This window comes from Sciurus carolinensis, chromosome 1 (genome assembly GCF_902686445.1).
Source record: "Sciurus carolinensis chromosome 1, mSciCar1.2, whole genome shotgun sequence".
In the NCBI taxonomy this organism is placed as follows: domain Eukaryota; kingdom Metazoa; phylum Chordata; class Mammalia; order Rodentia; family Sciuridae; genus Sciurus; species Sciurus carolinensis.
This window is the reverse complement of record NC_062213.1, coordinates 110,417,839-110,489,927: the sequence shown is the minus strand read 5'-3', so window position 1 is coordinate 110,489,927 and position 72,089 is coordinate 110,417,839. Positions and strand designations below refer to the sequence as shown.

General features: G+C 35.7%; 1 protein-coding gene and 1 pseudogene across 6 annotated transcripts; one reads left to right on the top strand and one right to left on the bottom strand.

Annotated features, from left to right (window-relative positions):
- Positions 1–42,240: 42,240 nt before the first annotated feature.
- On the bottom strand, positions 42,241–63,649 carry Lrif1 (ligand dependent nuclear receptor interacting factor 1). 6 transcript variants are annotated; one of them, XM_047559468.1, is made up of 5 exons: positions 61,533–61,568; positions 61,247–61,288; positions 52,158–53,664; positions 50,762–51,034; positions 42,241–49,931 (listed from the first exon to the last, which is right to left on the bottom strand). In XM_047559468.1, exons 2-5 carry the CDS (start codon positions 61,261–61,263, stop codon positions 49,497–49,499), a joined length of 2,232 nt encoding a protein of 743 aa, XP_047415424.1. In that variant the 5' UTR covers positions 61,264–61,288; positions 61,533–61,568; the 3' UTR covers positions 42,241–49,496. The 6 variants fall into 6 exon arrangements, with proteins under 6 accessions (XP_047415424.1, XP_047415419.1, XP_047415443.1 ...); XM_047559463.1 differs by lacking the exons at positions 61,247–61,288; positions 61,533–61,568 and adding an exon at positions 63,260–63,649; XM_047559487.1 differs by lacking the exons at positions 61,247–61,288; positions 61,533–61,568 and adding an exon at positions 63,260–63,648 and having other exon boundaries at positions 52,158–53,656.
- On the top strand, positions 63,371–71,193 carry LOC124991012 (40S ribosomal protein SA-like; annotated as a pseudogene).
- Positions 71,194–72,089: the final 896 nt, after the last annotated feature.

Genomic DNA, 72,089 nt, shown 5'->3' with positions numbered 1-72,089 from the left:
AGACAAAAATTCTCATACTGGATCAAATGCTCCAAGTCAGAAGTGACAGATCACGTTTGCTCAGAACTCATTAGCATGAAATAGTCACATGAGCCCATCCAACTACAAAAAGGTCACGAAGTGTAATCTTACCATGTGTCTAGTAGATGAAAAAAACTAGATACATTTGGCAAACATCTCTAATGACTACCAGAGAAAATATTATTAATAAATTATGCCAATCTAAAAATTTACATAAGATAAATTCTAAAAAGTATACCTAACAAAAATTAACTCAAGAAAAAATTGAAAACCTAGATAGACACACAATCTTATACATTTATAATTTGTCACAATAAGTGAGTCAATGTCCAAAAATTTATTCTTGAACACATAGAGTGAAGATGACTTCATTAAGTTCAGGCAGATGTTCAAGTAAGAAATTTTTCCAATATTCCACAAACTTTCCAGAAAACAGAAGAAAAAGGGAATGTACTTTAACCCAATTCCAATTGGAGTGAGATGAAAGCTTAGGGTCATTTTGGTTTGCATTTCTATAATTACTAGAGATGTTGAATATTTTTTCATATATTTATTGATCACCTGTATATCTTATTCTGTGAAGTGTCTGCTCAGTTCCGTAGCCCATTTATTGATTGGGTTATTTGTATTCTTGGTGTTAAGTGTTTTGAGCTCTTTATAAATTCTGGAGATTAGTGCTCTATTTGAAGTGTGTGTGGTAAAGATTTTCTCCCCCTCTATAGGCTCTCTCTTCACATTATTGATTGTTTCCTTTGCTGAGAAGATGCTTTTTAGTTTGAATCCATCCCATTTATTGATTCTTGCTTTTATTTCTTGTGTTTAGGGAGTCTTGTTGAGAAAGTCTGGTCCTAAGCAAACATGATGAAGATTTGGTCCTAATTTTCTTCTATCTGGTGCAGGGTCTCTGGTCTAATTCCTAGGTCCATGATCCATTTTTAGTTGAGTTTTGTGCAGGATGAAAGATCAGATTTAATTTCATCTTGCTGCATATGGATTTTCAGTTTCCCAGCATCATTTGTTGAATAGGCTATCTTTTCTCCATTGTATATTTTGTGCTCTCTTATCCAGTATGAGATAACTGTATTTACATGGGTTTGTCTCTGTGTCCTCTATTCTCTACCATTTGGTCTACCTGCTTATTTTGATGCCAATACCATGCCATTTTTGTTACCATTGCTCTGTAGTATAGTTTAAGGTCAGTTATTGTGATACCTCCTGCTTCACTCTTGCTGCTAAGGATTGCTTTGGCTATTCTGGGTCTCTTATTCTTCTAAATGAATTTCATGATTGCTTTCTCTATTTCTATGAGGTATGACATTGGGATTTTAATTGGCATTGCATTGAATCTATATAGCCCTTTTGGTTGTATGAACATTTTGACAATATTAATTCTGCCTATCCAGAATTAATATTGGATGGGAGATCTTTCCATTTTCTCAGGTCTTCTTTATTTTCTTTCTGTAGTGTTCTGTAGTTTTCATTGTAGAGATCTTTCACCCCTTTTGTTGATTGACTCCCAAGTATTTTATTTTATTTTTTTGAGGCTATAATGAATGGGGTAGTTTTCCTAATTTTTCTTTCAGAGGATTTATCACTTATGAATAGACATGCATTAGATTAAGATTTTATATCCTGCTACTTTGCTGAATTCATTTATGAATTCTAGAAGTTTTCTGGTAGAATTTTTTTGATCCTCTAAATATAGAATCAAGGCATTGGCAAATAGTGATATTTTGAGTTCTTCTTTTTCTATTCATATCCCTTTAATTTTGTTAGTCTGTCTAATTGCTCTGGCTAGAGTTTCAAGGACAATGTTGAATAGAAGTGGTGAAAGAGGGAATCCCTGTCTTGTTCCAGTTTTTAGAGGAAATGCTTTCAGTTTTTCTCCATTTAGAATGATGTTGGCCTTGAACTTAGCATAGATATCCTTATAATGTTGAGGTATGTTTCTACTATCCCTATATTTTCTAGTGTTTTGAGCATGAAGGGGTGCTGTATTTTATCAAATGCTTCTTCTGCATCTATTGAAATAATTCATATGATTTTTATCTTTAAGTCTATTGATACGATGAATTACATTTATTGAATTCTGGATGTTGAATCACGTTGCATCCCTGGGATGAACCCCATTTTATCATGCTACACTATCTTATTAATGTGTTTTTGTATGTGATTTGCCAGGACTTTGTTAAGAATTTTTGCATCTATGTTCATCAGGGATATTAGTCTGAAATTTTCTTTCCTTGATGTGTCTTTGTCTGCTTTTGGTATCAGGGTGATATTAGCTTCACAGAGTGAGTTTAGAAGGGTTCCCTACTTTTCTTTTTCATGGAATACTTTGAGGAGTATTGGTATTAGTTCTTCTTTGAAGATCTTGTAGAACTTGGCTGAGAATCCATCTGGTCCTGGGCTTTTCTTGGTTGGTAGGCTTTTGATGGCTTCTTCTATTACTTTATTTTTTTTTAAATCATAAACAAATGGGATACTTTTTGATTCTCTGTACACGGAGTAAAGGCATACCATTCGTGTAATCATAAATTTACGGAGGGCAATGTTGTTTGATTCATTCTGCCATTTTCCCCCTTCCCCCTACCCTACCACCTCTCTTTTTCCTCTATACAGTCCTTCCTTCCTCCATTCTTGCCCCCCTCCCTAACCCTAACGCTAAACCTAACCCTAACCCTAACGCTAACCCCTCCCACCCCCCATTATATGTCATCATCCGCTTATCAGTGAGAACATTCATCCTTTGGTTTTTTGAGATTGGCTTATCTCACTTAGCATGATATTCTCCAATTTCATCCATTTGCCTGCAAATGCCATAAATTTATCATTCTTTATGGCTGAGTAATATTCCATTGTATATATATATACCACAGTTTCATTATCCATTCATCAATTGAAGGACATCTAGGTTGGTTCCACAATCTGGCTATGGTGAATTGAGCAGCTATTAACATTGATGTGGCTGTATCTCTGTAGTATGCTGATTTTAAGTCCTTTGGGTATAGGCCAAGGAGTGGGATAGCTGGGTCAAATGGTGGTTCCATTCCAAGCTTTCTGAGGAATCTCCATACTGCTTTCCAGAGTGGCTGCACTAATTTGCAACCCCACCAGCAATGTATGAGTGTACCTTTTTCCCCACATCCTCGCCAATACCTATTGTTGCTTGTGTTCTTGATAATAGTCATTCTAATTGGGGTGAGATGGAATCTTAGGGTAGTTTTGGTTTGCATTTCTCTTATTACTAGAGATGTTGAACACTTTTTCATATATCTGTTGATTGCTTATACATCTTCTTCTGTGAAGTGTGTGTTCATTTCCTTAGCCCATATGTTGATTGGATTATTTGTATTCTTGGTGTAGAGTGTTTTGAGTTCTTTATATATTCTGGAAATTAGCACTCTATCTGTAGTATGATTGGCAAAGATTTTCCCCCATTCTGTAGGCTCTCTCTTCACATTACTGATAGTTTCCTTTGCTGAGAGAAGGCTTTTTAGTTTGAATCTATCCCAGTTGTTGATTCTTGCTATTATTTCTTGTGCTATGTGAGTCCTGTTAAGGAAGTCTGATCCTAAGCCAACAAGTTGAAGATTTGGACCTACTTTTTCTTCTATAAGATGCAGGGTCTCTGGTCTGATTCTGAGGTCCTTGATCCATTTTGAGTTGAGTTTTGTGCAGGGTGAGAGATAGGGGTTTAATTTCATTCTGTTAAATAGGGTTTTCCAGTTTTCCCAGCACCATTTGTTGAAGAGGCTATCTTTTCTCCGGGCATATTTTTGGCACCTTTGTCTAGTATGAGAAAATTATATTTATTTGGGTTTATGTCCATGTCCTCTATTATGTACCATTGATCTACCTGTCTATTTTGGTACCAATACTATGCCGTTTTTGTTACTATTGCTTTGTAGTAGAGTCGAAGATCTGGTATTGCGATACCCCCTGCTTCGCTCTTTCTGCTAAGGATTGCGTTAGCTATTCTGGGTTTCTTATTCTTCCAGGTGAATTTCATAATTGCTTGCTCTATTTCTGTAAGATACGTCATTGGGATTTTAGCTGGAATTCCACTGAATCTGCATAGCACTTTTGGTAGTATGGCCATTTTGACAATATTAATTCTGCCTATCCAAGAACATGGGAGATCTTTCCATCTTCTAAGGTTTTCTTTCATTTCTTTCTTTAGTGTTCTGTAGTACTCATTGTAGAGGTCTTTCACCTCTTTTGTGAGATTGATTCCCAAATATTTTATTTTTTTCAAAGCTATTGTAAATGGGGTAGTTTTCCTAACTTCTCTTTCTGAAGATTCATCACTTATGTATAAAAATGCATTGGATTTATGAGCATTGATCTTGTAACCTGCTACTTTACTGAATTCACTTATGAGTTGTAAAAATTTCCTGGTGAAATTTCCAGGTTCCTCTAAATATATAATCATGTTGTCAGCGAACAGAGATATTTTGAGTTCTTCTTTTCCTATCTCGTATCCCTTTAATTTTGTTGGTCTGTCTAATTGCTCTGGCTAGAGTTTCAAGGACAATGTTGAATAGAAATGGTGAAAGAGGGCATCCCTGCCTTGTTCCAGTTTTTAGGGGCAATGCTTTCAGTTTTTCACCATTTAGAATGATATTGGTCATGGGCTTAGCATAGATGGCCTTTACAATGTTAAGGAATGTTCCCACTACCCCAATTTTTTCTAGTGTTTTGAGCATGAAGGGATGCTGTATTTTATCAAATGTTTTTCTGCATGTATCAAAATAATCATATGATTTTTAACTTTAAGTCTGTTGATATGGTGAATGACATTTATTGATTTCTGGATGTTGAACCAACCTTGCATCCCTGGAATAAAACCCACTTGATCATGGTGCACTATCCTTTTAATATATTTCTAGATGAGATTTGCTAAAATTTTGTTGAGATTTTTTGCGTCAATGTTCATTAAGGATATTGGTCTGAAATTTTCTTTCCTCGATGTGTCTCTGTTTGGTTTAGGTATCAGGGTGATATTGGCTTCATAGAATGAGTTTTGGAGGGTTCCCTGCTCTTCTATTTCATGGAATACTTTGAGTAGTTTGGAATGAACTCCTCTTTAAAGGTTTTGTAGAACTCGGCTGAGAATGCATGTGGTCCCGGACTTTTCTTTGTTGGTAGGCTTTTGATGATCTCTTTTATTTCATTGCTTGAAATTGATTTATTTAAGTTGTGTATGTCCTCCTCATTCAGTTTAGGTAATTCATATGTCTATAGAAACTTGTTGATGTCTTCGAGGTTTTCTGTTTTGATAGAACGTAGATTTTCAGAATAGCTTCTAATTATGTTTTGTATTTCACTCGTGTCTGTTGTGATGTTTCCTTGTTTTTTCCAAATTTTAGTAATTTGAGTTTCTTCCTCTTTCTCTTTGTTAGTGTGGCTAAGGGTTTATCAATTTTGTTTATTTTTTCAAAGAACCAACTATTTATTTTGTTAATTTTTCTGATTGTTTCTTTTGCTTCAATTTCGTTGATTTTGGCTCTGATTTTAACTATTTCCTGTCTTCTACTACTTTTGGTATTGGTCTGCTCTTCTTTTTCTAGGGTTTTGAATTGTAGTGTTAAGTCATTTATTTGTTGATTTCTACTTCTTTTGTTGAATGAGCCCCATGAAATAAATCTTCCTCTAAGTACTGCTTTCATAGTGTCCCAGAGATTTTGATATGATGTGTCTTTGTTCTCATTTACTTTTAAGAATTTTTTTATTTCCCTTCTGATGTCATTGGTTATCCATTCATCATATAATAGTGTATTATTTAATCTCCAGGTATTGGAGAAGTTTCTGTTTTTTATTGTCATTTATTTCTAATTTCAATCCATTATAATCTGATAGAATACAAGGTAGTATCTTTATCTTCTTGTATTTGCTAACAGTAGCTTTGTGCCATAAAATATGGTCTACTTTAGAGAAGGATCCATGTGCTGCTGAGAAGAAAGTGTATTCATTCTTTGTTGGATGGTATATTCTCTATATGTCCATTAAGTCTAAACTGTTGATTGTGTTATTGAGATCTATGGTTTCTTTATTCAATTTTTGTTTGGAAGATCTATCCAGTGGTGAGAGAGGTGTGTTAAAATTGCCTAGTATTATTGGGTTGTGGTTTATTTGATTTCTGTAATTGAGAAGTATTTGTTTGATGTACATGTATGAGCCAATGTTCGGGGCATAGATATTTAGGATTGTTAAGTCTTGCTGATTCATGCTTCCCTTAAGCAGTATGTAATGTCCTTCTTTATCCCTTCTGACTAGTTTTGGCTTGGAGTCCACATTATCTGAAATGAGGATGGATACTCCAGCTTTTTTGCTGTGTCCATGTGCATGGTATGTTTTTTCCCGTCCTTTCACCTTTAATCTATGGGTATCTCTTTCTATGAGATGAGTCTCTTGCAGGCAGCATAGTTTTCGATTTTTCTTTTTAATCCAATCTGCCAGTCTATGTCTTTTGATTGATGAGTTCAGGCTATTAACATTCAGGGTTATTATTGTGATATGATTTGTATTCCCAGTCATTTGACTCATTTTTGTTTTTTGACATGATTTGGTTTCTCCTTTATTTGGCTATTCCTTTAGGTTACTTCCTCCTCCCATTGCTGATTTGCATCGTTGTTTTTCATCTCTTCCTCATGGAATATTTTGCTGAGAATGTTCTGTAATGCCGGCTTTCTTTTTGTAAATTCTTTTAGCTTTTGTTTATCATGGAAGGATTTTATTTCGTCGTCAAATCTGAAAGTAAGTTTTGCTGGGTATAAGATTCTTGGTTGGCATCCGTTTTCTTTCAGGGCTTGGTAAATGTTGTTCCAGGCCCTTCTAGATTTTAGGGTCTGGACTGAAAAATCTTCTGATATTCTTATTGGTTTCCCCCTGAATGTAATTTGATTCTTTTCTCTTGCGACCTTTAAAAATCTGTCTTTATTTTGTATGTTAGGTATTTTCATAATAATGTGCCTTGGTGTGGGTCTGTTGTAATTTTGTATATTTGGAATCCTATAAGCCTCTTGTATCTCGTTTTCCATTTCATTCTTCAGATTTGGGAAATTTTCTGATATTATTTCATTGAATAGATTGTTCATTCCTTTGGTTTATTTCTCTAAGCCTTCCTCAATCCCAGTAATTCTTAAATTTGGCCTTTTCTTGATATCCCATAATTCTTGCAGATTCTGTTCATGATTTCTTACCATCTTATCTGTTTGGTCAACTTTGTTTTCAATGTTAAATATTTTGTGTTCAATGTCTGAGGTTTTGTCTTGCAGGTGTTCTATCCTATTGGTTATGATTTCTATGGATTTTTTAACTTGATTTATTGTTTCCTTCATGTCAAGGATTTCTGTTTGTTGTTAAAGATCTCTAACTCTTTATTGAAATGATCTCTTGCTTCCCGTATTTGCTCTTTTAAACTGTTGATTGGTACAATCATTTAATGCCTGCATTTGCTCTTTCACTCCTCCTTCAATGCCTGCATTTGCTCTTTCATCTCCGCGTTTGCTTCCCTGATTGTTTTAATTATGTACATTATGAACTCCCTTTCTGACATTTCTTCTGCTGTGCTGTCATTGGGTTTTATTGATATAGTATCTAGGTTTGTTTGGGACGTTTTCTTCCCTTGTTTTCTCATATTGGTCAGATATCAGTGGGACTGTGAGATATTGCAGATTTCCTCTTGGGCTTATAGTGTCCCTGTAGATTTCCAGTATATCACCTCCCAGCCTTCAGTAGCCTGAAGTCTTGGAGGAACTTGATAATGCAGTGCTTCCAAAGAAGCTGTCCCTAGCCCGCTACTGGTTCCAGGGCTTGCAGCTGGCTCTGTGCGGACTCTCACTGGGCGTCCTGCTCCAAGAAGCTGGCCATGGAAGGAGCCTGCTGCCGAAGGGAGCAGGGCTTCTTGGAGAAGTCTCTGGCTGCCCTGCCCTGGTCCCACAGGTTGCCAGTGGGCCGGAGCTCGCTGCTGGCTCTGGGACTTGGAGCTGGCTGTGTGCAGAAAGGCTTTCACTGGGCGGTCTGCTCTGAGAAGCTGGCCATGGAAGGAACCCGCTGCCAGAGGGAGCAGGGCTGCCTGGGGAAGACTCTAGCTGCCCTGCCCTGCTCTGAGAAGCTGCCCCTGTCCGGGCCTCCCTCCCGGGCCGAGCTTCACCCTGTGGGGGAGACTCACCCCGTGGCTCTATGTTAGTCTGAGTCTCTCATTGTCTCCCCTTCTTGAATCCTGTGTTCTTTAGTGACCAGAGATAGAGTCACCCTCTAGTCCGCCATCTTGGATCGCCTACCGATACTCCCAAAAGATTGTTTTTGTGGAACTTGGACAAATTGATTCTAAAATTTATGTGAAAATAGAAGGGCCTCAAATCACTGAGATGTTCTTGAAGAAAAAGCACAGAGGTAGAGAATTTGCCTAATCAAATTTGATAATTAGTATAAAGTTATAATCATGAAGTTATAATTATGATAGTTTATATAGTTTAGTCAGTAAAGAGATGAGTGGAATGGATACTAAATTCAGGAAGGATCCATGCTGAAACTGTAAAATAATTCTTTTCAAATAAAAACTCCACTCAAACTTCAGTGCCAAAAGACCAAATTCCAGCATGACTTCTATTAGCGCAAACTTATGTCCCTAAACTGACTACAATCCCTTCAGAAAGGGTTTCCAGGGAAATATCAATACTGACAAGACTATTTGCTATTTATTCCAGCCCAAACATCTTGATAACTAATTTTCCCCTGAATCCCATGTCGGAACAATTACTTTAGAAGTCTTACAATTATAAATCCTTGATCTTTTGAGCTGTCATGCTATCCTGGACTGTGCCCTCAAGAATTTAAGAGTCATTCATTGAAATGCAAACAATGAGGGTGATTGCTCTTGTTCCCAGTACTTGTGGAAGACAGTCTATCTTTGGCAGGCATCTTGCTCTAACTTGTACCACTGTCTTCTGTCATAAAATTTGAGAAATCTTTCCCCTCCAGTTAAGAGCCAATTAGCAAATCCAGATGGCCTGATCCCATGGGCCAAACAACCTTAACATTCTGCAGTGCCTTTTTAGTGTATGGCAGGCTTTAAAAAATCTCTTCCCTTTTGTTTCAACAGTGTTGAGGTCAGGAGACACTGGGCTCTCTCACTTATTGCAAGAGTTACTACTAAATAAAATTTGTCTTTGCTGGTTTAACTGGTGTTTGACTTAGGTAGTGACCAATATTTCTTTGAAAATGCTGATATGAATCTTGGTTCATATTTGAGGTAGCCTTTGAGAAAGATGGTGAAAGATATTATTTACAACAATCCTGGAAAATGATATTCTACATAAAAATAAATTTTGATCCCTAGATCACACTGTTTAACAATTCATAAACCAATTATATGGTTCAAATATTGATATAAAAAAGACAAATTTAAAAAGTTTGAGGGAATACTCCATCTGCAAATTTTCCCAATCCTCTTCCCAGACAGGAAAGTCAGGATAGTGGATTAGAGGAAGACTATTTCCAGTTGCTCTGTGGCTCAGGATTGAAGCAGTGGTAGTGCTGCTTCTCAGTGAGATGGGTGAAAGAGGGAATTCACTGAATTTCAACATCAATTAGAGTCTCTTAGAGACTCAGAAATTCACATGCATTGAACAAAGAACAAGAAAGAGTACATTGGAGCCAAGCCAATTGCAGCAGCAGCAGCAGCAGCACTGCTAAGGGAGGTATCTGCAGAGGGAGGGATAACACACAGAGAGAAACACAGCAGACAAATTTGGCACAGAAAAAACTGTAGATCAGAAAGGCAGCCTGAATTTAGCTGATCCAGAAGTTGCACAGTGAACTAGTGTCTAAAAAGTGATCAGTATTTCTCAACCGGCAAGTAGAGAGCTGAGCCAAAAACCAGTTGGAGGAGGCCATGGTGCAGTTTGCCTTTGCAGGGACCCAGGAAATCATGGTAAACATTCCCACCTTGTCCTGGCAAATGCCCACCATGTGGTGTAGCTAGAAGAACATGAGTGAAACAGCCACAGAGAAGACTGTACTCAGAGGCATTCAAGTGAGAAAAACCGCAGACAGTGAAACTCACTTTTCCTTTGAGTCTGGCAGCTCATGTGCAGTTGAAGAAGGTCAAGAAAGTGAACAGGCAATTGTGAATACACTCAGGGACTAAGCCTGGGAAGGCCATATCTGTGGGTAGCAATGTGTGGAGGACTGTATACCCTGCTCTGAGAACAGAATGCCTGCAAGGCTCTTCATTCCAAACTCCCAGCAGAGATTGGCATCTGCCTGGCCCTAGGTGTGTGTGTATCTAATCTCTCAAGAGCAGATACCACACAACAAAGTCCCTTAGACCTGACTAGACCTAAGACTCAGCCACTGGAACTCCCTTATAGAACTCTGCAGCAGCCCCATCCTAGAAGTGTATTTATCTGATCTGTCTGGACAAAACTCCAATCAATAATGCTTCCCATTCCATCCTGTCTTATACTGGTGAGAAAGGAATCTGAGAGATCTTTCAATCAGCTTCTGTTTTAGGCCACTCCAGCTGGCAGCACAGTGAGCAATAGGAAAAGAAGAAGGGATTAACATCCTCTAATTCTTGTGCTCATGTTCTCTCTCTCTCCCTGCTCTCTCCACCCTTTCTCTCCCCATAACTGCGCCCCCAAAATGGGAAGGACAATCAGGCATAGGCAGTGACTATCCATTCTTATCAATAGTTTTGATCACAATTCTTTCATTATTCTTTTTTTTTTTTTTTTCATTATTCTTTAAGAATCTTTTTCCTTTCTTCCTTCCTTCCTTTTTTTTTTTTTTGTGTGTGTGTGTGTGTTCTGTTCTTGCCATGCTGACTGGTGTGTATACATGTGTGTGTGTGTGTGTGTGTGTGTGTGTGTGTGTGTGTATGTGTATATATATATATAAATATATAAATATATATATATATATCCCCATATGTGTTTTTTTCTCATTTTTGAAATTTTTAATAATAGTTGTTTTTCCTTATCTTTTGAGGGTTAGGGGTTTGGTTTGTTTTATTTTGGCTTCATTTGTTTCTCTTTCACTCCTTTCTTTTGCTAACAGCCACATTCTCTTGTTCCCTCTCTCTCTTCCTTCACTTCGTTTTTCAATTTTTTCTTCCTTCATAACCATCTCTTGCTACATCTCTTATGTAATCTCTCTGTTCACATTTTGAATGTTCTAAATGTTCTTTTCATTCCTATATCATTTTTTTCTTTTAGTGAACTGTTTTCTTGTTTGTTTTTCTACTTTTTTGTTGTTATTGTTTGTACTGGGGATTGAACCTGGGGGCACTTTACCACAGAGCAACACCACCATCCTTTCTGTTTTTCACTTTAAGACAGGATCTCACTAAGTTTCTTAGGGCCTTGCTAATTTGCTGAAGCTGACCTTGAACTTAGATTCTCCTGCCTCAGCATCCTAAGTTGCAGGTGTGCACCATTGCACCTGACAGTGAACTGTATTTTTATTCCATTGTTTAGAACTATTTGGCTTATATAACTAACTCCTGCCCCCAATAAATTGTTGTAGTTATTAGTACTGTGAATGACATAGATGATGGTTCCTGTTTAATTTAATGCCATTCTAGTTCATAGATTTTTTTTCATTTAGCAATTGCTGACCTCCCCCATTCCTTTTTGTGATAACTAGAGTTGTGGATGTCATACTAGGCACTGTATATTTATTTTAATGCTTCAGTTGTTACTGTTCTTTTCCCCTTTCTGTAAGGTGCTGGGAATATACAGGATGCTGTAAGTTTACAGGATAGAGACTCTGCTGCTGAACTAAACCAATCCATAAAACAGCACATCTTGCTCCATACACAAATTAACCACAACCAAACTTCATAAAAAAAATTCAGTTACGTTTTAATACAAATAATATACAAGACAAAACCCCCAAAATAACAACCAGGCCCCAAGAAGAAATGTTTGGGGGTGAAGCCTTCAGGTCCCACTCATGGATGTCCACTCCTACTCCTATAGCAAAAACAGTATCGTCTAAATGTTCAAGACCAGTCACTTCCTGCTGTGAGATTCTGTCTTCAGCATGGTCTACTTTATTAGAATTATTTTCAACTTAACATTTTATTTGTGTCTTTCATTGCTAAAATGTTTGTTTTTTTCAGTATCTCAATCTCCTTATTTAATTTATCATTCATATCCTGCACTTAATTCCTTAATTCATTCAGTTGTTTTCCTGTGTTTTCTTGGAATTTATTGATCATTTTTTATAATCATTCTTTTGAATTCTATATCTAATAGTTCATGCATTGAAATAATTTTTGGAGTCAGTTGCTGGTGAATTATGGATTTTAGGAGGCATTGTGTTACTTTTTTCATTTTTCTTGAATTTTGGATTTTATGCCTCATTTGGGATGGATTGTTTTCACTCTTATGTGTCGGTCTTTTTAGGACACAGCCTTCTCTTGCAAAAGTGTCCTACAGTGATCTATATTGAGACTCCTTACTGGTGTAATTTTCATAGCCTTTGTGTTAACAATATTAAAGGGAAAAAACAGTAACGAGTATCAGAATACACAAGAACTCTGGGACAACATTAAGAGATCAAATTTAATAATCATTGGAATGGAGGAGTGTTGTAAGAAGCAGGATAATGGTATGGATAGCCTCTTCAGGGAAATAATAACAAAATTTTCCAAATCTCAAGGATGACAGATGAACATTCAGATACTAGAAGCATTTAGAAAACAAATAGAATAAAAAAAGAACCTCTCCATGACACATTATAATTAAAATGCCTAACATACAGAATGAGGATAGAATTTTAAAATCCTCAAGAGGAAAACATTAGGTCATTTTTTAAAGGAAGTCAAGAAGAATATACAGAAAATTTATTCTTCAGAATCAATGAAGAAATAAAAACTTTCAAGACGAGAAGAAACTAAAAGAATTCATAACTAGCAAGCCTTCACTAGAGAAAATGTTGAAAGAAATAGTTCAGACAGAAGAAATGAAAAACAAACCCCAAAACTCACAAATGAAAAAATTCCATTTGAAGAGTGGATAAGCAAATGAGAAAAAGAACCAAATTAAACATTATCAATAAATGAAAATGGCAAAAATTTATAAACACCTCTCTATAACATTACATGTAAACGGTCTCAACTTCCAATTAAAATATATAAGCTAGAAAAATAGATTAAAAATAAGAGCCAATTGTAAGTCATTTGCAAGAGGTTCATCTCACAGGTAAAGAAACCCACAGGTTCAAAGAGGAAGGACACAGATTGATATGAGAAGCAAATGGAGTTCCCAAACAAGCAGGAGTAGCTACTCTTATATCTGATAAAGCATCTATCAATTCAAAATTAGTCAAAGGAGACAAAGAAGTTCACTTCTTGCTCTGTAAGTAGAACAATACAACAAGAAGATATAACAATAGTAAATATTAATGTAAATATTGGTACACCTAACAACATAAAACAGATATGACTCAAATTAAAGATGCAAATTGACCACAGTACAATAATGCTGGGTGATTTCAGCACACCTCTCTCATCAATAGATAGGTCATCCAGACATAAACTCAATAAAGACTCTTTGGAACTGAAAAATATTATAAATCAGATAGAATTAATAGACATCTATGGAATATTTCATAGAACAGCAGCAGAATCACTTTCTTCTCAGCTCCTTAAGAAACATTCCCCAAGGCAGACCATATTTTAGGCCACAAAGCAAACCTTAGCAAATAAAAATATTGATATAATTCCTTGCTTCTTATCAGATCAAAATGAAGTGAAATCAGAAACCAACATCTAAAATCTACAGAAACTTTTTAAACACATGGAGATAAACAACACTATTTTGAATGATATATGGCAATAGAAGAAATCAGGGGGAATTTTTTTAAATTATTAGAATCAAATGAAGATAGTACTACAACATATCAGAACCTATAGAACACTATGAAGGTGTTTCTAAGTGAAAAGTTTATACATATAAGTGCCTACATAAGAAAATCAGAAAAATCCAAATAAATAATCTAATGATGCATCTCAAGGCCTTGGAAAACAAGAAGAAACCAATCCATAACTATTAGAAGGAAGGAAACAAGATCAGAGTGAAAATCAATGACATTGATAATAAAAAAAATACAAAGGATTAATGAAATGAAGGGTTGTTTCTTCAAAAAGATAAACAGGATTGATAAGCTCTTAGCCTAACTAACCAAAAGAAAAAGAGAGAAAATCCAAATTAATAAAATTAATGATGAAAAAGAGAAATCACCACAGACATCACAGAAATTCAGCAGATCATTAGGGACTATTTTGAAAACTTATACTCCAATAGAAAAATAATTATACTCCAAATAAAAGAAATGGATATATTACTAGAAATATATATCTTGCCAAAACTAAACAAAGAGGACATATAAAATCTAAGTAATTCAATAACTAGCAATGAGGTAGAAGTAGTAATAAAAAGTTTTGCAACAAAGAAAATCTCAGGACCAGACAGAGTCTCAGCTGAATTAAACCTAACCTTTAAAGAAAATTAAAGTCAATGTTCCTCAAATTATTCCATAAAACAAAAAGGAATGGAATACTTCCAAATTTACTATATTAGGTCAGTATCACACTCATATAAAAATAAGATAAGAACACATTAAGAGAAGAAAACTACAAAGTCCCTGATGAACTTAGATGCAAAATTCCTTAATAAAATATTAGCAAATTGTATTCAAGAAAGAAATGAAGAAAGTAAGAAAGAAAAAAAAAAAAAAAACCCTGGGACTACATCTAACCAAGGAGGTAAATTATGAAAATTACTGAACAAAGAAATTGAAGAAGACACAAAAAGATGGAGAGATCTCCCCTGTTCTTAGATAGACAGAATTAATATTGTTAAAACTATCAAAAGTACTATACAAATTCAATACACTCTCCATCAAAATACCAATGGCATACTTCACAGAACTAGAAAAACAAATAGTCGTAAAATTCATTTGGAAGAATAAAAGACCGAGAAGGGCCAAAGCAATCTTGGAGTGTGAAAAGTGATACTGGATGCATCATAGTATCTGACTTCCAATTATACTACACAGCTATAGAAACAAAAACTGCATGGCCCTGACGTAAAAATAGACACATAGGCCAATGGTACATAATAGAAAATAGAGAATCAAATGCATGCAGATACAATCATCTGATCATTGACAAATGTGCCAAAAATATACACTGGAGAAAAAAACAACCTTTTAAACAAATGGTGCTGGAAAAACTGATCATGTGTAGAAGAATAAGACTAGTTCTGTATCTCTAACCCTGCACAAAAATCTACTCAAAATGGATCAAAGACCAAGGAATTAGACTAGAAACTACATAACCCCTAGAAGAAAATGTAGGATCAACACTCCAACATATAGGTGCAGGAAATGACTTTCTCAATAAGACTCCTAAAACTCAGGAAATGATGCTAAGAATCAAATTAAAAAGCTTCTGTACAGCAAAGGAAACAATAGCATATGCAGGGAGAACCCACAGAATAGAAGAAAATCTTTGTTAGTTATTCTTCTGACAGAGGATTAATATCCAGAATATATAAAGAACTCAAAGACTTAAAATCAAAACCTCAAATAACTCAATCAATAAGTGGGCCAATGAACTAAACAGGTATTTCTCAAAAGTAGAAATATCAATAGTCAACAAATATATAAAAACTGTTCAACATTATTAGCAATTAGGGAAATTCTTATCAAAATAACACAGATTTCACACCTGTCAGAATGACAGTCATCAAGAATACAAACACTAATATATGTTGGAGAGGATGTGGGAAAAAAGAAAGCTTTCCACTGTTGGTGTGGTTGCAAATTAGTACAAACACTATGAAAATCAGTATGGTGATTCCTGAAGAAAACTAGGAATGGAACCGTCATATGAGTCAGTTGTGCCACTCCTCTGTATATAATTGAAAAAATTAGTCCAATACTGTAGTGATACATGCATACCCATGTTTATAGCAGCAAATTCACAACAGCCAAACTGTGAAACCAGTCTAGGTGTTCTAAGTGTCTGTCAATCAATAAATGAATTTTTAAATGTGATACACACACACACTAAGAGAGCCATAAAGAAGAATTAAATTGTCATTTGCAGGAAAATGGATTAAACTTGAGAATGTTATATTTAACAAAGTAAGCCAAACTCAGAAATTCAAGGGTCATATATTTTCCTTCATATGTGAGAACTGGAGAGGAAAAAGGAAAAGAAAGGTTGGAGCGAGGTGGGAATCTCATAAATATTGAAAATAGATCAGTAGAGTAGAGGAAAGGGACCAGGCAAGGAAAGGGAGGAGAGAGAGGGGGAAGCTCTGGGGAATGATATTGGCCAAATAATGTTGTTATATTTTGTGTGTGTGTGTAAATATGTAACAAAAATTCCACCATTATGTAAAACTTGACCATACTAATAAAAATATGCAAAAAAGCTTTGAGGAAAGAATATGGATCAGAATATGTTCATATATTTATGAACATATATGAACATAAGGAAATGACTTATGTACATCAGCAAAGTACTAATCTATTGCGAAAGTTTGAGAAATTAAATAGTATTAAAATTAAGATTTTTGTGTTTACCAAGGATGCCTGCAGAAGAATAGAAAGGTCAAAAAATGAGAGAAGATTCAATAAAGACATAAAACTCCCCAAAGATTAGTAACCATACCATATGAAGCAATTCTTAAAAATCAATGAGAAAAAGACATAATCAAAAAGAGGTAAAACATGAACAATTCACAAGGGGTCAACTCAGATAGCCAATGAACACATGAAACAGATTAACTTTCCTAGCCAACAGGAGAAAAAAAAAATCAGAAAACTTCTAGAGCTCATAAATAAATTCAGCAAAGCAGCAGACACAAAATCAACATTCATAAATCGGTCATGTTCCTATAGTCCAATGATGGAATAACATTTTATACAGAACAGAAAGTGTCTTTTAAAAATAAAGGTGGGGAGGGTCCAAGATGGCGGACTAGAGGGTGACTGCATCTCCCGTCGCTCCGGAACCCAGGATTCAAGAAGGGGAGGCAATGAGAGACTCAGACTAACATAGAGCCATGGGGTAAGTCTCTCCCACTGGGTGAAGCTCGGCCCAGGTGGCAGGCCCGGACAGGGGCAGCTTCTTGGAGCAGGGCAGGGCAGCTAGATTCTTCCCCAAGCACCCCTGCTCCCTCTGGAGGCAGGCTTCTTCCACAGCCAGCTTCTCGGAGCAGGCCGCCCAGTGAGAGCCTTTCTGCACAGAGCCAGCTCCAAGCCCCGGACCCAGCGACGGGCCCTGGCCCACTAGCAGATCTAGGACCAGGGCAGGGCAGCCAGAGAATTCTCCAAGCAACCCTGCTCCCTCCAGCAGCAGGCTCCTTCCATGGCCAGCTTCTTGGAGCAGGCTGCCCAATGACAGCCTTTCTGCACAAAGCCAGACCCCAACCCTGGAACCAGTAGCAGACTAGGGGCAGCTTTCTTCAGAAGCACTGCATTATCAAGTTCCTCCAAGGCTTCAGGCTACTGAAGGCTGGGAGGTGATATACTGGAAATCTACAGGGATGCTATAAGTCAAAGAGGAAATCTGCAATATCTCACAGTCCCACTGATATCTGACCAATATGAGAAAACAAGGGAAGAAAATGTCCCAAACAAACCTAGATGCTACATCAATAAAACTCAATGACAGCACAGCAGAAGAAATGTCAGAAAGGGAGTTCAGAATGTACTTAATTAAAACAATCAGGGAAGCAAATGCAGGCATTGAAGGAAGAGTGAAAGAGCAAATGCAGGCATTAAATGATCGCACCAATCAACAGTTAAAAGAGCAAATGTGGGAAGCAAGAGATCATTTCAATAAAGAGTTAAGATACTGAAAAAAACAAACAAACAAACAGAAATCCTTGACATGAAGGAAACAATAAACCAAGTTAAAAACTCCATAGAAAGCATAACCAATAGGATAGAACACCTGGAAGACAGAACCTCAGACATTGAACACAAAATATTTAACATTGAAAACAAAGTTGACAAAACAGAGAAGATGGTAAGAAATCATGAAAAGAATCTACAAGAATTATGGGATATCAAGAAAAGGCCAAATTTAAGAATTATTGGGATTGAGGAAGGCTTAGAGAAATAAACCAAAGGAATGAACAATCTATTCAATGAAATAATATCAGAAAATTTCCCAAATCTGAAGAATGAAATGGAAAACCAGACACAAGAGGCTTATAGGACTCCAAATATACACAATTACAACAGATCCACACCAAGGCACATTATTATGAAAATACCTAACAACAAAATAAAGACAGAATTTTAAAGGCCACGAGAGAAAAGAATCAAATTATATTCAGGGGGAAACAAATAAGAATATCAGCAGATTTTTCAATCCAGACCCTAAAAGCTAGAAGGACCTGGAACAACATTTACCAAGCCCTGAAAGAAAATGGATGCCAACCAAGAATCTACCCAGCAAAACTTACTTTCAGATTTGACGACGAAATAAAATCCTTCCATGATAAACAAAAGCTAAAAGAATTTACAAAAAGAAAGCCGGCGTTACAGAACATTCTCAGCAAAATATTCCATGAGGAAGAGATGAAAAACAACAATGCAAATCAGCAACGGGAGGAACTAGCCTAAAGGAATAGCCAAATAAAGGAGAAACCAAATCATGTCAAAAAACAAAAATGAGTCAAATACTGCGAATACAAATCATATCACAATAATAACCCTGAGTGTTAATGGCCTGAACTCATCAATCAAAAGACATAGACTGGCAGATTGGATTAAAAAGAAAGATCCAACAATATGCTGCCTGCAAGAGACTCATCTCATAGAAAGAGATACCCATAGATTAAAGGTGAAAGGACGGGAAAAAACATACCATGCACATGGACACAGCAAAAAAGCTGGAGTTTCCACCCTCATTTCAGATAATGTGGACTTCAAGCCAAAACTAGTCAGAAGGGATAAAGAAGGACATTACATACTGCTTAAGGGAAGCATAAATCAGCCAGACATAACAATCATAAATATCTATGCCATGAACATTGGTTCATCCATGTACGTCAAACAAATCATTCTCAATTCCAGAAATCAATAGACCACAACACAATAATACTAGGTGATTTTAACACACCTCTCCCACCACTGGATAGATCTTCCAAACAAAAATTGAATAAAGAAACCATAGATCTCAATAACACAATCAACAATTTAGACTTAACGGACATATAGAGAATATACCATCCAACAAAGAACGAATACACTTTCTTCTCAGCAGCACATGGATCCTTCTCTAAAATAGACCATATTTTATGCCACAAAGCTACTGTTAGCAAATACAAGATAGAGATACTACCTTGTACTCTATCACATCATAATGGATTGAAATTAGAAATAAATGAGAGAATAAAAAACAGAAACTTCTCCAAATACCTGGAGATTAAATATACACTATTATATAATGAATGGATAATGGAAGACATTAGGAGGGAAATAAAAAATTTCTTAGAAGTAAACGAGAACAAAGACACATCATATCAAAATTTCTGAGACACTATGAAAGCAGTACTTAGAGGAAGATTTATTTCATGGGGTGCATTCAACAAAAGAAGTAGAAATCAACAAATAAACGACTTAACCCTACAATTCAAAGCCCTAGAAAAAAAAGAGCAGACCAACACCAAAAGTAGTAGAAGACAGGAAATAGTTAAAATCAGAGCCAAAATCAACGAAATTGAAACAAAGAAACAATTGGAAAAATTAACAAAATAAATAGTTGGTTCTTTGAAAAAATAAAAAAAATTGATAAACCCTTAGCCACACTAACAAAGAGAAAGAGGGAGAAAACTCAAATTACTAAAATTTGGAATGAACAAGGAAACATCACAACAGACATGAGTGAAATACGAAACATAATTAGAAGCTATTCTGAAAATCTATACTCCAACAAAACAGAAAACCTCGAAGACATCAACAAGTTTCTAGAGACATATGAATTACCTAAACTGAATGAGGAGGACATACACAACTTAAATAAATCAGTTTCAAGCAATGAAATAGAAGAGATCATCAAAAGCCTACCAACAAAGAAAAGTCCGGGACCACATGCGTTCTCAGCCGAGTTCTACAAAACCTTTAAAGAGGAGTTCATTCCAAACTACTCAAAGTATTCCATGAAATAGAAGAGCAGGGAACCCTACCAAACTCGTTCTATGAAGCCAATATCACCCTGATACCTAAACTAGACAGAGACACATCAAGGAAAGAAAATTTCAGACCAATATCCTTAATGAACATCGATGCAAAAATTCTCAACAAAATTTTAGCAAATCGCATACAAAAATATATTAAAAATAGTGTACCACGATCAAGTGAGTTTTATCCCAGGGATGCAAGGTTGGTTCAACATCCAGAAATCAATAAATGTCATTCACCATATCAATAGACTTAAAGTTAAGAATCACAAGATTATTTCGATAGATGCAGAAAAAGCATTTGATAAAATACAGCACCCCTTCATGCTCAAAACACTAGAAAAAATTGGGGTAGTGGAAACATTCCTTAACATTGTAAAGGCCATCTTCGCTAAGCCCATGGCCAATATCATTCTAAATGGTGAAAAACTGAAAGCATTCCCCCTGAAAACTGGAACAAGGTAGGGATGCCCTCTTTCACCACTTCTATTCAACATCATCCTTGAGCAATTAGACAAACCAAAGAAATTAAAGGGATACGATAAGGAAAAGAAGACCTCAAACTATCCCTCTTTGCTGATGACATGATTATGTATTAAGAGGAACCTGGAAATTCCACCAGGAAACTTTTAGAACTCATAAGTGAATTCAGTAAAGTAGCAGGTTACAAGATCAATGCTCATAAATCCAATGCATTTTTATACATAAGTGATCAATCTTCAGAAAGAGAAGTTAGGAAAACTACCCCATTCACAATAGCATCGAAAAAAATAAAATATTTGGGAATCAATATCACAAAAGAGGTGAAAGACCTCTACAATGAGAACTACAGAACACTAAAGAAAGAAATGAAAGAAAACCTTATAAGATGGAAAGATCTCCCCATGTTCTTGGATAGGCAGAATTAATATTGTCAAAATGGCCATACTACCAAAAGTGCTACACAGATTCAATGCAATTCCAATTAAAAGTCCAATGACGTATCTTACAGAAATAGAGCAAGCAATTATGAAATTCATCTGGAAGAATAAAAAACCCAGAATAGCTAAAGCAATCCTTGGCAGAAGGAGCGAAGCAGGGGGTATGGCAACACCAGATCTTCAACTCTACTACAAAGCAATAGTAACAAAAACGGCATGGTATTGGTACCAAAATAGACAGGTAGATCAATGGTACACAAGAGAGGACATGGACATAAACCCAAATAAATACATTTTTCTCATACTAGACAAAGGTGCCAAAAATATGCCCGGAGAAAAGATAGCCTCTTCAACAAATGGTGCTGGGAAAACTGGAAAACCCTATGCAACAGAATGAAATTAAACCCCTATCTCTCACCCTGCACAAAACTCAACTAAAATGGATCAAGGACCTCAGAATCAGACCAGAGACCCTGCATCTTATAGAAGAAAAAGTAGGTCCAAATCTTCAACATGTTGGCTTAGGATCAGACTTCCTTAACAGGACTCCCATAGCACAAGAAATAAAAGCAGGAATCAATAACTGGGATAGATTCAAACTAAAAAGCTTTCTCTCAGCAAAGGAAACTATCAGCAATGTGAAGAGAGAGCCTACAGAATGGGAGAAAATCTTTGCCACTCATACTACAGATAGAGCGCTAATTTCCCGAATATATAAAGAACTCAAAAAACTCTACACCAAGAATACAAATGTCCAATCAACAAATGGGCTAAGGAACTGAACAGACACTTCACAGAAGAAGATGTACAAGCAATCAACAGATATATGAAAATATGTTCAACATCTCTAGTAATAAGAGAAATGCAAACCAAAACTACCCTAAGATTCCATCTCACCCCAATTAGAATGGCTATTATCAAGAACACAAGGAACAATAGGTGTTGGCGCGGATGTGGGGAGAAAGGTACACTCATACATTGCTGGTGGGGTTGCAAATTAGTGCAGCCACTCTGGAAAGCAGTATGGAGATTCCTCAGAAAACTTGGAATGGAACCACCATTTGACCCAGCTATCCACTCCTTGGTTAGACCCAAAGGACTTAAAATCAGCATACTACAGAGATACAGCCACATCAATGTTCATTGCTGCTCAATTCACCATAGCCAGATTGTGGAACCAACCTAGATGTCCTTCAATTGATGAATGGATAAAGAAACTGTGGCATATATATACAATGGAATATTACCCTGCCATAAAGAATGATAAAATTATGGCATTTGCAGGCAAATGGATGAAATTGGAGAATATCATGCTAAGTGAGATAAGCCAATCTCAAAAAAACCAAAGGATGAATGATCTCGCTGATAAGCGGATAATGACATATAATGGGGGGGTGGGAGGGGTTAGTGTCAGGGTTAGGGTTAGGTTTAGGGTTAGGGTTAGGGAGGGGGGCAAGAATGGAGGAAGGAAGGACTGTATAGAGGGAAAGGAGGGGTGGGTGGGGTAAGGGGGTAAGGGGGAAAATGGCAGAATGAATCAAACATCATTGCCCTGTGTAAATTTATGATTACACGAATGGTATGCCTTTACTCCATGTACAGAGAATCAAAATGTATCCCATTTGTTTACAATAAAAAAAAAGAAAAAAAAAAAAGAATAAAGGCGAGTGCAGAACCAACTGCAGAACCAGTTAAGATTTATTCTACTGTCTTTCCTATACTTATCCCTCTTCCCTTCCCTTCATTCCCCTTTGTCTAATCTATTGAACTTCTCAAAATGGATTCTACTGTAATGTATAACTAAGAAGAACCCATTTAAAAAAAAAAGAATGAAAACTTAAACCATCATCATTTGGAAGATTCAATATTGACAATAAATTTTTCCCAAACTAAAAAATTGGAAGAAAAGCAAAGGGATATAGGTTAGGGGCAAGTCATAATTGTGCATGCCTGAAATACCAGTTACCCAGGAGTCTGAGGTAGGAGGATTGGAAGTTTGAAGCCAACCTCAGCAACCTAGCAAGACCTTGTCTCAAAAAAAAAAAAAAAAAAAAAAAAGAATATAGATGAAAGATGAAATGAAGACCTTCCCCAAAACACAAAATCTAAATATATTTACCAGAAGCAAATACTCACTAAAAGAAAGTCTAAATATGTACTTTAAGCAGAAAGAAAGTGATTCAAGATGGAAAATAAAATGAAAAATGAAAAATGATACACATACAAATAACTTATAAACAACAATAATTCTTTCGAAGCTAGGAATATCATAGAAGAAAGGTGGTATATGAAGTCAAAGTACTTAAGGGTAATTGCATTGTGTCAGAAGGTGAAGATATTGATCAACTTTAGATTTGCAAGTTGTAACATACATGCTGCATTAACTAACTAGTGTTAAATATTCATGTTACCTTAACTAGAGTAATCACTAAAAGCAGAAAAATAGCATACATAATTCAAAATTATTGTAGAGAAAGAAAAAATGATTTAAAAACTGAATCAGGTCAAAAAAATACAGAAAGAAAAAAAAGAATTATTGAAAAGATGGAAAAAATAAAGAGCAAAAAAATAAGATTATTAACATAAACACATATCAGTGATAACGAATAATGTAAATATTCTAAATATTTACATAATGAATAATGTAAATATTCTAAACTTGATAAGACTATTCTAAAAACAAAATTCATGGCATGCTATTTACAAGAGAACTAAAACAGAAAGACATTGGAACTGAAAGTAAACAGATGGAAAAACATGTCTTATAGGAACTAACCAAGAAAAAGTCAATTAAACTGTACTAAACAAACTCAAGGCAAAGAGTTTTTACAGAAATGGAGAGGATCACTTTACAGTGGTAAAACTGTCGACTCACAAGGAAAATATACAACTCCGAATTGGTATATTCTTGCCTTGGCTTTGTTCAGCTTATCTAAACTGAATCATCCTTCCCAGAATTGCCTTGTGTGTATTTTGGGTTGGGATGAGCCACTAGAGCATTTTTTGCATGAATTTGGAGGCTGGCTGTAAAGTAGCAGTCATGGCATTTTCTCCTACTCACAAGTTCAAGGCAGTCACCAGATGTCACATATCTGTTGACTCACCTTGTTGGTGTGGGGCAGTAGCCAGGACTGCACCTGTTTCATCTTACCATGTATTCTCCTTCAGCTTCTTCAACTGCAGAACCAGGTGTATGTTTAGCTTCAGGACAAAGTTTCTCCTGCAGGAGAACTACACCATCCATCATTAGAGCCACGAGAGCTAACATTGGTTCTAGTCTGTCCTTAGTGGGTCCCAAATTGTCCCTGCTCTCTTCCAATTGGCATCTTTTTCCTTCCCAACTGCCTGTCCTGCAGATTTTAAGATCTATCAATAGATAAGACAATACAATTTCAAATATTGTTTACTAGGCCCCACATTTGTATAAAGTCAAATCTCTTTAACAAGTTTTGTGGTGTATATGTGGATTTATGTTCACAGTGAACATTAGCAAAAATTGACCACAAACAGGACTATGGGGTAATTTGTACCACAAACTCTGTTTTCAACTTTTGTAAAACACTTATTGAGAATCTATGATACACAGGCAATTTGGTGCTTGAGACATATCAATGCACATTACAAAAATCCCTTCCCTCAAAGAGTTTATGTTTTTCTGGAGAAAAGTCAACAGTAAAAAATAGATGCAGTATATAAACACAATAGTATTTTATAAAGTGACATGTGCTATGGAAAAAAAATTACATCAGTTGAGGGGTGACAGAAGTAAGGGAGTGGAATTATTCTGATGTTTAAACTTGAGAAGAAAAATAAAAAGGAAAATTATAGCACAATTTTACTCATGAATAGAGATACAAAAATTATAAACAAAATATTAGCAGAATTAATTCAGTGACATATAAAAATGATATACTATGCTTAAATAATTTCATCTCAGAAACTAAATGCATATAATTTTAAAATCAAATATAATTTATGTCATTAGTGAATTTAAATATATTAAAATATATTTAAATAAATTAAATAAATTTCAATGTATTAAAATTTTGCTAAAATTCAAAATATTCCCATAATAAAACCTTTAATAAAATGGTAACATAACCTGAAACAATTAAACTACTGAAAGAAAACAGGGGAAACACTTCAGAACATTAAAATAAGAAAGGAGGGTTTTTTAGGACAAGACCCTGAAAGCACAGGAAACAAAAGCAAACATAGATACATGGGCTTATATCAAACAAAAAGTTCTCTACACAACAAAGGAAACAATCATTAAAGAGACAATCTACAGAATGCAAACTATATATTTAACGAGGGGTTAATATCCAGAAAGAAGAAATACATAAGAAATTTCAACAACTTACTTGCAAACAAAACAAACAAATGAAAAGTAACCCAATTAAAAAATGGGAAATAAATCTAAATAGAATTTCTAAAAAGAAGACATACAAATAGCCAACAGGTATTTGGAAACATGCCCAATATCAGTTATCATCAGAAAAACACAAATCAAAACCACAATGAAGGGGCGCGCGGGTATAGCTCAGTTGTAGAATGCTTGCCTAGAATGTATGAGGCTCTGGGTTCAATCACCAGCACCACAAGATAATCGCTTTACTCCAATGTACGATGAATCAAATGCAGTCTGTAAAAATAAAAAAATAGTTTAAAAAAAAAAAAAAGAATAGTTATTCTCTAAAAGATAAATGACCTGGAGAGTGATGCTTGCCTCGGACCAGCAGGACAAACAACACGTACACTTCAGAAGTTCATGAAGCAGCTTCCACTTTATTAGGATAACACCCTCAATATATAAGCAGTCTCATGCATAAGCAATTGTAACCAGATATGTCCATCCAATCCTATTAAAGGTCAAGCGATCACGAGCTCAAGCATACATGTAAGATATACCTGTCCACGCGCTGGGCGGCTGAACTAATTATCATACAGCCAATGGAAAACACTTCCTGTTTTTCTCAAGGCGCATTCAGCACGCCCTTTGGCTCTCTGCCAGTCGCCATCTTGGATGCATGTGGAGTAACCCTGGGCCCCGGGTCTCGGGTCTCGCCGGTCACAGAGAGGATGTACACTGCTGGTGGGAATGTGGAGGTTTCTCAAAAAATTAAAAATACAAGTACTGTATGATCCAGCAATCCCATTTCTGGGGTATATATCCAAAGTAAATGAAATCTGTATGCCGAAAACATCTGTACACCCATGTTTATTTCAACACTATTCACAATGGAAACAATCTACATACATGTCCATCAACTTATGAATAGATAATGTGGCTCTATATATGGAGGAATATTATTTAGCTATAAATAAGATTGAAATCTTGTCTTTGTGACAATATGATTGTGTTAAGGGAAATAAGTTGGCATAGACAAATACTGCATGATCTCGCTCATACGTGGAAACTAAAAAAATTAGTCTCATAGAAATTGATAGTTGAATGATTATTATCAGAGGCTAAGGAGAGCAGAAGGAGAGATGGGGAAAGCTTGATCAGTGGGTACTGAATTGCAGTTAGATAGGAGTAAGAAATTCTAATATGCTATTGCACAGTAGGGTGACTATATAAAGCAATTTTGTACTGAATTTCAAAAAGCTAAATAAAAGAATTTTGAATTCTTTTGCCATAAAGAAATAGTAAATAGTTGAGCAGATACACTTAAAGCATACATATACCAAAATATTTTGTGGTATACTATTTATGTGTATAGATTTTTGTGTTTTTATGTATTAGCTAAGTATTTAAAAATTAAATAAAAATAAAAATAAAAATGTAACATAAGGGGGCTTTCTTTGTTTTCCTTTTTTCTATTTTTCTTTCTTTTTTTCCTTTTTCATTGCAGACCTGGGGATTGAACCCAGGAATACACTATCATTAAGCTACCCTTGGCTCTTTTTACATTTTACTTTGAGATAGGATCTCACTAAGTTACTGAGGCTGTCCTCAATCTTGTGTTCCTCTTGCCTTCAGCCTAATGAGTCTCTGGGACTGTCATGTACCCCTGTGCCCAGCTAGGGGGTTTTCTTAATCTGACATAGAGTTTTGAAACACAACCCCACCATCGACACATAAACATAAATGCACACAAAAACAAATGAATAAAGAAAGCCCAGACACTGCAGCAAACACCTTGCTTAATGATGAAACACTACACAAATTCTTTTGAGATTGTTATCAAGATAAAAATGTCTGTTATGACTTATACTCAACATTTTTTAGTAGATCCTAGACAGTATAGTAAGGCATGAAAAAAAAAAAACAAAGAAAGAATGGGAAGGGAAAAACAATACTGTGATTACTCATACTAATGATGTTGTAGTATAAAGTCACTACCTCATAATTAAGGACAAAATATTAAAAAGTGCACTATAATTGATTAATAAAATCAAACACAAAGATTACATTTTATACACAAGTAATAAAAATTATAAAATGAAAGGAAAAACGGAAGATTCAGTTTTCTGGGAATTATGATGAGATGTTAGTCAAGAGTATTTCACCAAAATACCAAAAATGCTGTATAAAATATTTTTTAAACCACCTTAGAACAGCTGAAAGTAAGGAAACTTTAAGACCAATTTTATAATAAGAATGATTGTCAAAATATCAGTACACAGGTAAGTCATATTCCATGTATGTACACTATGTCAAAATACACTTTACTGTCATGTATATGTAAAAAAGAACAAATAAAAAATTAGTTAAAAAATATATCAGTATGGGGAAATAAATGTATCAGGTAGTGGAGACCATATGAACTTGAACTTTGGTTCAGAGTCTTCATGGAGATAGTAGGGCAGAAGTTGGAGGAAGTACTTTCCCAAGGTGGAAATTCTTATGGGAGAACTTTACACCAGGAACTCAAAAGAACAGACACTCAGATTAAAAGCAAGTCAGAAGAAAAACTACTACTTCCACTATTATTACAAAGTGGTCTGTAGAACAGTTGCTTTGACAAAAGCAGAGTTTAGAATTTGGAAATACAAAACTGGTCTTAAGATGTGAGAGCCACAGCTTGGTCCTCCTTCACTACAGTTTACACCTGTTAGACACAACTTAGGTCAGCCAAGAAATCTTAGTCTGTACATTTTCTGTGAGATATTCCTGATAAGTGGTAACCACAAATGCCTGGCAAAGTAAACATAAAGTCTTTCTGGCAGAAGGAACTTCCATCTGAGTCTCCAAGGAGCATGGGTATGGGGAGGCTAATTACCAGCTTTCAGTCAAAGATAAAGAGGAATACAATAAATATGGCAACATGAATAAGAAATCAACAAAAACAAGACAGTAGAAAAATAGACATACATAAATTTCAGATATTAGAATCATCAAATGCAGGTGTAAAATACAACTGTTTACCATATTCAAAGAATTAAATATAAAACTTTGAAATATCAGAAAAAAGAAAATATCAACAGAACATGTGAAACAACTAGTATAAGTTTTAGAAATTATAAATTACAATAAATAAAATTAAAATCTCAATGGATTCATTTTGAAGCAGGTTGATGTCACAGAGGTGAAATAAGTGAACTAGAAAACAGAATATAAAACTCTACACCAAGAATACAAATAACCCAATCAACAAATGGGCTAAGGAAATGAACAGACACGTCACAGAAGAAGATCTACAAGCAATCAACAAACATATGAAAAAATGTTCCACATCTCTAGTAATAAGAGAAATGCAAATCAAAACCACCCTAAGATTCCATCTCACCCCAATTAGAATGGTGATTATCAAGAATACAAACAACAACAGGTGTTGGCAAGGATGTGGGGAAAAAGGTACACTCATACATTGCTGGTGGGGATGCAAATTAGTGCAGCCACTCTGGAGAGCAGTGTGGAATTCCTTAGAAAACTTGGAATGGAACCACCATTTGACCCAGCTAACCCACTCCTTGGCCTATACCCAAAGGACTTAAAATCAGCATACTACAGAGATGCAGTCACATCAATGTTCACAGCCGTTCAATTCACAATAGCTAGATTGTGGAACCAACCTAGATGTCCTTCAAGTGATGAATGGATAAAGAAACTGTAGTATACATATATAATAGAATATTACTCAGTCATAAAAAATAATAAAATTATGGCATTTGCAGGCAAATGGATGAAATTGGAGAATATCATGCTAAGTGAGATAAGCCAATCTCAAAAAACCAAAGGATGAATGATCTCGCTGATAAGTGAATGATGACACATAATTGGGGGGTGGGAAGGGGGCAAGAACAGAGGAAGGAAGGACTGTATAGAGGGAAAAAAAGGGTGGAGGGAAGGAAAAAAATAACAGAATGAATCAAAGACCCTATATAAATGTATGATTACACAAATGGTATGCCTCTACTTCATGTACAAACAGAGAAACAAGATGTATCCCATTTGTTTACAATAAAAATAAATTTAAAAAACAAAAACAAACAAACAAAAAACAAAAAGAAAACAGAATATATTATTTGGAAAGCACATTGGAGTATATGTAAAAAAGGTGAAAATATAGGAAATATCATTCAACATGAAGGATTCAACAAAAAAGTGTAATGAAAGTTTAATCAGAGAGAAAAGAACAAGAATGACAAAAGTAACAGTGTCTGAGGATTTTCCAGAACAAATAAATGACATAAAATAACATATTAAAGAAATGGCAAATAAGACTAAAGAAAAACATATCCATATGTGTTCGTCAGTTTTCTGTCATTGAACAAAATACCTGAGAAAAACAACATAAAGGAGTTTCGGAGGTTTTAGTCCATGGTTGGTCAGCTCCATTACTTTGGGTCTGAAGCAAGGACAAACATGATGGAAGATGGGCAAGGCAGTGGAAAGCTGCTCACCTCGTGGCAGCTGGGAAGAAGAGAGAGCGACAAGAAGGGGCCAGGGACAAGATATAGTCTCCATCTGTACATTCCCTTACCAACTATCTCCAACTAGGTCCTACCTCTTGCAATTTCTTTCACCTGCCAATAATGCCCTAAGCTATGAATCCCTCAATGGTTTAATCCATTGAGGAGAGCCCTCATGCTCCAATCTCTAGCCAAAATTCCTACTTCTGAACACTACTTCCCTGGGGAACAAGTCTTCAATATATGAGCCTTCAGGCAACACTCCAGATCAAAATCATAGCACCATCCTTAGCCACATCATAGTGAAAACTAGAACATCATAGTCAAAAGTCAATGATAAAAAATGTATTTAAAATATTCAACTATCTTTAAAAAAAGGTAGATGGGCTGAAATTTTCTGGAACCTAAACAGAAGTGGAATAATGACATCAAAATTCTAAAGAAAAATAGCTACCAACTAGAATTCTGAGTCTAGTGAAAATGTCTTCCAAAGGTGGTCAAGAGAATGAGAAGGTAAGCCACAGGATGGGAGAAGATACATGGAAGGACACATCTGATAAAGAACTATCACCCAAAATACACAATGAACTCTTAAAAATCAATAATAAGAAAATGGGCCACCCAATTTAAAAATGAGCAAAGGACCTGAACAGACTTCTTATCAAAAAAGACATACAGATGTCAAGTAGACATATGAAAGGATGTTCAACATTATATATTATTAGGAAGTTGCAAATGAAAACAACAAAGAAAGCTTACTACACATCTAGTAGAATGGTCCAAATCCAAAACAATGAGATCATCAAAGACTGGTAAGGATTTGGAGCAACATGTACGCTTATTCATTGCAAGGAATTCAAAATGGTGCATACATTTTGGAGGATAGTCCTGCAATTTAAAAAAAAATTTTTTTCACTACTAGTGATTGAACTCAGGGGGCACTCTACCACTGAGCAACATCCCAGGCCTTTTTTTTTTTTTTTTTTTTTGAGATAGGGTCTTGCTAAGTTGCTGAGGATGGCCTTTAACTTGTGATCCCATTTCAGTTATTTAAGTCCTTTTTCTGAAATATTTTACTTTATTTTTTGTGATACTAGGGATTGAACCCAAGGGAACTCTGCCACCAAACTACATATTCAGTACTTTTTATCTTTTCTTTTAAGACAGGGTTTCACTAAGTTGCCAAAGCTCGTCTTGTAGTTGGAAACCTCCTCCCTCAGTCTCCTGAGTAGCTGGAAATACAGGTGTGCACCATTATACCCAAGAGGTCTTGAAGTTTCTTGCAAAACTGAACAATTCATACCGTATGATACATTCACAGAAAAATCTGCACATGGATGTCTATAGAAGTTATTAAAAATTGCTCAAATTTGGAAATAAACAAGATGTCCTTCAGTAGATGAATGTACAAAAGATTTGTGGTATATATGGACTATAAAATATTATTTGTGCTAAAAAGAAACAAATTTTAAGCCATAAAATGCATGGAGGAAACTTAAATTCATATTACTAACTGAAGGAGTAAATCTAAAAAGGGGACACATGGTATGATTCCAACTATATGACATTATAGAAAAACAAAAGCAAAAAAAACCTAGATAGGAAAAGGAGCACTGCTTTCCAGACATTAGTGGGGACAAAGGAATTAATGGGAAGAGTGCAAAGGATTTTATATGACAGTGAAAATATTCTTTATGACAGTGGTAGATACATGCCATTATAATATTTGTTAAAACCCATGGAACTCAGAGCACTAAGAAAAGCCTTATTGTAAAGTATGAACTTCAGGTGATTATGATGTATCAAGTCAGGTTCATCCGTTTTTTAAAATTTACCATTGTGGTGAGAGATGCCAGTAGTTAGGGAGGCTGAGAGTGGGCGGGTGGGGCAAGCTGTATATGAGGGTTCTATATTTCCACTCAAATTTACTGTGAACCTAAAACTGCTCTAAAAATAAAGTTTATTGATTAAAGAAATCAAAAGGAAATTTCCAAAAAACAATAATTTTGACTTATTGGGGGAGAGGGTGGAGCAGTGAATGAAGTTAAAGTGTTCTAAGTATTTTTTTGTTGTTGTTGTTGTGAGGTGAGTAAAGGTTTTATTTGATAAGACTGTTAAATTTGCATGTTGTCAGTACTTGGGTAATTACTGAAAGTACAGAAACAGTACAGATAACCTTAAATCTAATACAGGTAAAAAACAATCAAAAGTATCAAGGAAGGTCTTTTCTGTTGGTGGCACTAATAGCACAAAATAAAAAGGAAAATGTAAATCCAAATGATAAGAAACACTAATCAAAATAATTAAAGGTTCAATTTTTTTAAAAAAATTAAACCAAATAAAAGCAAAATGGTAACTTTAGATTATGTAGTGGGAAATGAGGCGGGGTATGAAAAATGGTGGAATGAGACAGACATTATTGCCCATGTACATGTATGATTACACGAATAGTGAGAATCTACATCGTATACAACCATAGAAATGAAATGATGTACCCTATTTGTGTAATGAATCAAAATGTAGTCTGTAAAAAATAAAAAAAGAAAAGAATTATGCCTAATAAAAATATACATTTAATGATTTCAAAAAATATTAATGATGATGATAAGGATGACAATATCAACAAAAACTTTCTTAAAATCAAGCAAAAATTAAGGAAAATGGCATTATTATAGGTGAAGGATCACTTCAACAGAAAAAAAATGTGTATCAATTAAAAATGTTACGTGCTTTATTATTGTAGTCTCAAATAAAGTCAATAGCTAACAGAACCGTAAGGAGAATTAAACAGAGTAGGATGTATCTAGCAGACTTTTTTCAGTGGTAGATAAAACAAAAAAATGTAAGAATCAGTAAAAATAGAGAAGATTTAGGAAACATAACAAATCCACTCGAATGTTACCCATCAAATTTGAATAATAGCAGATAATTTTTGAAAACACACATAGTGTATTAGTTTCTTATTGCTACTATAACAGATTACCACAAAATGTGTCTTCAGAAGCTAAAGTTAAGGAATCAACTGTTTGCTTCCTTTTGTAAGTTGGTTTTTTGTTTTTTTCCTCCCTCTGTTATCTTCTAGAGGTTGTGGCATTCCTTGGCTCCTGGTCAAATTACTCCAAAGTCTGCTTCTACTGTCACATTGCCTGCTCACTTCCACAGTCAAATCTTCCCCTCTTGTTCTTGTGATTACCTTGGTCCCACACGGATAAGCAGGATGACTTCTTGACCCTTATCATCTTCCCAAAGTCCTTTTTACCATATGAGAAAACATATTGAGAGGTTCCAGGCATTTGGAACATCTTGGGCAGGTGGAAATTATTCAGTCTACCACATAAGCATCAAATTCGACCATGTCATATGTCTCAAAAAGCATAAAAGAATCAAAGACACACAGGACATTATTTTGCCACAATAATTTTGGTATAAGTGAATAACAAAAAGATAACCAGAAAGATCCCTATGTATTTGGAAATTAAGAAGTACACTGTGAAACAGCCATACATCAACAAACAATAGCAATTAGAAAATATTTAAACTAAAATTCAAAGAAAACACTGTTGAGACATAGTGACTGAAAAAAAATTTTTTTTTGAACAGATGAAATGTACGAGATGTGTCTAAACCCTGTTAGAGTGAGGTTTTCTTTCTAAATTCATACACTGAAAGAGAAATAAGCTAGAATATTAAAGAGTTGAACTCTTACCTCAGGAAGTTAAAACCAAATGGAAAAACAACCTAAAAGGATCAGTTTCTAAGATTCTATCCTGTTCCAGGGTTGATGTGTTGTGGGATCTTGCTGTTCTGATTACAATAGCTTTATATTTTTTAATCTAGAAGAATGATGCTCCAGCTTTTTTTCCCTCTGTCTTTTTTGCCCAAGAGTACTTTATCTAGTTGGGTTCTTTCCCAGTTCCATACAAATTTTGGGGTTGTCTTTTTTCCCTTTCTGTGAAAAATGACATTTCACTTCCTTGGTTAAAAATTTCTCAGAAGTATTTGTTTTATGCTGTTGTAAATAAGATTATTAATTTCTTTTTCAGATTGTTCATTGTTTGTATATATAAAACATTGTTTTATGCTGTTGATCTTGATGTGCTGATTTTGTAAGCTGAAATTTTTTTTGAAATTTTTTGTAAGCTTTATATATTAGCTCTAGTAATTTTTTGGTGGAGTCTTTATGATTTTTCTATTTATAAGATCCTATCATCAGCAAATAGAGACACTTCCACTTCTTTCTTTCCTGTATGGATAACTTTTTTTTTTTTTGCCTAATTGCTCTGGCTAGTAATCTCAGTACTGTGTTGAACAGAAGTTGCAAGAGTAAGCATACTTTTCTTATTTATAATCTTAGAGAAAAGACTTTATATATAAAAACACTTAGAGAAAATCTTGTTATGTATAAACCTTATTTGTTGAAATATATTCTTTCTACATCTGTTTTTGAGAGTTTTAAACATGAACAGATATTTAGTTTTGTCAAGTTCTTCTCATGCATATATTGAGAAGGTTTAGGGTTTTTATCTTCATTTTTTAATATACTATCTAACATTTATTGGTTTATCTATGTTGAAATATCCTTGCATCCCTAGGATAAATACTGCTTAATTATTGTGAATGATCCTTTTGATATGTTGTTGCATTCAGGTTACTAGTATTTTGTTCAAGATTTTTACATTTTTATTTAACAAAGATATTAACCTATAATTTTTCTTGTGCTGTCCTTGTTTGACTTTGATATAAGGATCAGTCCTGAGTTTTTCTTAATTGGTAGGCTTTTAATGGAGTTTTCTATTTCATTGTTTGAAATTGTTCTGTTTAAATCATGTATGACCTCCTGATTCAGTGTAGGTAGGTCATGTGTCTCTAGAAATTCGTCAATGTCTTCAATGTTTTCTATTAGAGTATACATTTTCAAAATGATTTTTAATTATCTTCTGTATTTAAGTTGTGTCTGCTGTGATATTTTCTTTTTCATCACATATTTTAGTAATTTGGGTTTTCTCTCTTTTTCTCTTTGTTAGTGTGGCTAGGGGGTTATCAATTTTATTGATTTTTTTCAAAGAATCAACTAACTTTTGTCAATTTTTTTCAATTGTTTCTTTTGCTTCAATTTCATTACTTTCAAAGCTCTGATTTTAATTATTTCTTGTCTTCTACTGTTTTTGGTGTTGATTTGTTCTTCTTCTAAGACTTTGAGATGTAATGTTAGGTCATTTATTTGTTGACTTTTTATTCTTTTAATAAATGAGCTCAATGCAAAGAACTTTCCTCTTCATACTGCCTTAATAGTGTCCCAGACTTTGGTGTGTTGTATAGATATTCTCATTTACCTCTAAGTATTTTTTCCTCTTTCATTCTTGATTTCTTCTTGTATACATTCATCATTCAATAGTGTATTTTTTAGTCTCCATGTTTTAGAGTAGCTTCTATTTTTTTATTTTATTGATTTCTAATTTCAGTCCATCATGGTCTGATAGAATGCAGGGTATTATCTCGACTTTTTTGTATTTACTAAGAGTTGCTTTGTGGCATAAGGTATGGTCTACTTTAGAGAAGGATTCATGTGTGTCACCGCTCGTGGCAACAATTGCGTGGGTATTTATCAGAGGTGGACTGAAAATAAACTACTTTTCCTATATTCACTAATTTATAGAGGAAGAGAGACTTTGAGAGAAAGATAGGCTTTGCTTAGAGGAAGTTTTAGAGAAAGACAGGCTTGCTACGCTTATCAGAGATCTATTTCTTCTTAGAATTCTGCTGCTGCTTCTTAGAGGTGCGTCCTGCATCCTGTGAACTAAAGGGTGCAGCCTAGAGGTGTGTTCTCAGTTCTCCGCTCTACAATCTGCCTTCTGCCGCTGCCTACTGCTTCTTACTGCTAGCTGCTTCTCTTCTCTGCTAGCTGCTGCTTTTCTCTGCTAGCTGCAGCTTCTTCTCTCTGCTAGCTGCTGCTGCTTACTGCTGCTAATTGCCTTCTGCCTACTGCCCGCTTATATTCTCTCCAGGAGGCAGAGGGCGGGGCCACGCCAGTTGAGATCAGGTGAGGAGCCAGCTGCTCTATCACGGCAAAGGTCAAAATGAGCAGGCACGAGCAGGAGCACTCGGGAACACCTGTGCACGCATTGTGTGCATGGACTTAATTGAATACGGCCAATGATAAATCACCTGAGTGTGCTTATGTTAATTAACCTCCTCACTGCCGATGTGATCAAAGCAACCTCCGGCTGGCCGCCAGGCACCATCCTGGCACAGCCCACAAGGCACAGCCCCCAACACATGTGCTGCTGAGAAAAAAGCATATTCACTCATTGATGGATGAAATATTTTATATATATCTGTTAAGTCTAAATTATTGATTGTATTATTTAATTCTATAGTTTCTTTATTTAGTTTTTTTAAAACATCTGTCCAATAGTGATAGAGGTGCATTGAAGTCACCCAGTATTATTGTATTGTGGTCTATTTGATTCTTGAAATTGAGAAGGGTTTGTTTGATGTACATGGATGCTCCATTGTTTGGGGCATAAATATTTATCATCGTTATGTCCTGCTACTGCTACTGTTTAACTCCTTTCAGTAGATAGAAGTGACCTTCTTTGTCTTTTCTGGTTAACTCTGGCTTGAAGTCCACTTTATCTGATATGAGGATGAAAACCCCTGCTTGTTTACGTAATCCATATGAGTGATGTTTTTTCCTGTCCTTTTACCTTCAGTCTGTGGCTGTCTTTGCCTACGAGGTGAGTCTCTTGGAGATAGTGCATTGTTAGATCTTGTTTTTTAATCAAATCTGAAAGTCTATGTCTTCTGATTGATGAGTTTAGTCCATTAATATTCAAGGTTATTACTTATTACTGAGATATGACTTGTATTCCCAGTCATTTTGGTTTATTTCTGGCTTTTAATTTGATTTAGTTTCTCTTTTGACTATTCCTTTAGTGTAGGTCCTCCCTTTGTTGGTTTTCTTCTTCTTTTTTTTTTTTCACTTCGTCCTCATGGAATATTTTGTTGAGAATGTTTTGTAGTGCAGGTTTTCTAATTGTGAATTATTTTAACTTGTTTATCATGGAAGGTTTTTATATCATCTTGAAATCTGAAACTTTATTTTGCTGGATATAAAATTCTTGTTTGTCATCCATTTTCTCTCAGAGATTGAAATATGTTGTTCCATGGCCTCCTAACTTTGAGGGTCTGGGTTGAGAAATCAGTTGAGTTCTGAATTGGTTTTCCCCTATACGTAATGTCCTCTTTTTTCTCTTACAGCCTTTAAGATTTTATCTGTATTCTGTATTTTAGTCATTTTCATTATAATGTGTCTTGGTGCGGGTCTGCTGTAATTTTGAACATTTGGGGTCCTGTAAGCCTCCTGTATTTGATTTTCTATTTCATTTTTTAGATTTGTGAAAATTTCTGATATTATGTCATTCAAAAGATTGTGCATGCCTTTGGTTTGTATCTTGGCTCCTTCTTTTATCCTGATAACTCTTAAATTTGGTCTCTTCATGTTATCCTATAATACTTGGCAGTTCTGTTCATGGTTTTGTACCATATTCATTGTGTGGTCAAATTTATTTTCAACATTATTTTGTCTTCATTGCCTAAGGTCCTGCCTTCCAAATTGTCTAGTCTGTTGGTGATGCTTTCCATTGAATTTATAATTTGCTTTATTGATGCCTTCATTTTGAGAATTTTCACTTGGGTTTTTTTTTCCTTCACATCTCTTACTCTTTATTGAAGCAATCTCTCAATTCCTATATTTTTTCTTTGATTTCATTCTTTATACCATTCTTTACTTCACAGATCATATTAACAATGTACATTCTACACTCCTTCTTGTACATTTTTTTTCTATTGTGTTGTCACTGACTTCTCTCTTTGGGGCATCTTGGTTTGTTTGTGGCATTTCATCCTCTTGTTTTTTTCATGTTGCTTTTGTGTTTTTCCATTTAGTTGTATGGATCCAAGGCAATACAGATTCTACCATGTAGACCTATATTGTCACTGAAGATTTCCTGTATCCCACCTTTAAGCAGCAGACTAATATCAACAACACCCAGTGCAAACAATATACCATCTCAAATCTAGTAGCTCCAGCAAGGTGTCCAGTGCCCTCTCACTATAAACAGCAATTATGAGTCCAATCACTGTCCAGAATAAAAACAGAAAATTTGCCAGATTTACAATCTCAAATAATGAACAAAGAAAGAACAGAAACAGCATAGGACATGGTCTTCAAGAGTGAGAAAGAGAGAAGCCATAGGAAAAGTCCACAGGAAGAGTGGAAGAGGAACCAACAGAGATTGCTGTTAGGTGGATAAAAAGTAGAAAGGGAATCTAAGACAACAGACAAGCCAGAGGAAGAATACATATAAAGAAAAAAAAATACAAGAATATACAAAATATACAGCAGAACTGCAAAACTATGCATATATCACTGTCTTCAACAAACTGATGCACAAAACACACCCTGCTCCAAATATGGTGGAGAGAGATACCAGAGGAGGGAAAAAATAAAATAAATCTTGGTGGAAAATTGAACAGTTGTCTCTGCCAGTGTCTAAAATCTTCTCAGTCCTGTCTCTGACTTCCCACAAGATTGCCTGGCCCAGACAGATCCTGGAAGACCCACTCACTCACTATCTTGCCATTCTGGGCCTCAGATACCCTGGGTTCAGCCACATTGCAGCCCCAAGATCTCAATGCTACTGGAATTTGGAGAGAGAACACCAGGCATGAACAATCCTGAGAGACAGTAACTAGATGGTGGCAACCCGCACTCCCAGGAGGAGGGCTCCAGTTGCAGCCAGACCCATAGACACTCCGACACTGAACCTCCAGGTCCTGGCTGGTGTCCCCAGACAGGGGCAGCTGCTCCAAGATGGCAGTGGCAGTAAACCCACCAGCACCCTAAACAAACCCCAGGCTCTGGCCACATGCAACCAAACCTGGAGTCTCCCTGGCAGTGGACCTCTAGGCAGTGGTAGTAGCAGGAGTTGGTGGCAGCATGCAAGGGGTCTGCAGCAGCTGCAGACATTGGTGGCATTGGCAGCAGGCGGGGGGACTGCAGCAGCAGTGGTGGTGGTGGTTGCTGTGGCGGCCGATGCAACAGCACCCAGAGAGGAGACCTCCAGGTGACCTCCAGGGAACAGTAGCAGCTTTGGTGGCAGATATGTCAGCGGTAGCAGCAGTGGTAACAGCAGTGTAGATGGCAGCAGGGTGTCCAAGGCAGCCTTAAGGGCAGCAGACCTCCAGGGGATGGTGACTGACAGTGTCAACAGCATAGCAGTGCCCAGAAAAAAGACCTCTGGGTACCTGCGGCCACAGCATCAGAAGCAGCTGTGTCCCAAGAGAAAATCTCTGGGCCATGGTAGTGGTGCCCGCTGCAGTGGCGCCTGGGGAAAAGACCTCTGGGTGTCCGTGGCAGAGACCTCAGCGTCAGCAGTGCCCCGACCCCTAGGGAAGACCTCTGGATGGTGGTGGTGTCTGCAGTGGTGTTGTCTGTGGCCATGTGGGCAGCCTGGGCACCTGGAGCAAACCTGGCTGGGCATTTGGCTCTGTTACTTTGGACCCATGGTGAGGCAGCACATGTGATGAGGGCCGAGTGGTGGAGTGAAGGCAGGCAACTCATAGCTGAGAAAGGAAGAGGAGGGAATGGGTCCTGTTCTCCCTTCCAAGGGCAAAACACTTCCAAGTCCCACCTCTTAAAAGTTTCCACCATTTTCCAATAGTATGAAGCTAGGGAAGCCCTTAACACATGGGCCCTTGACTACAGCAGTATGTGACACTAAAATGGTTCTTCTAGGACTCAGAGCTACAGAAAAAGATATAATCAAAGATGTTACTCCACTTCATCCTCGCTAACATTTTTGCTTTATGTAACCAGAATCATTGTTTTTACCCTTCCTATACTTCCTTTGAACAAATGTTTTAAAAATACTATGTATTTTTTCTTTTTTTTCTCTCCTCTCCACTCCCCTTCCTTTCCCTTCCCTTCCTCCTCCTCCTTCTTCTTCAGATTGAACCTAGGGCCTGATGCATGCTAGGCAAGTGCTCTACTGCTGAGTCACATACCCAACCCTTGTCTTTTCTTATATTCCTACTTTTTTACATAAAGGGTAGCATGGTTTATTCTTCTATTTTGCTTTTTCTTGTTTTGTTATGCCATCTTGGAAATCACTCCAAATCAGTTTATATAGCTATTCCTCATCATATCCCAGTTATTTAGCATTCCATTGTGTGATATACCATAGTTCATTCAACCTGATATACCATAGTTCATTCAACCAGTGTGCCATGGGTGAACATTTATGTTTTTTCTACTAGTTTGCAATTTAAAACAATAAACTTTTGTATTCCATCAGCACTGATGAATGTACCTATTTTTCAACAGCCTTATTTATTAGTGTATTTTCATTTTTTTCAATATGATGAATGAGAAATGGTATCTGAAAGGTCTGAATTTGCATACTTCTAATTTTGAATGAATTTTAAAACTTTCCGAATGTAATTTTTATACCTATTTTTGGTACTGGGGATTGAGCCTAGGGGTACTTTACCACTGAGCTGCATCCCCACAGTCCTTTTTACTTTTTGGAGACAGGGTCTTACTAAGTTTCTAAGTGCTTAGGCTGCCCTTCGAAGTAGTGACTGTTGCAATCCTTCTGCCTTAGCCTCCCAGGTCACTGGGACTATAGGTGTATTCCCAACTCACTATTATGGTAAATTTCCTGCTCATTTGTTTTCTCTATTTTTCTTTTGGGTTTTGCCCTTCTTCCTAATTTACATTTTAATAACATCATTTGGCTATTGTGCTGATGACAAGTTGTAGGAGAATACTGGTGGAAGTTGAAAGGTAATTTCAGAAACCCAGATGAGAAAGTAAGATAATCACAGTAGAGTTAGTGAGCAGTGGTTAGCTTCCAGGTATAATATAACTATAAATCAAGAGAATCTCCTAAAAGACTTTCTGTAGAGCATAAAACAAAGAGAAAACTCTAGGGTAACTCCAAATATTTCCATTTTAATAAATGGATGACTGGATTTGCCATTAATAGAAATAGGGAAGACCTCAACTGAGGCAAATTTTGGGTAGGCTGTTTTTAAGTCCTGTGGGTATATACCAAAGAGTGGGATAACTGGGTTAAATGGTGGTTCCATTCCAAGTTTTCTGCTTTCCAGAGTGGTCTGTATCATGTACAAGAAGAAGACTGGGATCTTGATTAGAATAAGATGTACTCCATGTTTGTATAAAGAAGTCAAAATGTACTCTACATCACGTATAACTAAATAGAATAAATAATAAAATTGGGGTATGAATTATAATAAAATTGGGGCATGATTATTCTGAAATGTCCATTAGAATCCCAAGTGGAAATATCACAGAGGCACTAAATACAGAAGTTCAGAGTCCAGAGAGAAATGGATATTTTGATCCTCAAGAACCAGATGAGACCATCACATGAATATAGATGTAAAATAAAAGGTATAAAAGGATTGAGCTTTAAGTAACTCCAATGTTAAGAGAATCAAGAGAGAAAATAGCTAGAGATCGAGAAAAGTCAATGAAGTATTAGGAAAACAGAATGTGTCCTGGAAACAGAGTGAAGAATAAATTTCAATAAGGACAGAATGATCAAAGGTGTCAAATATTATTGACCAGTCAGGACAAATAATTGAGCATTAGATTTAGCAATATAATGGATAGTGAAGACCTTGACAAAAGCAACTTTAGGTCTTGGTATGGTGGTGCACACCTCTAATCCCAGTGATTCAGGAGGCTGAAGCAGGGGATCACAAGTTCAAGACCAGCCTCAACAACTTAGTGAGACTGCCTCAAAATTTTTAGAATGGACTGAGGGTATGTTCAGTAGTAGCATGCCCCTGGGTTCAATTCCCAGTACAAAAAGAAAGAAAGAAAGAAGAAAAAAAAGAATGAAAAGAAAGAGAAACAATCAATTCTAATTAGTGTAAATTTCAGATTGAGAGGGTTGAAGTTTGAGACCAGGAACATGTATTGTGGAGAATCTTATTAAGGATTCAAGCCACATTTCAGTATCATGAAATGTAATCTCAGAAGAAACATTGGTGCTTGATGAGTTTTATTATTTGCAAAGTCTTAAGAAATGAGCAGAAAAATAAAAAGTAGAAATAAAGAGGTAAGAAAATGAAATAAAATGGAAAATGAATACAATATGTCTATTATAGTTTTAGTTACATTAATTTTATTTAACAAACACTGATAGAATGCTTATTAGTCACTTGTCAGGCACTATTCCAAGAATCTACAAATACAACTCAAATGGAAGTTATCACCTGCAAGTCTTTAAAAAATATTTGATTGTTCTTTTTCCAAACTTTAAATATATCCAAAGAGGAGCCCATATTTTTTTAATCTTCTTTAATCTCTCTGGGTGATATTACCTAGTTCTATGACTTCAAATGATATCTTCTTACTGATAAGACTCCACCTATGCAGAATGCTGTCCCAATATTTCCCCTGAGGTTCAGATCCTTATATTCAATTACCTACCAAACATCACTACTTATGTGTTCAATAAATATTTCAAATACCCACTGTCCAAAGTTGAATTCACTATTCCCTGTAAACCAGTTTCTCTTCAGTCTTCTCTTAATGGTACTACTACCCATCCAATGCCTCAAGTTATCATATCTATAATCATGCTTAATTCTTTTGTCTCTTTACCCACACATCCAGTATGACTGTTAAGTCCAGTAGCCACTAAGTTCAAAAAATAAATTTTTCACCACTCTCAAAGCTGCCACTTGGGTTCAAGTCATCTTCTTTCACCTCAACCACTGAAATGGCCTCCTGATTGACTCACTTTTAGCTTACTTATCCATTTACCTCATAGCAGACAATGACCTTGGATCAGTTGCCTTCACTTCCCTATCAATAAAATTAATGAATTAGTACAGGCAAAGTACCAAAAAGTGGAAAAAAATGAATGATTATTCTAGTTTGTTTTATTTTCATTTTGGTTTTATTTTAAACACATAAATCAGCTTATGTAACTCTTCTACTTAAAATCCTCCAATGGTTTCTCATCACAATTATAATAAAATCCAAATGCTATTATCTATAAATCCCTATAATAACCTGCCTATCTTTCAAAATTTATCTCATTACATTTCCTTTTGCTTACTATTACAATGGCCTTCATTATGTTATTGAAACAAGGAAAATGCCTTTCTCCAACAGTCATAAACTTAAGTGTTCCTTCTGCTTGCAATGCTCTTCCCCAACAACCTTGTACACATCACCCACCATTAGGTCTTAATTCAAATGTCATCTCTTCAGAGTTTTCTCTACTTGTCTAAAATTACAACCTGTCAGGGCTGGGGAGATAGCTCAGTCAGTAGAGTGTTTGCCTTGCATGAACAAGGCCTGGGTTCGATCCCCAGCATCACACACACAAAAAATAATAATAAAAAAATAAAAAATAAAATTACAACCTGTCACTGGTCCTTTGCCCAGATTTTATTTTTCTTTCCACCACTCTCATTCTCCATAATTATTTGCCTATGTTCTTTTTTCCTTAATCTCTTTTGTAGTATTGTATTCCTAATACAGTATAATGTTGATCCTGAGTAACTAAAAAATCCAGTGAGATGTGGGAGTCATTACCACTTCAGTCACAATTCTAGATCTATGTTATTTGTGATTCTACTGGCCTTGCCCTCTTCCATGCTATTAGTTTCATATTCATGCTGACTCCCCTCCTAAAGGCAAAATAGCTGCAACAGTCCAAGTCCTTTTTGGATCCTAGGAGATAAAGTGCCTACACATGTCTCTGAGTTGATTGATCCCTCTTGCAAGAACATCATGAACTACATTTCTTTACAGGAATTATATTAAGTTGCATAGAGCTGTAGCTCACAAACTTACAGAGATGTAATGCTGTATAGCTTGAATCTTAAGGGTCCTCCATAAGTCCATGGGGTAAAAGCTTGGTCTCCAATGTGGCAATATTGGAAGGTGGTGGAAACTGTAGAAGCTGGAGCCTATTGGGAGGCCTTCGGATCACTGGCAGTATACCCTTGCAAAGGACCCAAGCCATGAAGTAAGACCAGCTCCACTATGCACTCCCCACCATGACATGCTGCCTTGCCACAGGCTCAAGAGCAATTGCGCTAACCTAACATGGGTTGAAATCTCTAAAATTGTGAGCTTAATCCCCCAAATCTTTATAAACTGATTGACTCAGGTATTTGTTATAGTGACAGAAAGATGACTAACACATGCAGTACACTGTCCTAATTTTTTGAGAGCGGTAGTAGCTGTTTGATTCTGCATTAACTATTAGTTTAAGTAGTTTAAAACTTTAGCATATCATGCTATACCTCAAATTGAGACTCATGTTTTTGGAAACTGCTGGGATAAAAAGCAAGCACTGTATTCCAATTAATATGTAACAGAAATTAAGGGTAGAAGCATCTGAAGTCTAAGTTGTACAGTGCCCAATTGTCATACCATTTAAATACTGAGGTATTACTTTTTTAAAGATAAGTATTTTTCTTCAATTTCTGTTATTTCTTCAAATGGTTACTATATTAGGACACACAGAAGGCAGAATTCTAATAATCCTCACCCATGATCCTTTTGTGGATGAGGCCTATAACATGATATCACTTTTGTTATGTTAAATTGTACAACAAAGAGATCATTGGGGTGGGCCGAATGTGATGATATAACCCCTTAAAAATCTTCCGTTTTCTATAGTTGGTGGCTGTAATCAGAGGGCTCTTAAGTGTGGGAATGGATGTACCACTGCTGACTTGGAAGTTTCAGGAAGTAACAGGGATAGAGTTGAAATGTTCCCCCAAAACCGCTTGAGAGAAAATGAGAACTACAGGCCTACCCATAGAGAATTATATTCTGTCAACAATCAGAATGAGACTGAAAGTAGAGCCTCCGAATAAAAGGCCAGCCTGGTTGACACATTAATTCTGGCTTTGTGAGACTTCAGAGAACCCAACCAAGACCACTTGGACTTCTGACCTAAGAAATAATGAGTGCTGTTTTAAGCTGCGATGTTGTTAATGTGTCATGCAATAATAAAAAACAAACACAAACATTTAATAAGTTGTTTTCACTTAATGGTACCATGAATAAATGTCTGAGACACTAAAAGTGCCCTGAACCAAAAAAGCCTGGGAGCCTGACTTAGACAAATCAGAGTGGAAAATAAACCCCACAAATGTACACCAATAAGGAAAGAATACAATGAAACCAAACACAGTACAGGGAACAAAATTAACAATGGAGGAAATTAAAAACAGAATGTTATTAGAGTGATGTTAGTTTTAGACAATGGAGAATAAAAAAATTGAGATGAGACATGACAAGTGGACAATTCCTTTTCCCAGAGTCCATAATAAATGGATCTGAAGCAATGATACCCACAGAAACTTCTGAGCTGAAGAAAGGCCTGTGTAGGCAGTTGAAGAGATTCAGTGTTGAGGAAGGAATTCAATCAAAAGTTTGGAACTGTAGGAAGATAAGTGTTCTAAAAATATCTGAGCAGAAAAACAAGAATCTAACAAGGTACTTAAATTATAAAGAGAAAATATTGTATCTGGGTAGTAAAACCAAACTGCTTTCAAAGGAATGAAGATCAACTGGCTCATGCTACTCTTTGGGAATTAAACCTATCCTTCCAGCTTTCACAACCATGATCACTCACTCAGCATTCAGCTACACTGGTATTCTTTTACTCTTCACATAGGACATACTCTCTCCTGCCTTAGAACTGTTGGGTTTGCAGATTCCTGCTGATGGGAAAGTTCTACTCCTATCTCTTATCCCTTCACTATTTAAATTCTGCTCTCCTTTCAAATCTCAGTTCATTCCTAATTTTTGAGGAAATATTGCTTTCTCTACCTTATCAGAAACAGGACATGAGACTGCAATTACATATAAAGGATGTTCAAAGAGTTGTACTTCAATTCAATTTGCTCCCATTGGACCTCTAGCCCTCATCATGGTGGCTTTTACTCCATGTGATAGTTGTCGTCACTGGCATGTAATGAAGAATGACTTGTTTTAAAAGGATCACCGGTGGTTGTACTGAGACAAGACTGTAGGGAAAGAAAAAAGGGAAAGGGTTTAAGAGGCTACAAATAATTCATCCCAGGGCCCAGAGCACTGAAGATGAAAAGTGGTCAGATTTGGAGTATTTTGAAAGTAGGACCAACCCAAAATGAAGGCAGGGTGTGAGAAAGGAGTCAAGTATGACAGGTTTTTTGGCTTTAGAAATTGGTAGGATATTGTAATCAACTAAAATAGGGAAAATTGTGGGTGAAGATGGTTTGGGTAATGAACCCAATTTCCATTTTGGTCAAAAGTTTGAGATGTTTATTTAAACATCTAATAGAGATTTAAATAAGCAGTTGGTTATACAAGTCTGGAATCCAAGACACATGTTTCAAAGTAAAGAAAATCTGTTGGTTGTCAACTATCGTGTTTAAAGTCATGAAACTGAGTGAGATTACCAAGAAAGAGAGCAGAACCAGAGAAGCAAATCAAAGGAATGAAACCTAGAGCACTTATATATTAAGAAATTAGGGAGAAGGAACCAGTAAGGAGACCAAGAATGAGCCATACACTGAGGCAGAAGTGTGAAATCAAAGTATATCAAGGTAAAAGCAGACAGGACACTTGGTTGGTCTTTGTAACAAGCTGATATTATAAAAAAGTGTATTAGAAGAACTTCATAAGGTACAACAGCTAAATAAAACAGTCCTAAATTTCATACTGCTTTGGAAAAAAAAAAAAAAAAAAAACAGCTCAAACTGATATTCTGGGGTCAAACAGGTGAATTTGATGTGACCATTGAAAAAAATGAAAGCTTATTGAAAGGTTGTAAACTGTTAACTTTAAAAGTAGGATAAAAATAAAAACCTTATTTTGATAAAAGCACATATGTATATGGGAGCACAGAGATAGATCTGAGGATACACATTAAGGTGCATGTGTATGAATGCTCAATGACAGGAGTGTGAAGATTTGATTTTTAATATTTTAGCTTGATGTATTTTCTAATTTTTTCACAATAAACATGCATTACTCTATAATAAATGTTTTAAATGTTTATCAAAGTCATTAATGATATATGAAATTATTAAGAAGACTGACAGTTGACCTTAGGATTAAGTAACATGGAAATCACTGAGGACCTTAACAAGATCTGTTTAAGTGGAGTAGATGGAGGAAAACCTGACTGGAACTGTAAGGCAGTTCTACAAAATGTTGTTAAACAGTTACTGTATAACCCAGCAATTACATGCTTACATACATGCTCATGGTAACTGAAAATATGTTCACACAAAAATTTTTACACAAACATTTATAGCAACATTTTTAGTGGCCCAAAGTGGAAATAATCCAAATGTCCATAACAGATGAATGGAAAAACAAAGTGTGATACAATTGGCCCTCTTTGTCTGCAAGTTCCACAACAATAAAAAAATTTTGTCTGCACGGAACACATACAGACATTTTGTCAATATTTCCAAAGCAATACTGCACAATTATCTACATAGAATTTACATTGTATTAGGCATGACAAGTAATATAGAAATTATTTAAAGTATATAGGAGGAGATGAGTAGCTTAAAAGCAAATGCTATGCCATATTATATAACAGACTTAATTATTCAGATTTTGATATCCCTGGGGAGCATTCTGGAACCAATCTGCCAGATATTGGGGGATGATTATATATTCATATAAGAAAATATTATTCAGCAATAAATAATGAAGTACTGATACATGCTACCACATGGATAAACCCTGAAAATATTAGGCTAAGAAAAACAAAACAAATACACACACAAAAAAGAAAAAATATTGTATGATTCCATGCAGATGAAATGTTTACAACAGGCAGTTCTACAGAAACAGTGGTGCTTAGGCAGGGAGAGATAGGAAATGGGTGATGACTATGGTACAGGACTTGTTTCTGGTATGTTCAAAGTGTGAGTATTGATGGCTGTATACCTCTGAATAGAATAACCACCACTTTAAAAAGGAGAATTTCATGCTATGTGAAATATATTTCAATAAAGTTATTTGTAAAAATAAAAAGGCAGCAGAATCTAGTTGATGTACTTATCTCAATCCTGTTCAGTATTTTTTGATTTGCTATTTTTTCTCTTTGGTTGCCATGACACAGTTTTTAAACCTTATTTTTTTTCCCAGGGATTAGCGAATCATTTTCCAATTCTTCTCTCTTCTTAATCCCTATCCCCACACTACTTTTAAACTCTCCCAAATTAAAAAAAAAAAAAAAAAAAAGATAGAAAAATGTATGCCTCTACTTAGAAAAACTACATTTCACAGTTTAAAAGTATCAAATGTGATCACTGTTCAGATCTACTTTTTACACAATCTATATAACATATGTATATATATCAAAGGGGGAAAAAGGAGGAGTAAAAGGAGAATAGGGGGTACTGCTGCCTAATAACACATCACTTTAGCCAACAATGTATCAAATAGCCTGAATTCCAAATACTATTTTGGATTATATAAAATAACTCTGTCAAATTACAAAACAGGCATCCTTCACTCTTGGAAAGTGGTTAAACATTTAAATAATGTTGCTCTAATACATTTTTAAATGAAATTTTAAAAAATCAACAATGGTAGGTAGAAGCTATAATTTTATGGGTAACGAAACCAAGAGACTACATATATAAAGTCAATGGTAAATTTAAGTTTACTGCTGATTTCCTCTCTTGGACTGTACACAATAATTATCTATTGTTGGACTAACACCTGAGCAATTTAGTTAAATATACAACAATAACAAAAATCTTATACAAATATTCAAACTTCAGAAGTTTTCGGTTAAAATAATAGAAAAATATAAATTTTTTCCTTCCAGAAAAAGGTATCCAAGAAAATGGTTCCGATACCTCATGTAGATTATTCAACAAGTAATCTATGACTCCTTTTCTGTATTCCTTAAATAAAATTCTACAATCAACTGACCAAAAAACAGGTTTCACAGTCAAAGAATATGAACAGATTTCATTTTCAGAATACACTTATACCTTAATGATAGTCCCTCTGTATCTGTAGTTTTGCTTTCTGTAATTTTAGTTATCCACCGTTATCCAAAAATACTAAAATGGAAAAATCCAGAAAGAAATAATTTTTAACTTTTAAATTCTATGTCATTTTGAGAGGTGGCTCAAGACATGAATCATTCCTCTGTCCAGAGTATTCACACTGTATATGCTACTTGACCATTATTCAATAATGTAACTTATCAGAGTGACTGTCAATAGTTAACACAGCACTTGAATACAGGATTCAGTACTATCTCCACTTTCAAACATCCACTTGAAAAGCATCCCTGGTAGATAAGGGTGGACTACTGTATTAATACAAAAGTCTATTTAAAAAACAATTATTTCATATTAAAGACTTTCAGTACAGAATATTTTATTATTTTTGGTGCATCTTCTTACGCATTTCTTCAAGAGCTGCTTCTTTCTCTCTTAGCACTTGCTTAAGTCGTCTTATTTTTTCATCTCGGATGGTTTCTTCTAATTCTGGTGGTGTCACTGGGAAAATATCTTCAGTATACTTTTTATTAAAGGAGTTACTTTGTTCAAAAGCTGCACATGAACTCAATGCACCTTTCTCCTCCTCATGGGAACAGTGTTCCACCTCAGTTCTCTGTTCTTCTCTGATTTTGCTGCGGCCTGTGGGAATGTTATTTTTTGATACGACTGAAGTCGGCAAAACACTGCACAGCGGTTGAGAACTGGTGACAATAGATACCCCATTTATGACTGTGTTGCAAGTACTCTCAGTTTTTCTCTTCTTTGTGTGATCCATCTTCTTAATGTTTTTTGTTTTTCTTTTCCTATTAAAACTCTGTTGCAAAGTTGAATAAAATTACAAAAATAAATGTTATTGCCATATATATATAATGTGCTCTCAAACTTAACAAAGTTTGCAAACACAAATATTTAGCAATTAAATGAAATTTATTTGGGCAAACAATAGCAAAAAAGTCCTGAATCCCACTGTGTGGTACTAAAACAAATAGCAATGTCCTAATCATAGTCACTGAGAATAAACTGCTTAATTCACATTGTTCCTGTCCAAGTATTAGAAGCTCTATAGACCTACCACCAAAATACAATAGTGAAGTGCCTGAGAAATAGTTGATTTATTTTTTTCCCCTTTCCTTTGCACAGTAGACACATATGGAAGGAAGCTTTTCACTGGACAAGGTTGAGGCTCAGAATACTAGATGATGATGATATATTCATAAGCAGAAGGACAATAGGTAAAGCTATAGGACATTTCTTTTCATTCTTATTGACCGCGTAAGTTGTTTACAATATATTAAGAGGATTACTGCAATGAACATCTGCATGCCTATATTTTCCACTACACTTGGATTATTTCCTTTAGCTAAGTCTTCAGAATAAGATAATCAGTTGAAATGCTAAGGCCATATCCTTGTATTACAATGGGGAAAAAAAAGACAGTAGGGGAATAAAAGTACTTAACGGGATAGATTTTTATCTATGCATATATGGTTCTTTTAAACATTGTTTGGGTATAATACATATATTAGCAAATTTGGTAACAATCACCACTCATACCAGTGCACAAAGCTAAAAACCAAATTAATAATAAACAATACATTCGCGTATCTTTGTAGTACCTACAAGGGACACTTTAAGACCTATTACCTGTTTTCTTTCTTCTTCCTTCACCACAAACTCCTTCTCGGTGTTAATTCTACTCTTCACCACACTGCTAAAGGAATCAAAACTTTTTCCAGAGTGCAAATGATCAGGAATTCGAGTAAGGCACACTTGCAAATCTTTAGTGATACCAAATATCTTTTTAAATTCAGCATCATTCTTCAGACATGACGCCTTAACATTGCTTTCTTGAGAAACTTTCCTGTCGTTTCTTTCTTGAGAAACTTTTCCTAATGTTGATGCCATTTCATTCTGTATCTGGAATTAAGAAAACACAAACAATACTACTAATTACTCAAGTTATTAGACTAGCAACTAAGAGATTATTTAATCTTTCGTAAAATAAGACATCATGCTTTAAGGGTTTGCATTACCTTTACCTTACCACCCACACTCAAAATGCTGATTAACTAAATAAAATCTAAAACCACTGCTCTACAATTTCTACTTTTAACTTGTTGCAGTAAAAAAGTAACAGGTAGTCCATTCTCACGCAACTGAAATGAGAAGACTAATAACAACTTGAAAAATAATCTATGCAACATTATTTAGAAATTAGTCTTCTGTGTACTTATCATTCACCTCCTTACATTTTTGAAGTTCAATGGATTCTTACTGAAGGGGAGAAATACTGACATTGTAAAGTAGACCTCTAAGTAAACAAGGAAAACGTGGGTACAAATATATAGTAAGCATACAAACATTTATATCTTAAGAACAGAGGGTAACTAGTGGATAAGTTGGGCAACTGCATGAGGAGTCAGAGAGAAGGGCTAAAAAAGGGAAAACTTGTTTACCAAAAAAAACAAAACAAAACAAAGCAAAAAACCCACCACCAAAGAATTGATAAAATCCTATTTCCACAATTGACTGAAAGATACTGACTAGTCCTATCCCACCGTTTCCACATTAAAAAAAAAAAAAAAAACTGAATATTTCTCTATCTTCTCTCTCTCACACACACATGCCCAAAAAACCCAGCTCCTATATACATGTTGATCTCTTCGTATATGAAAAAGTGGCTACTATATATATATATATATATATATATATATATGTATACACACAATTTTACTAATTTTTGAAGTCATATAATCCTTCCCCAACTCTTCTAAAACTTGCTGTTCTGCCATTTTTTTTTTTTTTTTCTTTTTGGTTTGTTTTTGTTTTGAAGAGTTGGCATCCAAATGATTCAAGATACTGCTTGGACTTGCCTAATTGTACTCCTGCTGAAATAGTATTTACTCAGATGAGAGTTTTGACTTAAGCATATGCATGATGGGACAGGAGGGGGTGAAAGAAGTATATAACTTTGAGAATTAAGAAAGAAAAATTTTCCACATAGATATATAAAAAGAATACCCTGACATGGGAAAATTACCTTTGATTCTTGGTCTCTGAAAACATACTGTTGTGAAGTAACAGTTGTTGCATCAACAGAGGAACTTATTTTCTCTATGCTCTGGATCGTATTTCCTTTTCTGGGGGCATTCTGTCCTGTACTAAATCCACCTGGAAAGACTGGCTTTGTGAATAAAGTCTTACTCTGTTTTAGGTAGTAACTGGATTGGTTCATGTTATATGGGTTTGTGGTAGAAAGAGATGATTTTTCGACCTTTTTATTCTTCTCTGCACTTAGGTTAATCATGGAAGCAAGCTGGGTATTTGAAAGTGATTTTGTCTCCATCTGGAAAGATTTACTTTTAGCCAAAACAATATTTACAACCTCTCTGGATATTTCTGTGACTGGACTTGAACTTACTACCTGTGATGTGTTTTTTCTCACTGGAATATCAGGAGAAACAGAATTCTGATGGTCAATTTGTGATGGCAAAATATCTGTTCCCTTTTTAGCCAACAGATAGACTTTCCCATTAAACATAACCAAAGCATTATCTTTAATTGGCACACTTATGGATTGTGTCCCACTAGGACTGATGGCACTCAATGGTGGTATATTTATAGTATTATCTCCCAAATTTTTCCTATCTACAAAAGTTTTTAAAATCTTTGAAGCCACATTATTTGAAGACTTAACAGGAACAAGAGATGGAGTACAAGGCTGTAGATTTTCTTGAAATATCCATTTCACTGGAGCAGCTTGAGAATGCTGACCACCTTTTAATTGTGTCTCTGCAGCAACATTCGATGGAATTTGTGTGGTATTTAGTATCATTGGCTTTGCTATTTCTTTAACAGGTTTTGGATAAATATTTTGAAAGTTCTTGGTAACTACATTTTTCACTGTATTTACAGGAGATACATAAATAACTGTTGGTATTTGGGAGGCCTCAACTGTTCCTGAGGTACTTGTGGTTGCAGCTGCAAATATCTTTTGCTGAACTGAAGGAGGCAATGATGATGCAGGTACAGATTTCACTTCAGCATGGGCTGGAATTTGTAAATGATGCCCGGAAGGCAATACTGGAGACTTCACAGTCATTGGAAGATTCGGGGTTTTGACTACAATATAAGATGAATCATTTTGTGTTGAGGGAGGAACAGCAAATGTTTGCATGGTGAGTCCATCAATTTTCACACCATGACTCTTAACTTTAGAAACTGATGAAGTAAAATTTTCAGTTCCCACAGAAGTAACTCTACCTTTTTCTGCTGTATCTACTGTTCTTGTAAGAAAATACTTTGAAGAACTGGCTGGCTGAAAAATGGGCAATTGAACTGATGCACTTGTGGAAGAGCTGGAAATCTGAGTCTGAAAAGTAACTTGAACTGGTTTTCCTGTATTCCCTTTCAAAGCATCAGACATGACTGAAGATTGAACTAGTGGAATAAGATTTCCAGAAGAATTAGGAATTGGAAGTAATTGCAGAAGATTTTTTCCATCCGAGCCAATCGTCTGAACTACTTGATACATGCAGCCTGAAACACTTAAAAGAACATTTTGAGTAAATAAATACAACATACTACATGGTATATACATTTTATTTTAAAACATATTTGCAAAAATTATTTGAAACTAATAAAATATAAATAATATGTAATTTCTAATTTTGAGTTTTCAAAGTGAAATATCTCATAATTAGGCGATAGGTATGAGATATTAACATTTTTTTCTCAAAGCAGAGATTTCTAAGGTTTTACCCTGTATGATATAATGCCACTAGAATAGACTCCTTGAACTATTAGCATTATCTCTTCTCCTTTTCCTTAAATTCTTTCCTCTTCTTTACTTTTACTAGCAGGATTCTCATTTCCACCTCTACTTATGTTTACTCTTTTATTCTCACTCTTTTCTTTCAAATCTGTTCTATCCTCTTCCCACTGACAATCACAAGTTCGAGTGTCAACCATTTTTCTTTTCCTTAAGACATCTCACATAGTGATACGTTAGTATGCCACATTTTGTACTGTAAAGTTAACTGGGTTACTCATGTAGGAACTGTTTTCTCCTTTGATTTTGTTGCAGTACATTTGAGGTTTGATGCTAAATAGTCCACTGTCCTTATACTACCTTAATTATCAACTGTCTATCAACTCATCTGTATAATACTATGGCAATTTTAGCTGAACAATTTTTAATTAAGGTAGAACAGACTGGAAATCATAACAGTCTTTGTAACTAAGCCAATTCTGATTCTCACAGATTGTTAGATTTTAAGAAAAGTCAATATACACTAAATTTTCACATAATCAACTATTTGGTGATTACCTGAATTTAGACATCTCAAGTTATTTATACCTAAAATCATCTTTTAGTTCCTGAAACATATTGAGCTCTCCTGGTCTCCAGGGCCATCCCACAAGCTATCATTCTACCTAAGAACTCCTCCCTATCACACAGCTCAAGAATCAGCACAAATGATACTTTTCAAGAGATACATTCTCTGGTCAACTTAACTATCCTTGTCCTTCCTTCATAATTAATCTATAATATTATATCAACTAATTCCCTTTGACACAGGATGTTATGTATAAGTGTTTTCATATCTATAGACTGTCTCTCATGCTAAATTATAACAATATGAGTAAGAGTCTATTTGGCTTTCATATAATGAATGAAAAAATCAGAAGGACATTTTGTGATATGAAAATTATATGATATCCAAATTTCAGTATCTATAGATTCTTATTATTACCCAAAGTCAGGTTTTATATTTTGTACATGGCTACTTTCATGCTACAATGATACAGCTGAGTAGCTACAGTAGAGATCTATGGTTCTCAAAGCCTAAAATATTTATTATGTGGCTCTATAAGAAAAGTGTTTGCTGGCTCCCCAGCTACACCAACTTGTAATCCCTTAAGCTACTGTGTAAATGGATATGTATAGGCAATTATCATTAAAAAGGCTGTATTTGAAAGAGTACAAAAATGCTTGCTGTTTGTTAAAATATTCTCTTCCCAAGTCTTTCAGTTTTCTTTGCTAACTCTTCCTCTTTTCTTCCTATTCTGTAATCTTTTCTATGTTTCTTTTATATAAATTACTTTGATTAATAAAACACCATTTATGTATCAACAATTCTCATATTTATATCTATACCTCCTTTGAGATGCAGGCTTATTATATATCTTCTCCCTGACATTTTCTTCAGAATCTTAAAGGCTCCTAAAACAACATGGCTAGATAATCTCTGTCCATCAAAACCCTCAAAATTCCTTGTTATCTCTTAGGCACCTAAGTCGAAGCACATAAATCTTGTTTTCTCATTCCTTGTATCTAATTCATCAGAAATTCCATTGATACCATTGCTTAAATTTCCCATATCTGTTAAAATTCTTTCCAAATCAACTGTTGCCACTCTAAGCTAAGGAAATATCATCTCTGGCTTAGACTACTCCAGCAGCTTCAAATTTCTTTTTCCCTTTGGTCGTAGATATCCTCTCTCTTTTAGGTCCACTGGGCACACTAAAACTGGTCCTTCCCAGCTTAAAACATTTCTAGTGGCTTCCCATTATAACTAGAATGGTAGAAAGAAAACCATTACTTCTGATGCAAAGAAAGAAGCCAAAGGAAGAGAGAATTTGAAGAAATTGGGCAATTATACTGAAAGTTTCTGAGAGTCCAGAAACAATAAGGATGATGTTCACTGGAGGAAAGACTGGCAAGAAGCTAAAGGAGAAGTGGAGTTAAGGAGATCTTTCTTTTTTATTTATTATTTTTTTAAGGTTAGATGAACCAAAGCATATGTAAATGCTCATATGAACCAGTTAAGAGAAATTAATAAGTAAGAGGGAAAAAAGATGATTATTAAGGAGTCATGAAATAGGAACCAGAAGACAGGTAGAAGAATTAAAATTTATAGCAGAAGAAATGTCTCCATCTATTGAAACTAAAAGAAAGGTTAGGTATACTTGCAGGTAAGGTACATAACTTTGGTGTCAAAAAGTTGCAATTGTGATCTAATAGCTTTTACTTTCATCATGAAAAAGGATATGACATCATCTACTAGGAATAACAGGAATAAGAGAAAACACAGGAGAGATTTGAGGCGAATCAAACATTTGAAACACTCTTTGTGAAAGAATAAGTGGACCATAGGAAATAGAGTTGTCAGGTAGTGTTGATGGCTGAGGGAGGCAGGTCGTAATTATGAATTTGTAGTACTACTAATCTTTACTCTTGTGAAATTTTCTTTCTCTCACTACACATAAGCAAAGAGAAAGCATACTGCTGAATTTATCCAGGATGGGGGTGACTTCAGCAGGGTACAGCAAAACCTGAAGAGGAGCAAAAGAATTCAAAATATTGATACGAGATGTTAAAATGGTAAAACAGAATCTAAACTGCATACAAAGGAAATGAGAGAATAAAAGATTAAAATATAAAGAAAAAAAGGAATGGTTAAGACTAGAGGGCCATATAAAGTTAAAGTAGTCATAGTGAAGAAGTATAGCTCAGTGGTAGAGCAACAGCATGCTCAATCTTCAGCACAAAACAAACAACCCAAAAGTCACAATGGGAGCATTTAAACAAGTAAGCTAGGATCTGATTAGAAGCCAGGATGCCCAAATCAATAATTTTGTAGATGCGGCAATTTCATCTGAAAACATGGACGACAGAAGTGAATGGCCACGACAGAATGGAAAAAAAAATAACTGGAAAAAAGATCTCCATCAAAGGACCAGCTGACAAAGAGATTATCCATAGAGATGTTGAAGTCATGCAGGATTAGAAAGAAGATTATGAGCTAGATTCCGAGTTCAATGGCAGGAAGCTGGTAGATACAGTTAATGAGCCACAATTAAACTGATATTCCAGAAAGTTGTCTTGAGACCCACTCTTTTGCAGTCTATTTTCTAGTCTACAATTCTATTTAAACCTCATTCTCAAATATTACCAAATGTTTTTACAATTAAGTCTGTCTATCCTCATCCCCTACACCTACATGCTCTCTGTTGCCAACTGACATTGGTCAATTACACTTTCATCTTGAAACTCTTCTTTTTCCTTTTGGGTTTCCAATGTGTTCAATTTGTTTCTCTTGACTTTCTTAGCACTCCCTTCCTTATTCATTTTTCTGCATTTTAAGTATTCAACCATGACTATTCATTTGCCAAAGTATAGTTTTTGACCCTGTTTTTTTTTTTTTTTTTTTTTTTTTGCTTCAAGACATACTTTCTTAAAGACTGCAACAATTTTCATGGTTTCAACAATTCCCCTCAACTACTTCCTTTGTCATACTGACTTCTATACCCTTTTATTCCTATACCCAGTATTTACCTGTTTCACATTTGTAATGCCTTATAAAACACTTTCATTTTAATACCATCATTTAAAATTCAACAAGTTAAAATTAATCTCTATTGAAAACTAGCACTTTATGCTACCTTCCAACCATATGGCAAACACTATATGCCAGATCATATAGGCTATAAATCCCTAGTCATCTGGCTTATTGTTACTAGCCTTTTATTGCTTTAGTTGCCTGTAGCACTTTGCATTTACACTTACAAAATAAACACTACAGAAATGTATACTGAATAAATCACCAAGTCTATAGTTTTCTACTTTTTAACAGATTGCATTCATCTTTTCTTTTTTCACCATTCCAACTTCTACCATCTAGATTAAAACTCATCATCTTGTGTCTAGCACTCTTCTATCTCATCTCTCTTTTGCTTTGATGTTTAAGCTAGTCTTTCTGGTTGCAATTACTATTGACTAGTATGTATACTACAATAAATTGTTTTCACCCTGTTGACTTGTGCTCAAAGTTTCAATGTTCATCATACCAACCCAGTTTGACACAAAAATCTACAATCTAGCCTCCACCAATCTTTCAAACGGTCCTACCTACAACTTCTCTATATGAAATCTCTGTTCTAAGCAGAGATTTTTTTTTTTTTTTTTGCTATTCTGAGTATGCTAGAAACTTATTCATTGTAAGCATTCTTTAATTTTGTTCTTCTCCAACTACATTCAATATGTTCAACATCCATCTGCTTCACAAAGTACCAGGTGCCAGTCATTCACACTCACATTTTCTTTCAACTTTGGAATCACTGAAACACTTCTACTGATGCAATTGATGCTGGAAGTTATGTAATACCTTCTTTATTGCCTTTTCTCTACTAGCTGTTTTTTAAAAATGAATATTTCCCCCAGCAACACTGAAATTCCCTAAGGTTAGAGACTATATCAATGACTTTGCAGTTGTTCTTCAACTACCAAGCACAATAAATCCTTAAAAAATATTATGTAAACAATGATGCGGTTCTTTCCAGTCATGATTTCAACTCAACTATCTCAATGCTTTTTACTGTTTAGTATCGTTTGGTATAATTATACACTTCATTTATCAGTAAAATCTACCTACCAAACTAGAAGCTTCAAGAGAGCAGAACCTATGACTTTACAATTATTTGTGTAAGAGCAAACATGTTTTAACTGAGATGGTATTTCAACAAATTACAGAGATTTCTGATGCCTCCGATACTACATTAGATGGCCTCTACATTTCTGCTTTTGCAAAAAAATTCTGACTATTGCAAAAACTATTTTCAAATCTAATTATTAGACTCCCCCATTCTCCCTCCATAAAAAGACAGAAAATGCAGCTTCCTCCAAGTCTACATATCAGTAAAGATTCACACAATCTACCAGACACCATAAATTCCTCAAAGGTAGGTTATTCTATTAATAACTACATCCTCTGCACATAAAAGAGCAAATGGACATTACAGGTAATAAGGTTAGCTGAACTGAATCCTCCAAATTGTAATTTTAAAAATCCCTAATTTCCTGGCAATAAAATAAATGGATTCTAAGTACTAAACTGAAATGCAGAAATTTAAGCAGAGAAGTGATAAATTAGGATAAAATTCATACTCTTTCAACCAATATTCTCTTTTTTCCATATCTAGAAGAAACATTCCATTAAGAGGTTAACTAACTAAAACTACAAAGATGCTATTTTCTTAAAGATCATATTCTTCTGGATGATTGAACCAAAACTAGAATCAGATTCTACATCCCATGTTCTCACTTGGTCACTTAAAAAGAATCAGCAAAACATTAACTACTACATTACAGTGAGACTTTAAGACAGGACTATATTAGACTGTTGGCTTCTAATCCTGACTCTTTCACATAGTCGCTGACTAAAAATTTACTTAACCTCTTCAAATCTCTATTTATTAATTTGTTAAATGGGGAAAATAAGGATAGCTATAAGAAGAGAATGTAAAAACCACCTGGGAGCATATAGTTATCACCTTCCATTAAATTCTGGAAGTGATCTCCAAAAATAAGGTAAAAGTCTTATGGAAACTAACCAAAAGGCCTATTAAGCAGGTCGCTGTGGTGCACACCTGCAGTTCCTGCTACTTGAGAAGTTGAGATGGGAGGATCACTTGAGCCAAGGAGTTCAAGAATATCCTGAGCAACCTAGTGAGAACCCATTTCAAAAGAAAAAAAAAGGGGGACCTATTAAACATACTGACAATATTATAGAACTGTGAACACTTTTTAAATATTCTAATATTGGTATGACATACATATGCAAATGGGATGATAAAAATTTTGAAGTCTAATGAACGTTTTTATATATTTTTACAAAATACATTTTTTCAACTGCTAGGAAACCCTTTTCTATCTTACTATCTATAACATTAAGTACATACTTAATGTAATATATGTAAATACTTGTTATATACAATAACATGTCACATATTATGTACATAACAGATATAAGTTGTCATTAAGTCTACTTCTCATAGCCCAACAAGGCAGGTACTGTCATTAACACTTCATAGTTGAAAATGTGAGGAGGTTAGAAATAGTAAACTTACACAGAATTACATGCTCTTCTTGAACAATCCTATCCACTTTCTGTATTTACTTTAGCATAACAGAGCCCCAAAATTAAATGTATTGACCAACAGATTAATGACAGATTTGTTAGTCTGTATAGTTTATTTCTCCCTTCCCCATCTCACGTGCTCATACAAAAGTAAAAATAAAACTCACACAACCAAATGTGCACTGAACTGAAAGTGAAACATTATCTTTCTAACCAAACAAAGACCCCTGTTGAGGACACCAATTATAGCTGGAAATCAAAGGGTTAAGAGAGGACAGAAGCTAACTACCAATCACATGACATACTAATTCCTATTACTGTGGAATGTATAATCACAGTCTTATAATATCTCTAAACTGATGACTCCTAATTTTGTATTTTCAGCTTTTATCCTGCGGGGGTTTCAGAGTCAAATGTCTTTCTGACTGCTTTCTTTGTGTATTCTTCATCTCAGTTAATTTACCAATATATACCCAGAAAACTGGCACTATCATTGATCTCACTTTCCTCATGGCAATCGCTAACAAGGTCTGCTTATTTCCCATTCTACTACTTTGAATCCAACCCTCTACTATACACCATCTAGTTCAGGTATCCTCAGAATCTCTGAAAAGATTTCTTAAGTAAAATCCTTATACATGGATCTTACCTCCAAATCTATACTGCCATCAGTTATGTAAAATATACACCTAAACACGTCAATCCTTCTCGTAAAAATCTCTAAACAATCTCCAATGGATGAAAAACAACCTCTTCAGCATGGCAAACCAACTCTTCAAGAGTGTTCTACTTACCCTGTTCATAACAGAAAATCAAGTAAATTGTTAGAAACTAACCATACTGGTTATTTGCCAATTTTATCTGGGCATATCCTGTATTTCTCTTTAACTGGATAGCTGAAACTTCTGTTTCCTAACTTGGATGCTTCTGAAACTCTTTTAACTCCTTGCTCTATGCCCTGACAGCCCCTTGTGCATAATGCTATCAAAAAATTTATACATTGGCTTCTCCTCAACCCCCTCACCCAACTATTAGGTTTTCATGGGAATGGCTAATAGCCTATTTTTTAGTCTCCCAATCTAGCACATAGTAGGTACTCAATGCAAACCTAGTACATGGGTACTATCTCAAATATTTTCCAGATTTTTCCTTTGCACTTGTAAGATTAAATTTGGGTTTACATATTAAATCTGGATGAATTACATACTTCGAACGATAAAACATTCCATATCACATTACTGATATTGTCCTATAAAGGAAAAGAGCAATAACTCAAGAAAAATTCAAACTTCAAAAATTAAGAAAATCAGTCATTTTATGAACAGATGATTTAGCAGCATCAAAATTATTACCACAAATAACTAAATTTCCATTAAACTAAAATAGATGACATTAATCATTATTTACAGAATTATATTTGGACATCATGCATGCTGTTATTCACAAAACAGACTAGAATCAAATATGCACCCAATAAATGAAGTACCAAATACCTTCAGAAAAAGTTGGCGAATATTCCAAATGTAATGTAAAAATCTCAACAATTTAAAGAAATAAATGCATGTAAATATGAAAAAAACAATGCATAAACCAATGAGTTAATGAGCTTGAAGTGACTTATGAATGTAACCAAAATACAATTCAATTGGCAATGATTTTTAAAGTCAAAAAATAAAAGGATTAGAAACTGGATTAAAAAGTTCAAGTACACAATAAATATCTTTAAAATATCTCAATCTTATTCCTGGTATTGAAAAGTAATGCAATTCTAAAATGAACTGTCTACAAGTTAAGTTGAGCCACCATTTGGCTCTAAATACTACAACAAGGTAAGAATAATTAAACAATCGTTGGGAAACAATTCTACTACTGCATCTATATACAGAGCATTATCTCTGCACCTTCCCCCAAACTTCCACAAAAAAAAAAAAAAAACAAAAAAAAAAACTGTATATACACAAAACCTTTTATGATTTGCAAGACAACGGTTCTTTCCAGGTTGTTCTTTAATATTGTTCTAGCTCAGTACTTATAACCATTTCCTTTTATAATACTGTGCATACTTTTAAAGAATTACCATTAAGCAAGGTAGTAATCCTATGCCCTGGACTAAAATATATGCAGAATTAAAGCTGTATTCACATAACAAAGACAACTAACATTTTAATAGTGCCTCACTCTTTTTTTTACACTATTTTATATGTACTTTCTTAATTCTTAAAAATATCTCTAGAAGCTATTATTTACAAATTGGAAACTGAGGCACTTGAATTCAAAGCTGGGATTAACACCAGGTGGCTGATTTCTTAAAACACAAATCCCCTTTTATGAGTTTTGTATCTTATGCCCTACTCTTCATTTTCATTCTGGAGACCTATTAATATTATTCTCACACTTAAAATACACTATCTATGGTATATACAAGTCAAAACTTTAGTTAATATTTTGTTGTTGCCACTTAATATTGAATGCAAATTTTTAAATATACTGCTATTGATAATCAATTTTGCTAAGTCTACAAAAATGTCTTTCTACACACACATATATACATATAAACACACATCCTGCACTCTCCGCCCGTCAACTACAGTTCTTCTATATAGACATTCAATGATGTCGCAATCTCAACCTGCTTCAAAGCCGCTGTACCAAAGTACTGGTTTTACATGAGAATTTCTCTTTACTTTCCTCTCTTCATATAAAGCTATTATTTGAAAATTTAAAAAATTCTATTTCCTTGTCCTAGAACAAGTTTTCTTCGATTTTATATCCTTCCTTTCTCACTCGTTTAAAAGGCGACTACTCTCGCTGAAGGTCCAGCGCCCCCAAGACTGCACTTGCTAATCCACGCCGCCAGCGTGTCTTCCTGCCTGCGCACGAGAATCTTCCAGAAGGATTTGGTCACACAAGTGCGTCGGCCATGTTGACTCGCCTCTCCCGTGGAGATCTACTCTGTGCGCCTATGAAACGCGAGACGCTGGAGTCCTGCGGAACCGGGGCAGGGCTGACTGCGTCAGGCTCCCGGGAGGTTTTACGTTTCCGGGAGGGGCGCGCTCGGAAGGCTCCAGCGCCGGCGACGAGCGCTCTCCGCTGGAGTGGCCCACTCGGTGGGGTCGACTCCGGTGCACTGCGCAGCGTCGGGAAACGACGGCGCCCTCGACAGCCTGCCTAGAGACCGGGCGAGGGGCGGGCGCGTGGAGGGTTCGAAACCGGTACTTACCAATGCGAGGCGCTGCCTGAATTTTCCTCTGTGGGTTTCAGGAAGACCCTCTGTAGATTATTGGACATTTTAGAGGGCGGGGAAGGGACAGATCATCCAGGAAAGTGGGGGATGTGGGGCCCAGGTTCTCAAGGGAGCGAGAATCAGACCGAGAGAATGTTGGGCTGCAGTTGCTTCGCAGCAATTGTGAGGGGTTCGATGCGGAACGGAGGGAGAGCGAAGGCTCGGAAGAGGGCGTATCCCCAGGCTTCGGAGAGAGGTGGCGCAGCCACCCACAAACCGGAAGGCTCCGCGCGGTGACTGCGCCCTCCCAACCTCTCTCAGAAAATCGGTACAAGTCTCCGCCCCAAAGCTACGTCATCGCTCCAGAGCCCACCGAAGCGGGAGAGGAAGGTGTGGCTTTAGTGGCACCGCCCCCAACAGGGCCGGGTCAGCGGGGACGACAGCGTCAACTTGGCTCTGCCGCCCCGCCCACCGAATCTGCTAGCCCGAGCGAAGCGCTGGCCTGCGGCATCCGGGATCGTCACGTCCGGTTACCAAGGCGACTGGCTCTCTAAGGCTCCGCCCTTATAGTGCGATCCAATCGCGAGGGAAGTTTGCCATCTCTTCTTCCGGATCAAAGAACGAAACGCAAAAGAAAATTCTCCATACGCCTACGCAAAATAAAATATTTCCGGGGTCAATCGTAAATTTTGTGTCATTGCGCTGCTGGCATAGTTTTCATATCTTGCCAGTGTTTCCAAAGACTAAGGTGAGCTTTTTGGAGTCATCGTGCACTAGTGGTGTGAGAAAATTTTCGGCATCTGCCTATGCCTACCAGTGTTTTGTTACCAGTTCCCTGAAAGTCTCTCCCCCACCCTTTTTTGACTATTTTCCTCTAGACTCATTTAACCCCTTCCTCCACTTATGGGTTTATGCCTCAGTCAAAAGTGTTACTACCATATAGACGATTCCTTAACTCTCGAAAAGTTCCGTTCTTTATATAAGTTTTTTTTTTTTTTGTCACTTTTATTTGAATCTCCAGAGAACCACTTTTCAGAAGTTTCTGGAATACTGTGGTTAAGTAACAGCGTAATGGTTAATGGGTAGAAATTATAGTTCAGTTGGGTCTGGAAAGACGTGGGAGGGGTGGTTTCAAAGATACAGTTTCCTTGGATGTGGGCAATTCCTATGAAAATTGGCACTGCTCAAATTTAGGAGACTAAATGAAGTAGCCAATTTGAAGTTTCACTTTGTGATTTTAAAATGGAGTTATTTATTCCTGTAACTCTGTAAGGAAATAATGATTAAGAACTTCATGTCCACATATAGTGAGAAATAATACTTGCTAACTTCTGTTCACTCTGTTGAAGTTTAGCTTCAACTATATAGAATTTATCCATAATTGACTCTTGTATCTTTCAGTCATGTATGTCCCATGCTGAAGAGGGGGTAGAGTGGTGAGCCCTTAATGTTGCTGTGGATTTGGTCATCTATCTGTGAAAACAAACTTACTTGAAAGAGTGCCCATTCCTGCTTGTTATATTTTTTTCACTTACCTTTCATTTCTTACCATTTACTTCTTATATTCATCACCACTCCCTATAAAGAAGATTGTCACAGGAAGGGTTTCCTGGGAAGCAGACTCTTAGGATGGACTTGGGTATGCAGGAAGTTTATTAGAGATCAATATCTGTGGAAATAAAGGTAAGGAAGCAAAAGGCAGAGTGAGAAGCTAGACTTTGATCCTCAATCTCAGCAAAGGCCTTAACCTGTCCCACATAGAAACTAAAACTGGAATGAACTTAAGAAGTTTTATCCAGTAGGGGTGATAGGAATGGGCTTTTATGATCAGTTACTGTTTGAAGACTGTGACAAAGAATTTATGCCCTTGGAGAAGAAGGATCTCTTTAGTCATAGCAATTATTCAAAAAGACTGATTGATAAGGCATGTCTGTGGGCAGCACTCCCAGCAGCTGGGAGAATAAGACCTTCATTACTTAAGAGAGTTCCAGGAGGTGTATGACAGCAACCTCCATAGTCATTAAACCACTCATATAGCCATTTATTGCAATTGATGCTGTGTATCTCATACTTATTAAGAATCTTCACTCAACAACACTGTTAATTATTCCCCCACTCAATGCCATTGGCAATTTTCTTTCCTTCATTTCTTCCTACCTTTTTATCTACACCCCCTCAGGGTCCTTTGAAGATTCATCCTTCTCAATCATTAAATAAGGGAGTTCCTTAAATTTTGATTATTGATCTTATTTTCTCAAACTGTCCTGCCTGCCCAGGTGATTTCACACATGCCAGTGAGCTTTAGTTACTTCCTTTACACACTATTATTCTACCAAAAACCAAAATAACAGTATGTACTGGACACTATCCTAAATGCTTCACAAATATTAAGTTATTTACTCCCAAATAATAAAAATTATTACATACGGATGAAGAAACTACTTACAGACATGGCAGATAACTTTACAGAGATTATACCACTTCTGAGAGTTGGAGATAGTTTCCAAATCCAGGCTGTCTGTTTGAAGATTCTTCACACTTTACTACTATGTTATGCCACTATTTGACTCATAAATTTAAGTCTCCACTTCTTATTCTATGAGATTTGTAGTTGGATATTTAAGTGCATTGTTGAAATCTTTTGGAATTCTTTAAAGCCTCTTCAAATAAAACATGCTCAAAACCAAACATAAATTTCACCCATCCACATTACACTTTGCTTTTTCAATGCTAACTCTAGAAAGAAAAACACAGTATCCTATTAAAACTGGTGTCACACTTTTTTTCCTGCAAGTATATGTACTGCCAAAGTGAGTGCCAGGCATTATTCTTAACACTCCCTCTTTTTGTTCCAAAATATATAATCCATCAGGTTTTAGCTTAAATATCTTACAGGTCTGCTTTTTATCTATGTCACTACTACTCTGGACCAAGATTACTTGGACTTAGTGAAACTTGAACTGATATTATTATATGTAAAAATGTTTCCTCCAAATGCTATACCCATAGATACCTTTTGAAACCACAAATCTGATTCTGTTGTCCCGCTACATAAAAAATCATTAATATTCCCATTGCTTTGGGATATAGGAAAAACTACTCAATTCTAATCAAGTTGTTGAATTAGCATAAACCACTGTCCCCTTTAGTAATGAAAGAAAGAGAAGTTTTGATTTTAGAAATCAATGAATGCTTTGGTGAAAATAAATGCAGGATTGTGTCAGCCAGTTTTGCTTGTTCACTACTTCATTCACTCTACAAAACTGCCAACTGCTTACAAATAAGCATTTTGAATTATATCAATATGATCCTTCACAAAAAATTAAACATAAAGCTTTTCTTAGGGTAATTACTTTATGGAGTTAAAGTGAGTTGGTATGACTACTAGTCATTCTTTGGTATCCTTGAGATATATACCTTGTCTGCTAATTTGGGAAAGGCAAATCAGGACTTAAAATTCTTCCTTTTCCTAAAAGATATTAGTACAGAGTAGGGAATACTCAAGCAAAATCATGAGCCAACAAGACAATATAGGTGGACATATTGATTACAGTTACTCTAAAAAGAAAGAAAACAAAATGGCATACCCTGTGAAACAGAATAATTAGGTTAGACAAAGTTTAAAAAAAAAACACTATTAAAAGTAGTGTGCCAGGTGCGGTGGCACAAGCCTGTAATCTCAGCTGCTTGGGAGGCTGAGACAGGAGAATTGCCAGTTCAAAGCCAGTCTCAGCAACTCACTGAACCCCTAAGCAACTTAGTGTGACCCTGTCTCTAAATAAAATATTTTTTTAAAGTTCTGGGGATGTTGCTCAGTGGTTAAGCACCCCTGGATTCAATCCCTAGGACCAAAACAAATTGTATTTGTAAGGATACAGGGATTACATTAGTTATGTGAAACAAAATTATAAATATGAAAATTAAAATAATTGAATTAAAAAATATTGGGTAAACAGTACAAATGAAGACAGAGAATGAATTTAGTCTTTCAAAGAAATTCATTTAGAATAAATCTTCCAATTGGCAATGAAAAGAATACAGAAATAGAAAATATGAAAGGTGAAACAGAAAAAGACAGAAAATAAAGTAACATCTGGATAAAAAATATAAATAGTAAAGAAAACACTTGAAATAATGTGTAAAAGTTCTCAGAGGTAAAGAAAGGTGAAAATATTAGATTTAAGAGGTTTTAAAAACACCAAATAGTAAAGTTAAATTCATGCTCTGATTAGCTATAGTTGAATTTAATAATATAACAAGCAAAAAGAAAACTTTTAAAGAGAAAAAGAGCATATCACCTCCAGAGGAAAAATAACCAGATTGATGTCATATTTCCCAAAAGCAATGCTTTTTTTTTTAAAAGACAATTTTGAAATGACAATATGTTTTCATGTATTAAAGAAAAAGGCCTTTGGTTTTTTAAAAAACTGGCCAAATGTTTGGTTTCAATCAATTGTCATTCCAATGTAAGGATATAGTAAAATGTTCTCAGGCAGACAATATTTCACAAAGTTTGTAATACAAATACTCTGGAAACTTTAAAGGAAATAATCAAATCAGTAGACAGAAATTCATGAGATAGTTCAAGAGATATTGGAAATAAGTAATCAAAATCCTTATAGTATTTATTATTGTTTAAGGTGGAAGGAGTTCAATAAATAAAAAAGTAAAATGCTTCCAGAGCAACCCAACACTTAAATTCAAGACCTAGGTTTTCCAATACTGTGTTACTAGCCACATTTACCAATTTACATAGTGAAAACTAAAAGTTTACTTTTTTCAGTTCCTTCAGTCATCTATCGAATGTTCAGTGACTGATTTGCCATCATTACAGAAAGTTTTAATGGATGACTGTTCTAGTCCACATGGCATGTGTAAAGGGATGAGGGTGAGACCAAGAAGCAATTAGAGCATATTAAAATATAACTTCTGTCAGATAAAAGATGCAGCAATAAGCCTACAAACACCATGGGTAAACAAGCATGAATAAATATCTTAAGCCAACCATCATAAAAGCATGAATAGAATATAATACATTCAAACTGCAGAAAAAACTATATTCTATAGAAGGCATAATATTAAGTGAGACAAGAAACATATTATTGGGCAAATGTAAAATGAAATAAAGTTATTAATATAACAATGTCTATAATAACAGCACAGAAAAAATATATACGCATGTTTTAGTCAGCTTTCTGGCTGCTGTGACTAAAGGACCCAACCAGAACAATTGTAGAGGAGGAAAAGTTTGTTTGTGGGCTCACAGTTTCAGAGGTCTTTGTACATAGAAGGCCAGCTCCATTCCCTGGGGCTTAAGGTGAGGATGAATATCATGGCAAAAAGTGTGGTGAAGGGAAGCAGCTCACATCATGATCAGAAAGCAGAGAAAGAGAGTCTCCACTCACCAGATACAAATATGTACCCAAAACCATGCCCCAATTCCTCCCTCATCCAGTCACAGCCTACCACTTCAGTTACCACTTAGTTAATCCCTATCAGGGGATTAAATGCTGGTTAAGACTCTTACAACCCCATCATTTCTCCTCTGAACCTTCTTGCATTGTCTCACATGTGAGCTTTTGGGGGACACCTCATATCCAAACCATAACAACCCAGAAAAATGAATGAAAAAGAAACTGGAAGTTGGACAAGATGGTGCACCCCTGTAGTTCTTGTGACTCAGGAGCCTGAGGCAGGAGGATTGCAAGTTCAAGGCCAGTCTCAGTGTCTTAGTGAGAGCCTCAGCTCTCAGATTCTGTCTCAACACAAAAAGTAAAAAGGACTAGGGATGTAGTTCGGTAGTAAAATGCCTCTGGGTTCAATACCCAGTACCACAAAAACAAATTGGTGAAAAACTTCAAACAAGAAAATACAACCTTTTCATTTTATAAAATAACTTCACAGCATATTAAGGAACAACTTACAGAAAAGAACACATTAACATGTCTAAAAGTGTATAGAATTATTTTACACTGACTTCTGAGAAATTAACAGCTGAAGCAGACAAAAAGGCATAGATACAAATATATATATAAACAATATTATATAAACAATATAAATATTATATAAAAATATAATAAACCATATCAAGTTATTAGGTATGTAAACTATCCTCACTGGTAGTTTTAGCATGCATAGAATAGATTTAAGAATGAGCTGTGTAATAAGCTACTAAGGAGCACTCAGTAAGTTCTGATCAGTGTCATTCAGACTATGCTTTTCAAACTATATAGCAAACTAGCAGTTCAGATTATAAAGAATAACTTTAGAGCAATTAATTAATTAATTAATTAATTTATTTATACATACATACTGGGGATTGAACTCAGGGGTATTTTATCACCTACTGACATTCCCAGTCTTTTTAATTTTTATTTTGAGACAGGGTTTCACTAAGTTTCTGAGTGTCTCCCTAAGTTGCCCAGGCTGGTCTCAAACTTGCAATCCTCCTACCTCAGCCTCTTGAGTCACTGTGATTACAACTAAGTGCCAACTGCTCATCTGCTTTATACATATTTCAAAACTAAGTGATCCATTGATGAATTACTGTGGACTGGAGCTGAAGTAATAATGAAAATCTAGTGACTTAAATATATTTGTCTTAAATAAGAATGTCAAAAAACAAATGCATTAGGCACTCAAATTCAGTTGTAGTGAAAAAAAGCAACAGAGAAAATGAAAGGAAACAAGAAAATAAATGAAATAGCTGGGTGGGTGGTGCAGGCCTGTCTGCACTTGAGAAGCTGAGGCAAAAGGATGGCAAGTTGTAGACCAGCCTCAGCAACATAGGGAGAGTCTGTTTCAAAATAAAAAATAAAAAGAATGGAGATGTAGCTCAGTGGCTAAAGAACCCCTGGGCTCAATCCCCACTACACACACACACACACACACACACACACACACACACAATATAAAAAAGAAAATGAAGAAAATTACCAAGACCATAAGTGGATTCTTTGACAAGATAAATAATAGATACATCTTTAGCAAGATAGATTAAGACTTTCCCCACTACCCAGGGAGGGGTCCATACGGCATTGTTCTTGATTCCTGTTGTAACTTAAAGGGAAACTGTCACAATTTCGGAGCCCTTGATATCCTGCAAATGAAGGAAGAGGATGTCCTCAAATTCCTTACATCAGCAAGCCACTTAGTTGGCACCAACCTTGATTTCCAGATGCAACAATAATCTACAAAAGGAAAAGTGATGGCATCTACATCATAAACCGGAAGAGGACCTGGGAGAAGCTTCTGCTGGTAGCTCATACCATTGTTCCATTGGAAACCCTGCTGTTGTCAGTGTCATATATAGGAATACTGGCCAGCAGCCTGTGCTGAAGTTTGCTACTGCCTAATGCTGGCCACTTCATTCCTCAGATCCAGGCAACCTTCCAGAAATCTCATCTTCTGGTGGTTACTGATCTCAGGGCTGACCACAAGCCTCTTACAGAAGCATCTTATGTCAATCTGCCCACCATTGCTCTGTGTAACACAGACTCTTCTCTGTGCTATGTGGACATTGCCATTCTGTGCAACAATAAGGGAGCTCATTCTGTGGGTCCGATGTGTGGATGCTGGCCTGAGAAGTTCTGCACATGTGTGGCACCATTTCCCGTGAACACCCGTGGGAGGTTATGCCTGATCTCAACTTTTACAGAGATCCTGAAGAGAATGAAAAGGAAAAGCAGGCTGCTGCTGAAAAAGCTGTGACCAAGGAGGAATTTCAGGGTGAATGGCCTGCTCCAGCTCCCGAGTTCACTGCTACTCAATTTGAGGTTGCAGACTGGTCTGAAGGTATGCAGGCGCCCTCTGGGTCTATCCAGCATTTCCCTACTGAAGACTGGAGTGCCCAGCCGGCCACTGAACACTGGTCTGCAGCTCCCACTGCTCAGGCTACTGCGTGGGTAGGAACAACCACGGAGTGGTCTTGAGCTGTTCTGCAGAAACTTACTAAGCAACATGGAAGTAAGGTTACAGAAAATAAACAGTTTCTTAAAAAAAAAAAAAAGATAGATTAAGCAAAAGAGAAAGAAGATACAAATAAGCAAAACAGAGAGTGAAAAGAATATAGATGGAAAATAACTATAAATACAGTAGTGTTTTCTTCTTTGAAAATAACTTACTGAATCCTACTACAATGATAAGCTACTGTGAGCTGTTAGTTCCTTCTCTAAATTATAAAAGGGGAAAAAACAGAAATTAAGAGAAATTATGAAAACTCCTGAGGAGGCTGAAGGCTGCCTTGAAATGATGAATGTATGTGGCAAGGAAGGAGAGTAGCTGCAGCCTGAGTGGAGCACAGTCAAATGACACTTTTGTTGTTTCTCTCCCACGTTGCCAAGGGACAATCTGTGTTTGTCCACTCACAGAAGAAATGTAAGGAAAGAGTCTAGATCTCTGATCTAAGTGTTCATTATGGTAATATCAGGTCAGCAAAACAATCCTACTGGAAGTGATGAGTTTAATTAGTATACCCTAGATATAATGAGATCCAGGAATTTGTGTTTCTGTCTCTCCTGTCCTCAAAATCCTAAGTCATCAATTATAGTCTGGGGGAGAAGACTCCACCAAAATTCCATCTTCTTTATGTTGTGTGAAACCCTGAAGAGAGAAGTGGTTTGTGGGAAGTCAGCAAGTAGGAATGATTAACTGGTTCAGGGATATCTGCAGTTCTGCATCGAAGAGTTCAACTCATTTTTTTTCCATTTTACTGGAAAATGACATAGATAAGGATAAGGACTTGACCTTTGTCCAAAACATACAACCAGATAGAGCAGACAAAACCAATAGAATATATTATCACAACCAAAGTAACCAAAAAAAAATT

What these genes read in the sequence shown, in the direction of transcription:
- Lrif1 (XM_047559463.1), bottom strand. Translation starts at nt 63,327, where the DNA reads ATGTCCAATAATCTACAGAGGGTCTTCCTGAAACCCACAGAGGAAAAT. An exon ending in TCAGGCAGCGCCTCGCATTG is followed by an intron (nt 53,665 to 63,259) that starts GTAAGTACCGGT and finishes TGTTCTTTTAAG; the next exon opens with TGTTTCAGGCTGCATGTATC. An exon ending in AGGAAGAAGAAAGAAAACAG is followed by an intron (nt 49,932 to 50,761) that starts GTAATAGGTCTT and finishes ACTTTGCAACAG; the next exon opens with AGTTTTAATAGGAAAAGAAA.